This window comes from Stomoxys calcitrans, chromosome 2 (assembly GCF_963082655.1).
Source record: "Stomoxys calcitrans chromosome 2, idStoCalc2.1, whole genome shotgun sequence".
Classification (NCBI taxonomy): Eukaryota; Metazoa; Arthropoda; class Insecta; order Diptera; family Muscidae; genus Stomoxys; species Stomoxys calcitrans.
Genome location: NC_081553.1, coordinates 213284216 through 213356304, shown reverse-complemented (window position 1 = coordinate 213356304; position 72089 = coordinate 213284216). Strand labels below are relative to the sequence as shown.

The 72089-nt window shown below is 37.5% G+C and overlaps 2 protein-coding genes and 1 long non-coding RNA gene across 4 annotated transcripts; all 3 read right to left on the bottom strand.

The window, feature by feature from the left end:
- Positions 1 to 25282: 25282 nt before the first annotated feature.
- Positions 25283 to 37332, bottom strand: LOC106091132 (probable peroxisomal acyl-coenzyme A oxidase 1). Of its 2 annotated transcripts, XM_059362854.1 has the most exons (3): positions 37265 to 37332; positions 35974 to 37175; positions 25283 to 26399 (listed from the first exon to the last, which is right to left on the bottom strand). In XM_059362854.1, the coding sequence occupies exons 2-3, from the start codon at positions 36933 to 36935 to the stop codon at positions 25352 to 25354; spliced, it is 2010 nt and encodes a 669-aa protein (XP_059218837.1). In that variant the 5' UTR covers positions 36936 to 37175; positions 37265 to 37332; the 3' UTR covers positions 25283 to 25351. The 2 variants fall into 2 exon arrangements, with proteins under 2 accessions (XP_059218837.1, XP_059218836.1); XM_059362853.1 differs by lacking the exons at positions 35974 to 37175; positions 37265 to 37332 and adding an exon at positions 30660 to 31773.
- A 6253-nt stretch (positions 37333 to 43585) lies between these two features.
- On the bottom strand, positions 43586 to 43882 carry LOC106091134 (uncharacterized). Its single transcript, XR_001221959.2, has 2 exons — positions 43792 to 43882; positions 43586 to 43730 (listed from the first exon to the last, which is right to left on the bottom strand). It is a non-coding gene; the product is annotated as an uncharacterized LOC106091134 (long non-coding RNA).
- Positions 43883 to 44933: 1051 nt separating this feature from the next.
- LOC106091133 (serine/arginine-rich splicing factor 1B) lies at positions 44934 to 52931 on the bottom strand. Its single transcript, XM_013257555.2, has 4 exons — positions 52587 to 52931; positions 52120 to 52504; positions 46171 to 46277; positions 44934 to 46089 (listed from the first exon to the last, which is right to left on the bottom strand). The coding sequence occupies exons 1-4, from the start codon at positions 52748 to 52750 to the stop codon at positions 45987 to 45989; spliced, it is 759 nt and encodes a 252-aa protein (XP_013113009.1). The 5' UTR covers positions 52751 to 52931; the 3' UTR covers positions 44934 to 45986.
- Positions 52932 to 72089: the final 19158 nt, after the last annotated feature.

Sequence of the window (72089 nt, the reverse complement as noted above, 5' to 3'; positions counted from 1 at the left end):
CCCTATGGAAAGAGTACTAACACCAACCTTATGGAAAGGTTCTAAAAATAGTTTTTCCCTTTGGAAAGGGTACTAAACCTACCCTTTCCCTATGGACATTGTACTGAAACAACCCTTTCTTAATGGAAAGGGTACTAAAACTACCCTCTCCCTATGGAACGAGTACTAAAACTACCCTTTCCCTATGGAAAGGGTACTTAAAGTACTAAAAATTCCCTTTCTTAAAGGAAAGAGTACTAAAAAAACACTTTCCCTATGAAAGGGTACTAAAACTACCCTTACTTTATAGCAAGGGTACTAAAACTACCCTTTCCCTATAGAAAAGGTACTAAAACTAGCCCTTCCCTATGGAAAGAGCATAAATATTATTCTTTCCCTATGGAACTGGTACTAAAACTACCTTTTTCCTATGAGAGGTGTATTTAACCAACCTTTCCTTATGGAAAGGGTACTAACACATTATGGACATTGTACTAAAACTACCCTTTCCCTATGGAAAGGGTACTTGAACTACCGCACTAAGGGTACTAAATTACCCTTTCTCAATGGAAAGAGTACTAAAGTACTAAAACTACCCTTTCTTTATGGAAAGGGTACTAAAACTACACTTTCCCTACGAAAAGGGTAGAAAGGTTGCTAGAACTACGCTTTTCCTATGGAATAGGTACTAAAACTACCCTTTCCCTGTGGAAAGGACACTACCCTTTTTCCATGGAAAAAGTACTAAAGCAACCCTTTGCATATGGAAAGAGTACTAAGACTATCTTTTCCCTATGGAAAAGGTACTAAAACTATTCTTTTCCTATGGAAAGGGTACTCAAAGTACTAAAACTACCATTTCTTAATGGAAAGGGTATTAAAACTACCATTTCTTAATGGAAGAGTACTAAAACTACCCTTTCCCTATGGAGAGGGTGCTATAACTAAGCATTCCCTGTGGAATGGGCACTAAAACTACAATTTCCCTTTGGAAAGGGTACCAAAGTCAACCTTTCCCTAGGGAATGCGTACTAAAACTATCCTTTCACTATGGAAAGGGTACTGAAATTGCCCTTTCCCTATGGAACGGGTACTAAAACTACCCTTTCCCTATGGAAAATGTACTAAAACTACACTTTCCCTATGGAAAGTGTACTAAAACTACCATTTCTCTATGAAAAGAGTACTTGAACCAGCCTTTCCCATAGGAAAGAGTACTAAAACTACCCTTTTTCTTTGGGAATGGTACTAAAACTATCCTTTCTCTATGGAAAGGGTACTAAAACTACTCTTTCCCTATGGACAAAGAACTAAAACTAGCTTTTCCCAATGGAAAGAGTACTAAAACTACCCTTTAGATATGCAAAGGGTACTAAAACTATCATTTCCCAATGGAACGGGTACTAAAACTTTACGGGTACTTTTGGTACAATGTCCATAGGAAAAGGGTACTAAAACTTCTCTTTCCCTATGGAAAGAGTATTAAAAATACCCATTGCCTATGAAAAGGGAACTTAAACTATCCTTTCTCTATGGAAATGGTGCTAAAACTACCCTTTCCTTTTGGAAAATATATTAAGTACCCTTAATATAATATAATATATTAAGGGTACTAAAACTACCTTTACCCTATGCCAAGTGTACTAAAAATACCCTTTCCCTATGGAAAGGGTACTAAAACTACCCTTTCACTTTGGAAAGGGTACTAAAACTACCCTTTCCCTATGGAAAGGGTACTAAAACAACCTTTTCCTTATGCCAAGTGAACTAGAAATACCCTTTCCCTATGGAAAGGATACTTAAACTATCCTTTTCCAATGGAAAGAGTATTAAAGCTACCCTTGCCTCGGGAAAGGGTACTAGAACTACCCACTCCTTTTGAAAATGGTATTAAATCTACTAAACCTACTCATTTTCAATGGTAAGGGTTCTAAAATCACTCTTTTCCTATGCAAAGGGTACTAAAAACTACTCTTTCTGTAGGGAAAGGGAAAACTAAACTACTAAAACTACCCTTTTCTTATGGAAGGGGTACTAAAACTATCCTTTCTTATGTTTAAGAATCTTAAGCCTCCCTTTTGTTATGGAAAGAGGCATTAGAGAAAGTGTTTCGCAAACTTAGTTTTTTATAACCTGTCAAAAGCATCGTTTTTTCGCTGCACCAATAGCGTAGTATTAGCCTAAGGGACTGCCTATGAGCTTAAATTACCTGCATGGTGCCTATACGATTTTATTTGAATATTTTTGCCACCCCTATAAAGTGTGGCAAAAGAAATTCTAAATTATTCCATCTTATTGTTATCGTCACACGAAAAGACAACAGCAACAACAAACGATGGCAGCATGTGGCAGCATGGATGGGTGCAATGCAATCTGAGGAGGCATTGTAGGGCTTGTGTGAAGCGGCACCACCAATAAGAACAACATCGTCTTCTCCTTCTGTTATGAGCAGGGTAATCATCATCATCATCATCTTCATTGGCATAATCAGCGTTTATAAATTAGGCATTGTTACCAATTTGAGGACTTTGTATGGCGTTGTCGCTGCCACTGTTTGGGTTAAAATATATTTGACTTTTCAAATTGGTTTTTTCACCCTTCGCAAAAGGTATTTGATCGCCTTATGCGGGGTACTCTCCTGCGTGTTTGTGTAACGCATGTGTGTCTGTGCGTTAGTCTTTTTAGTTACGCTATGTGCTCTTAAGGGGTTAAGTGTATAATTTAAAGTGCGGCATAATTTGTAAAGCGATTATGCGAATACAACTTGCCAGCCTTTATGTAAATTACATTGTGTGGCTTCATTCGCTTGGTGCTTTCTGGCAGCTTGGCTTCGGTCGTTACCAGCAAATGTTTCCACTGATTTCCTTCCTTTCACGATGCTGCAGTAAAAACGAATAATTTATGTTTGCCAACACATAAAGAGCGTGTCTTTTGTGTGACATTTCTTAATGCAAAATTATTGGATGAACTAAATTCAAGTTAATTTTCAGAAAAATGCAGGCGAAGGTCATATAAAAATTGTAGTGTATGCAATGGTCGGCGTTTAGCATCAATGGGTGGAGTGAGTCGGGGTTGAAGAACGTTTCAAAGGAAAGTCAGTTACGGTATGGAACAGTGATTTTCAATGGACCGTAACTCAATAGGAATTAGGCGGAGAAAAATTTTGATATTCTGAATCTTTTTCCATGGACTAAAATTTTCTCTAACACATACGGCATGACCGTGTGTCATATGACTCCTTGAGGTGATTTTTTGGTTGCTGAGTTTTGCTGCCAACATGCCAAGAGGATAGAGATAGATTGGGTGATATTCGTTCTGTAAGCGAGAAACCTTTGCCAATTTCTGCTCAGGGACTACAGGCCAATTAGTTTCTCATTTTTTGCCTTAAAGACCCTGAAAAGACTACTTGACATTAGAAACCTTTGCGATCCATCATGTCTCAGTGATTAGCCATGCCATCTTTCTGTCCTTGACCTTCAGACACAGAACTCACTGAGCCATTGACAAAGCGTTCGTTATAACTGCCACGTTCACTCCTTTAGTGAAACACGTCTCGATGATAAGCCTTGTCAAAGTTCTGTCCTTGGCCCCCTGACACTGGAACCCCAAGACATTGATCACGCGTTCGTCCCCACCACCACTTTGCGTCCCAAGGACCGAGTGCCATGTTCACGCCGCGGGTGAATCATGTTTCTGTGACACAGAATCCACTGAGCCATTGACCACGCGTTCGTTACAACTGCTACATTTGTGAAATACGTCTCGGTGATAAACCTAGCCAGAGTTGCGTCCTTGGCCCACTGATACTGGAGCCACAAAGCCATTGATCAAGCGTTCGTGCCTACCCCTACTCTCTCGTACCGACGACCTAGTGCCATGTTCACGCCGTGGGTGAAGCACATCTTGTTGATAAGTTTAGCCAGCGGTCTGTACTTGTCCCTTAGACACTGGACCCACTGAGCCATTGACCACGCCTTCGTGCCAACCGCCTTCTTCCGCGTCCCGGTCACCTAGTGTCGCATTCATGCCGTGAGTATATCACCTCTCGGTAATAAACCTCCCTTGTACCTCGGACACAAGAGCTACTGACCACTTCTTTGAGTCCACCACCTACTACCGAGTTCCGGCGACCTAGTGCCTCGACCACCATGCCCGGCCTTATGTAAAGTGATATCCGATTTCTGATGGATTTTAGATAATTTTTTGATGGTTCCACGAATTGAGACAATTTAGTTTTCAAAGTGAAAATTAAATTTTTTTATGGATTTTCGATGAAATGTGATGGAGTCACAAATAAAAATCTGAGCGGGACCCTGACAAGGCGGTGCTAATATTTTGAGCAAGAAGGAGTACCCCAAGGGAGGCGCTGAGTGTCATGTTCGATATTACGCATTTGGATTGGAATATCGTTTCTCAGGCACAGGTCTTTAGGATACCGAAGAGGTGACAAAGAGGTGACTTGCTAGGAATGCATCGCTGATCAGCGCCAATCACACTTCTGAATTGGTAGACCCTTCTTGGTATGGTGGCGCCTTTCTACGACAACCTAGCGAATAAGGCGTGGGCTGACGCCGCGAGTTGCAGGCAGGTTCGCGAAACCTCCTGGCACTGAGGAAATATGACCTCAAAATATTAACAGGAGGCCTGTCGGGTCATTGGATCGTCAGGCTTTGGACGTCGCATTGCACAGAGGAGAAGGCGGCTTTCCACAGCTTCTTTGCAAGGAATTATTCCTAAATTTGTTTCTTTGTTCGTATGAACCCGTGGTGAAAATAGCATACTTAATTTTTTTATATCCGAAGGGGGGCGGACCCTCCCCCTTATCCTTATTATCAAAAACCCCAGATCTTGGAGATGTGTGGAACAATTCAAGGGAAATTTTATTTTAACTCTTATACTAACATAAAAACAAGAATTTAGTATCCATATTTGGGTGGGGTGCCTAGGGGGACCGCCCTACCCTCCGCCAATTTGATATATAGACCAATCACGACAATATGGGAATCAAATGAAATGTATTTGAGAGTAGAAAACGATAATGGTATTAAATCCTGAGGCCAAGTGTATGTGGACCTGGCCCACCCCCAAAACACTCACCAAATCGGACGCATTTACCCACAATGCCAATATGGTCTCTTAAGGCAAGGTTTATCTGAAATTTGTTTGTATCGACCCATGGAGAAAATAGGGTACCTCATTTTTCTATACCCGAAGGAGGCTGGACCTTCCCCCTTACCCTAATTATCAAAGACGCCAGATCTTGGTGATTTGTTGGACGATTGAAGAGAAATTTTATTTGCTCTCTTAAAGCAACATAAAAACAAAAAAATTGTATCCATTTTTAGTTGGGGTGCCTAGGGGGACCGCCCGAAAATAGCTTACTTCATATTTTGATACCTGAGGGGAGGGGGCGGCGGACCCTCCCCCTTACCCCAATTGTCAAAAACGCCAGATCTTGGTGATGTGTGAAACGATTTAAGGGAAATTTTGTTTGAATTCTTATAATAACATAAAAACAAAGATTTAGTATCCACATTTGGGTAGGGTGCATAGGGATACTGCCCGCCCCCAGAGTCCGCCAAATTGATATATAGACCAATCATGACAATATGGGAATCAAATGAAAGGTATATGAGAATAGAAAACGAATCTGATATCCAATCGTCGGGACAGGTGTATGTGGGGCCAACCCGCCCCCAAAACACTCCCAAAATCAGACGCATTTACCGACCATGTTAATATTTTCTCTTAAGACAAAATTTCTCTATAAATTTGTTTATTTCTATGGACCCGCGGCGAAAATAGCGTACTTAATTTTTTTTACACCCAAAGGGGGACCTACCCTCCCCCTTACCCTAATTTTCAAAAATGCCAGATCTTGGTAATGTGCGGAACGATTCAAGGGAAATTTAGTTTGAACTCTCAAAGTAACACAAAAACAAAAAAATTTTATGGATGTCTGGGTGGGGTACCTAGGGGGACCATCCCACCCCTTAAGTCCGCCAAATGAATATAGAGACCAATGCTGACAATATGGGAATCAAATGAAAGGTATTTGAGAGAAGAAAACGAATCTGATATCCAAGTGTATGTGGAGCCGACACACCCCTAAATCGGGCACGTATACTGACCATGGCAATATGAGGCTTAAATTAAAGGCAATTGGAAGTATAGTACCAATCTAGTATTCACTTTTGAGACATAACGTATGGGAGTCCACCTCACCTCCGCAACAGAAATCTTTTACTAATCATGGTAATATGGGGCTCAAATAAAAGGTATTTGAGATCAGAGCACGAATCTTTTATCTACTTTCAGCTTCAAGTGTCTGGGTCACACCCCGCCAAAATACCGCCCAAACCGGACATTTTTACATACCAAGGCAATATGGGCCTTAAAAGAAAGGTTATTAAGAGAAAAGCACAAATTTGATATCCACATTTGGGGCGAAATGACTAAGCTGCCGTGCAACTCTTAAAACTCCCCCAAGCAGTACTCATTTACCGATCATGGCAATATAAGGCTCAGCAAGTTTTCTCCATTAATTCGATTTTAACAACATTTCTGTTAAATTTCCTTGAAGACTTTTTGTAAGACAAAATTTCCTTAAAATTAAGGAGAATACTTACTTGAAATGTGATGTTGTATAGTTTCCCTTAGATATAATTAACTAAATGGCAACTTTTTGATATGTTCGCTTAAATTGTTAACTCACTTTTAAGCAAATAGTTTAATTTCCAGCTTAAGAAGAACTTTTTCTTTTAACTCACAATTTCCTAGATTAATCTTCGTTTATTCTTGTCATGGTAGAAATTAGTGCAGTAGGAAAATGTGTTAAATTGCTAGAAAGAAAACACAAATGAAATAAAAGATAATTTAAAATTAATTGCACAAACATTTGGAACAGCTGCAATTGATTAAAATATAGACTGTTTATATGTAGAAGAGATAAGACTTATGATTTATGAGGATTTTCCAGAGTTTTAGTTTTTTCTGTGTAAAAAGAAAATACCAACGCAATGACAATCAATATTGTCTGCCTTCACCGCCATCAAGACGTTAATATGGTCTTCAATTTTATTTCTATTTTAGTCATCTCATTTTACGAAAGCGCGAATTGTTGATTGTTGTGGTATTGTTGCTATTTCTGTGTGGTTTTTGATGTCGTTGTTTGAATTTTTTTTTTCCTACAGCTTTTTGCAATAATTTCGAAATGAATGTGAATTTCTCAAATATTCGCATACTGATCGATTGACATACCCACAGAATGGCACTGTTGAAATTCTAGCCATGGGGGGGGGGGGGGGGTGATATGAGAAGGGAGGCGTAATTGCTTTTAGTCGTCGCCTTGTCTAAGTTAATTTTCTGTAGATATTTTTCCAATACTCAATAGCTGACCCTGATTTTTGTGAGTCAATGCTCCAAAATAGAATGTTGCTGCAGTATTGGTCACACAAAAATGTCTGTCCGCCAATAAAAATCTGTCAATCTGGCGTGCAATGCCGAAAACAAATATGTATGTAGATATTTTTTTCTTTAGAGTTGATAAAAGCAAATCTGATAGCACAGGTGCTAAGGTGGAAAATAAATCAGATTGCACGTAAATTAAGGTCTATTTAGAGTGGATAGAGTGGATCTGGCGAAATATATTGAATTATCTGTCAGATAATCATTTCAGCCAAAGGCAAATGAATACTTATCAAAATTATTTTTTTCAAAGGAAAAGATTGTCAAAATTTCATTGCATTAGTTAATTTTGTTAAAATTGCATTTTTATTGGAAACTAGCCGTACCGGGCCCGCTCCGCAATGCCTTCTTTAACACTCTTATTCCTTTCATTTGAGCCCTGTATTATAATGGTCTATATATAAGTCCTGTTTTCGCAGAGTTTTAAGATGAGGACATTTTGCCCCCAGTCATTGAAGCGCAGAGGTAAGCAAGTCCACCAATGATGCCAAACGCGTGAATTCAAATACTGGCGAAAACATTGGAAACATTTTTAGGTGGTGGTTATCACCTTCTTATGTTGGCGAAATTTGTGAGGAATGCATAGAAGTTATGTAAAAAGGAGGTCTTTTATCATTGAACTTAAACTTGAATCGGACAGGGGACTCATTGATGTGTAAGAAGTTGGCCCCTGTTCTTTAATGAAATGTTTATGGACAAATTTTTCATCTACTACCTTATACATTTCATTGGACTCCTCTATACTTTGATCTTATTTTATATGCCAGAATCATAATCTATTGGGTTGCCCAAAAAGTAAATGCGAATTTTTTAAAAGAAAGTAAATGCGTTTTTAATAAAACTTAGAATGAACTTTAATCAAATATACTTTTTTTACATTTTTTTCTAATGCAAGCTAAAAGTAACAGCTGATAACTGACAGAAGAAAGAATGCAATTACAGAGTCACAAGCTGTGAAAAAGTTTGTCAACGCCGACTATATGAAAAATCCGCAATTCCTTTTGGGCAACCCAATACTATCGAATACCTTTCATTTGAGCCCCATATTGATAGGAACGGTCAATTTGTCTGCTTAGAGGAATTTTGGGGTTAGGGAAACTTCCTGGACTGGCAGGAAATTTTGTCAAAATTTCATTTTTATGGGAAATTTTTGTCAAAATTTCATTTCTATGGGAAATTTTGTCAAAATTTCATTTCTATGGGAAATTTTGTCAAAATTTCATTTCTATGGGAAATTTTGTCAAAATTTCATTTCTATGGGAATTTTTGTCAAAATTTCATTTCTATGGGAAATTCTGTCAAAATGTCATTTCTATGGGAAATTTTGTCAAAATTTCATTTCTATGGGAAATTTTGTCAAAATTTCATTTCTATGGGAAATTTTGTCAAAGTTTCATTTCTATGGGAAATTCTGTCAAAATTTCATATCTATGGGAAATTTTGTCAAAATTTCATTTCTATGGGAAATTTTGTCAAAATTTCTTTTCTATGGGAAATTCTGTCAAAATTTCATTTCAATGGGAAATTTTGTCAAAATTTCATTTCAATGGGAAATTTTGTCAAAATTTCATTTCTATGTGAAATTTTGTCAAAATTTCATTTCTATGGGAAATTTTGCCAAAATTTCATTTCGATGGGAAATTTTGTCAAAATTTCCTTTCCATTTGGAAAATTTTGTCAAAATTTCATTCATATGGGATTTTTTTTAATGTCTTTTCTATGGGAAATTTTGTCAAAACTTTATTTTTATGGGAAATTTTAATAAAATAAATATTCTATGGGAAATTTTGTCAATATTTCATTTCTATGGGAAATTATTTCAACATTTCATTTTTATGGGATATTTTGTCAAAATTTCTTTTCTGTGGGAAATTTTGTCACAATCTCATTTCTATGGGAAATTTTGTCAAAATTTCATTTCCATGGAAAATTTTGGTTCGAAACAAAAGCCTGCTCTACATCGTACTCTACAGTCGTTGGGTATGTAGGGAACCTTAATCAATTTGACAAAGGTCTTGATTAAGATACATGGCATATCAGAAATCGCGATCCACCATGCCAGTCAAAGTGTTTTGAATGATAACACACACTTGACCAACTTTTATAATTTCTTTGCTTTGCTATTCTTTGAATAGAAAGCACTGAATATAAACACGAGCTGGAAGTGTTCGAAAAATCACGAAAAGATTTTAGAGATCATATAAAAGAGTGGAAACAGACAAAATGTCATTTCCATGGAAAATTTTACATTTCTATGGGAAGTTTTATCAAAATTTAATTTTTATGGGAAATATTCTTTCTATGGAAAAATGCGCAAAAATCTCGAGAAATTTTGGCAAAATTTCATTCTATGTGAAATTTTGTAAAAATTAAATTTTTTTTTAAATTTTGTCAAAAAATCATTTTTTTGAAAAATTTTGTGAAAATTTCATTTCTATGGGAAATTTTCTCAAAATATTTTTTCCATGAGAAATTTTGTCAAAATTTCATTACCAAGGAAAATTGTGGCAAAATTTCATTTCTAGAGGACACTAGCTGTAAAGGACCCGCTATGCTGCGCCTTCTTTCACTAGCTAATATGTTTTATTTGAGCCCAATATTGCCATGGTCGGTAAAGAAGCCCTGTTTGGGGGGGTAATTTGGTGATTGGTTGGCCCCTCAGCCATTTCGCCTCAAATTTGGATATCGAATTCGATATCCAAATGCCTTTCATATGAGGCTCATATTGCAATGGTCGGTATTTATTACAAATTTGTGCGATTTGGCAGAAATTATGCACGTAGTGTTTTGTTTAGACTTCCAACAACTGTGCCAAGTACAGTCCACATCGGTCTATAACCTGATATAGCTCCCATATAAAACGATCACCAGATTTCACTTCTTGAGACCTTACAAGCAGCAATTTTTGTTCGATTTGGCTCAAATTCGCCACGTTGTGTTCTTTTGTGACTTCTAACAACTGTGCTAAGTACGATCCAAGTCGGCCTATAACCTTATATAGCTCCCATGTAAACCGGTTTCTCGATCATCACTGTTCGTTTCCTAGAAGCTTTAATTTTTGCTAGTTTGACAGAAGTTTGGTCTGCATACCAATAAAATCATGTTCTACAACTTAATTTATTTTGTATAAATTTTTAGCAGAATCCATGGTTGTGGGTTCCCAAGATTCGGCCCGGCCGAACTTAGCACGCTTCGACTTGTTGCCATTTAAATCAATAAAAATATTTTCAAACAAAAAAAAATTTTATTGCTTGGATTGGTAAAACTTCGTTTTAACTGCCCTGTATACCACCTTTGCAACTAAAGTTCCCATTAAAATGAAATCGATCACTCAAATCAATCACTTCTCAATGAACCAGCCTTATTTTTCAATCATCAAAGTTATGCTTCTCAATAATAACCAAAATTTTGAAAAGCTGTTGCCAACTCTCCCATACAGACAGCATCGAAAACACATCTGGCTGAATAAAAAACTCTACCATATTTGACAGTTTATTTCCTACTCATTAACCGTTAATCTTATGGCTCTTTCGCATTGACAGCTATCAGATAGATTTTTGACAAATGAAAGCATGTTACCTTCTTCATATTCTTTTGTCTATTTTTGGTTTCAGTTTTTTTCTATATTCGATTTTGTGCTCACATTTATTTTATAGGCAACGCTTAGGAAAAACGAAACAACTTGAAGTAGATTTCAATAGCAATTTTTTGAAAGAGGGAAAACTGAAAAGGACTGATGATTAATGGCCAGAAATTAATAAGTGACCCATCAACAAGATATAGTGAATGACAGGTATCTAAATCTATACATACAAACAAACCAGCAAACAAACAAACAAAAACAAACATAGAGCGACTCAGCAGCTAAGCAAACGCCGGCCTTTGGTTTATTTATATGTGCGAACAAAGGTCTTTATACTCCCCAAAAGCGGGGAATAAAAAAAAGATTTACTTTGCGGCACTTTCAAGCAACAAGAACAACAACAACAACATACATTATCATACTCATTGAGCTCACGCGGTTAGGTGAGCTGTTTTTTTTTGTTGTATTCTCTTTTTAGGGGGAATAAATGAATTATGCAAATGAAGTAAAAAAATTAAAGACCACAAAGCAATTGCCTGCCCTCTGCCTCACCCTCTCTCTCTCACACTCTCTTTGAATATCTGCTCTTATGAGTGGTCCGTCGTCTACTCACAAAATTAATAGAATAACAACACTTGTCAAAAAGGTAAACAATGATAAAGTCTTTATAATTGAAAGTGGTACAAATATGAGTAAGAAATCATTTGAGCGGAGGGAAGGTCATTGCCACCTTCTTATTCGAAAGATGGTGGGGAAGTTAAAAAAAAGTGAAAACAGCTCACGTAGTACATAAAATAACGTTTAAGGCAAATTTCATAAAATTCATGACAAGAATATTAACAATTTAAGAAATTATGCATAATTAATAGGCGTTTAAAAGAAATATAGCTTCGTGTGTAAGAACCTCATCAAGAAACCTACGGTCAGGATCGGGAGTGCTTTGTTAACACTAAAGAATGCAGCAGGAAAAATTAGTATATAGGGAAGGATTTCGGTAAAAATTTAGGTAAATAAGACGAAAGAAAGGGAAAGCCATTGGTGAGAGCAAATCAAGACTCTCAGGAGCCAAAATGAAGATTGCAAATTTTACCACAAGGACAAGCAAGGAGGCCGAAACGAGCTTTGGATACATTTCTAAGTTTCACCAATCTTAACGACACATCAATTTGTGTGAAAAAAAATTTATTCAAATGATAAGCAGCAAGGAAAGGCAAAAGTCGGTCGGAGCCAACTATATAATACCCTACAATTATAAATTCGGGCAATATCTTTTATATAAAATTCAATTTGTGTTTGTTTGTATGATTGTTCGTTTGTTTGTTTTTTGTTCCGTATAGTCTCAAAAACGGCTGAACCGATTACCTTGAAATTTTCACAGATTGTGTAGGTTGGTCTGGAAGGAAATATAGGCTATATAATTTTTTGATATCGGGAAAAATCCCAAAAGTACTACCCAAAAATAAAAGTGAACCGATCCGGACAACATGGGATTCAAACGAAAGGTATTCAAGAGTAGAGTATGAATTTCATAATAAAAGTTGGGTCCAAGTACCTGGGGGGACGCCCCAGCCACAAAACCCCTTAAAATAGGTTTATTTGACGATCATGACAATATGGGACTCAAATGAAAGGTATTCGGGATTACGAATTTGGTCAGGAAGTGGGAATAGGCTTTACAATTATTGGTAACGGAAGGGGGCGGAATCTCCAACGTTACCCCAAAAACACCACCAAAATTAAAAGTGGACCGATAAGGACTATATGGGTATCAAATGAAAAGTATGCGGGAATAGATAATGAATCTGGCAAACAAATTCATGTCGAAGTATAGGGGGTCACCCTACCCCCACAAAAATGACCAAAGGGAGCACATTAGCCAATCACGAACATATGGGTCTCGGTTTGTTTGTTCCGTATAGACTGAAAAACGGCATAACCGATTTTCTCGATATTTTAGCATATTGTGCAGGTTGGTTCTGGAAGGAAACATAGGCTATATCATTTTTCGATATCTGACGGGAGACGGACCCTCCCCCATTACTGCAAAAACGCCACCCATATCGGAAAGTGGTCCGATAGACACAATTAAGATATCAAATGAAAGGTATTAGAGACCAGAAAACGAATATGGTATTAAAATTTGGGTCCAAGTACCCAGCGGGATCTAGCTCTTCTCCTTCTTAGCGTTACAAACAAATGCACAAACTTATAATACCCTGTACCACAATAGTGGCGCAGGGTATAAAAACGGAAGCTAAATTTAAGAATTCATTCACTTTTGCTCGTTATGACCACCTATCGCCTTGACAATTCCTCGGAGTAAGTCAAAAATCGGAATAATAGTCGTAGCCGAAGAGCATAACCTTGCTAAAATGCCCCCTGCTTTTAAGTACCCTGGTAAAACCAAGCCAACCATCCCGCAATGGAGACTCCAGACAGTGTCTTCATGGAGGACTGTAACTTCCAAAAAAAGGCCACAGCCATCGCGGAAGGGGAAGATGGTCGTTGAGAATGGTAAGGAGCCGCCCTCTTACGCCAGAGTGGCAAGGAAGCACAACAGAGATGGACTGACTCATGCAGTCATCAATATCGGCAGTGCATTCGGTAGGATTCCACCAGAACATCAGTCCCAAGTGGAGGATCTGGTTAATGAGCGGATTTGTTTCGGTGGAATATATTGATGCCGTCAAACAGCTCGTCAGAGGTATCCACGCTCCCTGGGAGGGCGCAAAGTTCAACCTGGTGAGAAAGATGGACATACCCCAGCTCATAAAAGCGACAATCTTCATCAATGGACGGGGCAGTAAATTTGCGACGGAACGCATGTTGGAATTCTTGGGCAAGCAAAACCAAGGTGTGGTCGCAGAGATGCGGGAGGTTTTCCACAGGGAGGAGATGGACGAGGGAACTCTCTTTGTGGTTGGCATTGATCAGGTCTCCGTGACAAGTTTGGCTAAGACTAAAGGCATGGCGCACTACAGGAGCAAGGCTGTCTTTTTCAAGATTCGGAAGACTAAGATAGGCAAAAATCCTCATATTGAGACAATAGGCCGTACAGTGCCAGGTGACTCAATACCGCCCAACGAAAACGAGACAATTACCGCCTCTCTCAATATTGGAAAGACTAGGATAAGCAAAGATTCGAATACTAAAATATCAGGCAGCGCAGTGGGGAGAGACCCAACACAGTCAACATACCCAACACATAAAACAGGGACCGAACGACGGACCCATCACCGACTGGGAGATTCGGAAGACTAGTAAAGATCTTAATATTGAAACATTAGGCAGCGCAGCGACAGCCTTTCGACTCTCCGACACCGCCACCCACGTTGGAGCCGCAACGGCTGGTGAGAAAAGCAAAACAGAAAGAAAATGAGGTACTAATAGGATGCGATGTGAACTCCTACCACATTTCGTGGGGTAGTACCAACATTAATAAGCGAGGCCAAGTCCTGGCAGAATTCTTGAATACTAACGACCTAATAACATTTGATATTGGTAACACCGTTACCTTTGTTAATAGCAGGGAGGAGGTGTTAGATATGAAAATATGTTCGGAAGATCTAATCGATGAGGTTCAGGATTGAACACTCTTTCTCGGACCATCGCTACGTTAGGTTTAGAATAGCACGGCCAGCGCCGAATCCGATAAGCTTCCGGAATAAGTTGAAAACCAACTGGACAAAAGTCGGAAGGCTACTCAGAAGAAGACTTGGGCAAGATAATTTAGATTGTCTAAGCATAGAAGACATTGACGAAAATGTCAACAGGATTACGACTGCACTGGTGGGGTCCTTCGAAGATAGAAAGGGAATCAGCCCAAGAAAAACCCTGGATGACTGGTGAAAATCGTTATATTGGGAAAGAGGTCCGCAGCTTTAATAACAGAGCACGCCGTAAATTAGGGCAAGTATATTGGGATGTGTATTAAACACGGCTCAAGGAATACAATAACATTACCAGAGCGGCAAAATGTGCCTCCTGGAAGCTTTTCTGCGACCAGGTCGAAGGCGTTAATGACGCCGCCAAGATGAAAAAGTTTCTCTCAAAAACCCATGTCCAAATTGAAACGTTAGACATGTTAGGGATTTTATAAAATAAATAAATATAAGAGATAAAGAGGCGCAGGGCACGCCACAGGAGACATTTTAACCCACTCGTTTGGTTGACCATCATTAATAACCTATTATGAATGCTGACTAAGTAGTGATTTTAACCTGTCTGCTATACATCTAAGAGGTAAGGATCCGAACCAGCTATGCAGAAGCGCCGAAAGAGTCTTGCATATGACATACGACTGGGCTAGACTCAGGGTCCTCAATATTAACCCTGAGAAGACTGAAATAAGCCTGTTCACGAGAAAGACAAAGGTGGGCCAATTTGACGCACCACATTTCCTCAACAAACTGTTTCGATTTCTGACAAGGTTAAATACTTTGGAGTGATCTTGGAAGCATACTGAGAAGGCTCACAGATGTTGGGCACTATGTAGACGGGCCGTACGCTCGAAATGAGGCCTGAATCCGAGGATAGTCCACTGGCTCTACTGGAGCATGATTAGACCGAAACTTACTTACGCCTCAGTTGTTTGGTGGACTGCTATGGGAAAAAAGTGCAACATAAGGACCATACAACAAGTTCAGAGAACATGTTGTCTTGGCATAGGCGGAACCATGGGGACCACGCCCACTAGGGCCCACTGGAGACTATTCTAGATATTTGACCCATTGACATATACAATATGAAACTTAAGACGATGGGAGAATGAACTGGTCGCTGAAACACAAGTACCCATACCTCAGAACCATATAACAACACGGGTAGTGTTAAGCTCAAGAAGTCAATATGGGATATTGTGAGCGCAATTATTATCCGATTTGGTAAAATTTTGCATGAAGTGTTTTTATCAAAATATCCATGGCACTATCGATTTTTTATTTTTTGTCTGAATATCGATTGATATTTTTCTTATTGATACTATTATCAAAGTTAAATGTTTGAAATTGAGCAAAAATAGCGATCCGACGCTGAAGGGCAAAATCCCAACAACAATTAAACCAAACACTGGTGGAACACCACTGGAACCAACAAAGGCAAACCAGGCAAAAAAAAAGGTTCTTTTAATAATACACGGTTATTTAGTGCGCGTGCCACAACCAGGAAACTTAAACGTGTTTCACCTTTTCGCGTCGGAAATAACAAGCAGCGGTTTCAAATTCAGCGAAATTAACAAATTTGTTTATTTGAAGAATATACGTCCGTCCACTTCAACGATCATAGCAACTAGTAACTATTTAATTACAAAACATTCATAATTTCCTTAAACTAATCCAGCGAGTGCGCCATGTAAGCAACGATTAGAAGAAATATCCCACGCCTGAAGACATAGTGGCCACTTCAAAACCAAAATCGGGGTTGCTATCAAAATCACAGAGCAGACCAAACCACGCCACAGCACGAACGTGAACATCCCGGCCACCTTTCAGTCTTGCGGTATCCGAAAGCTCTGAAAATAACTCGAAAAGCAAGGAAAATAAAACAGCAAAAAGAAAAAAAGAATTAATGCGTTGTTCACATCAGTGCCAACTAGAAAAAGCACATTGATTTCATATTTAATTCATGAGGCAATTCAACTATATTACACAAAAAACAGCATTTTCAAAATTCATTCATGTGAAAAAAAAATCGTCGTTGTAGTTTCTCGGAAATAAATGTAGCCTGAGAGCCAGAATCAATCAACGCCCTTGCCGAGAAAACAGTTCCATTAACCTCAATGTGAACAATGGCCGTCCCCAAAAGCACCTGCTTCCGAGTAGATACGAAACAATTTTGTACCCTGGATTCATCACTCGCAGCGTTCTGGGCCGCAAACCGACTCGTACCAGGCTGAGCCTCCAAATTCACCATGTCTTCAGTATCCAGCTGTCTAGATTCTTTATGCAAGAGAGTGTGATGCCTCAATTTGCATTTCGAGCAACTAAATTTGCTTGTACACTGATTTAGCTTATGATTACTGCTGAAGCAATTCAAACAAAGATTATTCCTTTTCACAGTAATAAACCTTTGCTCTTGATTCATTTCTAAAAACCTTGGGCAGGACTTCACAACATGATCTTGTGAACACACAAAACACAATCTTTTATCCATATTAGTCTGGTACGACTTTACCTTGCTGCTGGACCGGGAAGCTTCGTGAGAATCCTTTGTATCCGTCGGTTTAACCTCATGGGAATGTGTCAGGTCATACACTGTTTCCAAAGACTGGAATCTAGCTGTCAGAAAATCGTCCAGATCCGACCACTTTGAAATCTCCGTCTTATTTCTAACAGTCTGCTCCCAAAGCGATAAAGTATTAGTTGGTAACTTGGTTGAGCACAAAAATACAAAAATTGGATCCCAACTGTGTATATCGATTTCATGCAATTTCAAAGCGGTAATACAATTATTGATGTCCCGCTGAAGGCGATTTATCTCCCCTGCTGACTCGGATTTAACCGATCCAAGATTAAAAAGAATCTTCAACTGACTATTGACCAATATTCTCTTGTTCTCATATCGACTTTTAAGATTGGACCATGCGTTCTCAAACCCATCATTCGTCAAAGGGGATTTTTTAACTATTTCCAAAGCCTCCCCCTGAGTACTTTGACGCAAATAGAACAGCTTCTCAACAGGTGTAATGGATTTACAATCAATGTATACGGCTGTAAACATATCTCTAAACGAAGGCCATGACAAGTAGTCACCGTGAAAAACTTCAGTGGTGCAGGGTGGCAAACGCAAACGATGGTCCAAAAATCTATTTTCCAAAGGTTCTCTCCGTTGGACTTGGTGAGGACTAGCCATTGTTGACGACAAAGTGGAATGGTTAGCGAATGACTGGGACAACTCACCCATTTGTGCTGCACAACTGATGTAGGCTTCTCTACACTGCCTATATAAACGTGAAGCCTCTTCTTCATTCTCCGACCCATCGCATTCAACACTGAAACTCTCATAAGCTGTGTTTATCCTATTCCAAAGCCTGTTAAGTTCTGCCTTCCGCAGTTCCACAGTAAACATGGTATGATCGTCGTTGTTCATAGCATTGTATTCATTCTCGAAATCGAGGAATACTGCCACAAGTTTCCTAAATTTAATGAAAAATTTCGACTCTGCCATGTTTCACCTAAACAAGACCAAACTGATCACCGAATCCCGATAAATGTCCGAGGGCAACGAAATTTGGTGAAAACTAGCAAGGAAGCCACAAATAAAAATAATTACCAATTAAATAAAATTGCGGGACGAATCAACTTCTTATGATAAGTCTCTTACTACAGAGAATGTCAGGTATGTAAAACGAAGACCGATTGTTAGCAAAGAAAAAGAAAAAAAAATTTCCACAATAATATATAGGGGTATGCTATTTTCACTGAAGCACTTTTCCCAAAACGCTCACCAAGGCCTTGCTAAATTATCCAAGTATAGCGAAACTTGTGGAAAATAGCAAATTAAATAATTGTCCACGAAATACAAGTGAAATATATGAGAAGGACGAATCAACTTCTGATTATACGTCTCCACTTTACTTAGACAGCTTGCTAAAAAGAATGTGGACAAACGAAAATTCTTCGGCTAGATAAAAATATAAAAAATAACTCTTTTCCATACAAGAATTAAAAACACTGGTTGCAATTGTAGCACTTCCAACCAAAAACAGCGAAATTTTACTAAAATAGCAATTTAATTATAACAAATTCAATGCAAACCAAAACCAAAAGTAATGGACGAAGCAACTTGTTATTAGAAGTCTCCTTTACCAACAGTACAAAATGTCAACAGCTGTCAACAAAGATAAATGAAAAATAAAAACACAACCATTTATCTTGCACAGGCACCAATTAGATTTGTTATTATTAATATTTTTTTTTTTTTTATATTTCTCCTTTATTTTGCGGTATGTCTTTGTTTTAATTAAACATTCAACAAAGAAATTTTGCTCCAAAGCGAAAAACCAAAATAGAGCAGAATAACAAGAAGAAGACCAACGAGTAATTTAATGTTATTTGTTGGTATTTTGTATCAATACGTCGATCAGCTGTGACGTCGTTGCCAGATCCACACCTTTTAGGATTAAAAAATGGGGTACTCAACAACAAATAAATTTTATTAACAACTTTACTTTTGTTAATAAAAAGGTTAGTACGCACCAATAAACCGATAATATTACCTGATTTGGCCAAAATCTGTGGGAGAGATTAAAAGTGATCCTCGTATTCCAACGTATCCGGTTCGAAGGACCTATGTTACGCGGCAAAACAAAAGGGCAAAATCCCAACAACAATTAAACCAAACACTGGTGGAACACCACTGGAACCAACAAAGGCAAACCAGGCAAAAAAAAAGGTTCTTTTAATAATACACGGTTATTTAGTGCGCGTGCCACAACCAGGAAACTTAAACGTGTTTCACCTTTTCGCGTCGGAAATAACAAGCAGCGGTTTCAAATTCAGCGAAATTAACAAATTTGTTTATTTGAAGAATATACGTCCGTCCACTTCAACGATCATAGCAACTAGTAACTATTTAATTACAAAACATTCATAATTTCCTTAAACTAATCCAGCGAGTGCGCCATGTAAGCAACGATTAGAAGAAATATCCCACGCCTGAAGACATAGTGGCCACTTCAAAACCAAAATCGGGGTTGCTATCAAAATCACAGAGCAGACCAAACCACGCCACAGCACGAACGTGAACAGTATCCTTTAAGATGCATTCCGCCTATAGAGGGCGCAATTTCACCCGATTAAGGGTGGTATTATATTCGCTTTTAAAGAATTTTTTTCATGATTACTACGTTAAAATAATCGTTTTTGAAACAAAAAAAAACTTGCTGATTGCATTCAGTAGGACTTATGAAAATATTGTCATAAAATTATTATGTCATCATTGAGATTTTTGTAGTGTTTCAAAAAAGTAACCGTGAGAAGGATGTGTTTTTACCTGCGAAAAACGAATATACCTAGTACCATCCTTTAGGCTTAATTTTTTACAATGATTCGGTCTGCGCATTGATACTGCTTCTCTATATATCGATGTCCTGATTTTTACTTCTTATAGACTGTCTTGCCAAACTATGTACAACAATAAATTTCCCACAATTTGTTAAAAAGCTAAACTTTGATATAAAAATACCTGGTTTTGTTTAATTGAATTTGTACCACTTTCAAAAATAACGACTCGTGATTATGTGCGAAGAGTGTGTGCCTATCGTGGTATTTTTATTAACTCTTTCTTTTGGTACCGGTTTCGTTGTAGATTTTTTTTCAGTTTTTTGTTTATTTTGTTAGTTTTGTTTTACTTCTCTTAATTCTTTTATTTTGTTTGATGTTGTTGTTGCCTTTGTTGTGCACAAATAAGACCAACTCGATCGTCTGCTGTGTGCGGCATCAACGTCAAACAAAAAAAAAAAGAAAACAGATGTCGTCGTCGTCGTCTGACTGGCTAAGGAAACAGCAGCAAAATGAAAACGGAAAACAATAACAAACCAGAAACAAACCAAACATAGCTACATATACAATACAACAACGTGCTAAACGTGATAATATTACCGTGTTTTGTGGTTCTTGTTGCTGTTGGGATGCTGTTAAGCGGCTGCTGTTACTGCTACTGCTGCTGTTGTGCTATGGGGTTTTCTATTTTGTTTAATTAGTATTATGTAGATTTTTTTTATTGGTTTTCCAAAAAAAACGTTGCTAAAAGCTTCTTTTGTTTTATTCTTTTGTTTCTAAAACACTTTGTATTAAATTTTATACGTTTCTTAATGTTTCATATACAGCGCTATTCGATAAGACCAACCAATATGAACATATGATGTGATTACGTTAGAATTTTTCTCTTTTTCAATGCCACTGCCACAGACAATATAGAATGTGTTGTTGTTATTGTTATCTCTTTACTCTATCACTTCACTCCACTATTGTGGTCTTGAGAAAAGAAGAAACAACAAAAAAATGGCATGTATTCACACTCACACTTTAGCTGCAAACACACTTAAACACTTTTTTTCTGCCATTCAATTCATAGATGAGATGCACAATGCATTTAAGATAATGACACCCAACACTAGTTGTTGTTATTGTTGTTTTTTTACTATTCTTGTTACTTATTCCCGAAATTGAAGTATATACTGCATAATAACAATAACAACTTCTACTTCTAGCGAATGAATTGGATGCGCTTTGCCAGATTTTTATACTCGACGACTATACAACAATGCGGTATTGTTTACACACGCCGCATGCTACCACCACATTGATATAAGAGCAGAACACGTAAATTTCAATTGTTTACGTTTTTTTCGTTTCGAAGAGACCAAGTTAAACGAAGATTTTTGTAAATCTTTTGCAATTTAGTTAACACAACTCGTAAGACGTTATTATATTTGTTTAACCATTTCAAAGGCAACAACAATTTACGACGACGGCTACGAATTCACTATTCCACAAATTTGTTTCCGGTAACGTCTAACGCGTCTGAAATACCGTAACTGAATGAAGTTGTAATGCATAATGGCCCGTCCGCCCGTCCTAACATAACCAAAATCTCAACGCCGCGCCATGGCAAGTAGATTGAAGAGAAACAAACTTTTTGGTCTCTGTTTTTATTGAGTAAGAGTACATTCTCTCTGTGCCAGGGATGGTAAATTGTATGCATGGTACAATTTTGGTACGTGTAAACACAAATGTTTATTGGTAACCTTGTGTTATACTTTGCATATTTTTTTAATAAAACAATAAAAAATTAAGAAAAATTAAAATTGACAAGTAAAAGCGTTCTAAATTCGGCCGGGCTATGTACCACGTATCTCTTTATAGGCAAACAAAGGATAATGGATAAGAAGAGCTATGAACCGATTCAGGTCATACTTGATTTAGAACTTGGAGACCATAGTTTGGGTGGTTTCTTTTGGATGTTGAAGACCATTGTGCCAAGTCGTATAAGAATTTCGCCCTATAAGGGCTCAAGAAAAATTCGAGAGATCGGTTTGTGTGGGAGTTATAGCAGGTTGGGAACCGATTTGGCCCATACCTGGTACAGTTGTTGAAAGTCATAGCAGAGGTCATTGTGCAAAATTTCCGCCAAATTGCGCCGTCCAGAGGCTCAGGAAGTATATTCAGGAGATGGGTTTATATGGGAGCTATATCTAGTTTTGGACCGATTCGGACCATACATGGCACATCCGTTGAATGTCACAGCACCTTCTAGAGCCTCAAGAAGTCAAATCAGGAAACCGATTTATATGGGAGCTATAACAAAACAGGGACCGATATGGGCCATTTACAATTCCAACTGACCAACACTAATAGGAAGTATTTGAGCAAAATTTCAAGCGTCTAGCGTTACAGACGGACGGACGGACATGGCTAGATTGACTTAAAATAACATGGGGATCAAATATATGTATACTTTATGGGGCCTCAGATAAATACATACATATTTCGATGGGTAACAAATGGAATGACTAAGCTAGTATAGTATATACATAAATCCATGCCATGGTGTAGGGTATAGATTAGGTTAGGTAAGAGTGGCAGTCTCACTCACTCAGACATTTTTAAGTCCATTGTGATGCCACAGCAGGGACAGACCAAGGCCTTTGGTGGGAATCGAAACCATGACCCCCGCACTGTAATCCGAGCATTCTACCAACTCGACTACCGAGGCGCATATAATAGAGGGTATAAAAACAAGTACAACATTAGTAAGATATGTTCGGCCTGGCCAAATCGTGGTGCTTGAGTGTTGAGGATCAACAAGTTTCATAAACTGAACTATTTTCGAAAAATCGTCAATCGGTCAACGATCCATACCAAATTCAGCAAAAGGAGTAAAAAGAAAGCTATCAGTGAGATCTCAGTCTTCATTGATGTCCCTTATGAGGAGACGGAATTGGATGACTCTTAGATGAAGACGGGCCGGCTCCGAGATGTAGACGAAATCCTGTTTGGCTCCAAGATAAAGATGGATAAGTCAAGTCTCCACCACCAAACAACATGACAGTTTAACACCATGAGTTATAAACGAGCACAGTGTTATAGATCTGAGGAGGCGAACTTAAAAATCTTTTGTTATGCGCGACTTCTGTGTATTGTAGAAGCTTTTTTAGTTAGGATGAGGAGAAAAAAATCGACAGGGTCAAAACCTTCCATCTTAAGAAGGTATTTTTTTTAATCAAGGAGAGGTCTCCTGAGCATGTAATATACTACAAATGCCAAAATTGACAAAGCGATAAGATCCTGGTTGGATCACACCGAGTAGAGACTTAGGTATTAGGCCGTCGTGGATCCCCGGATACAATGATATTCCGGAAAATAAAAAGGTGCACGAATATGCCTTGAAGAGCTCGTCATTGGGGAGCGAACCGTTCGCCAGTCTGGCATACATTCTATTAGATGATCGTACATTTGCTGTGTTCATGTCTGGCGCCAGGCTTTCCATCTTGGCAAGGCATTTCTTCTCCGATCTAGGTGCAAACGTATCTCTCTTTCAAGCGGAGCTCTGAGACATCATGGGATTACATCCTTGAATACTTAATAAGGACGAAGAAATTCTCACAGCCTCTGTCAGCATTAATTTTTACTAAAAAGTACCTTTCTACTTGATGTACTCTTTCAAATCACTTTTGTACCATATCTATTGCTGTTGCTCATCCCTGTTCGGTGCCCATGTGTTTGAGAACAGAATCGTATTGGCGCGCATTTACGTAACATATGTTTGAAAAGGAGCCAATAGGAACCAAGCTCTAGTGAATTATGTATTGAACAGATGTAATGCATAAAATGATATACAAAATTAAAACCAAAGTTAAATTGTGTGGATGTTCCCAAGCAACAAAGCCACTATGTTGATGGAGTTACATTCATCATTGGGGGATTTAACAGCAAAGTGAAAATTCGTAAACTTCAAAGTGATCCAAAGGAAAGCCTCCAAAACGGATCATAAGTACATCTTTAACATTTCGAGGTCAGGGGCTGTTTCAAGTAAATTTGTTAGGAGCAAAGGATAGAAGAATCCTTCGATGCCAACATGTAAACGGAGCTTTTAACAATGTGAGAACCTAAAAACTGTATCAATTCATAAACCAATACAAATCCGAACTCGGTTTTTATGGGAGCTATATCAGATTATAAACCGATTTAAACCGTACATAGCTCAGTTATTGGAAACCGTAACAGAACATCGCATGCAAAATTTTAGCCAAATCGGACAAAAATTGTGGCTTCAAGAGGCTCAAGCAATCAAATCGGGAGATGGGTTTATATGGGACTATATATCATGTTATAGACCAATTTGAACCGTACTTGGCACAATTTATAGAAGTCGTAAGGAAACACTGCATGCCTAATTTCTGCGAAATCTTACAAAATTGTGGCTTCCAGTGTCTCAAGAAGTCAAATCTTCCGATTTGGTTTATATAGGAGCTATGGGCCATATGGCCCATTTGCAATTCCCAACGACTTACATCCATATTAAGTATCTGTACAAAATTTCAAGCGGCTAGCTTTACGTGTTAGACCACTGTCGTGATTTCGACAGACGTACATGGCTAGTTCGACTCAGAATGTCCAGACGATCAAGAATATAAACTTTATGGGGTCGCAGATCAATTTTTCGAGGTGTTACAAACGGAATGACTAGATTAATATACCCCATCCAATGAGGTAGGAACACGTCCAAATTTATGCGATAAAATTGGTATTTATATATAGAACTGGCTAAGTATGGGACTTACAACCTTTCTATGGTTAACTCTTTCACCAAAAGCTCCTACTTCTCTTGGAGAAACACAACGATGCTGTTCTTGTAAAAACTTTTGACTTCAGCACTCTAGTTCTATTATAATTTCGAAATTAAAAACGATTTAATATCCAAGCAGCAACTCAACTCTGCCGTAGTAGTATACAAACATCTTCGCATTGAAATTTTTTGATTTGTGAGTCACTGTTGCAGCAAGAAAAGTTATCATTGCCATATTTTTTATTTATAAATATTTAACTTATTATGGACAACAACCCAATAAGAAATAGTAACTGTATAATTATGTTATACTGTGTATAAGAAGTTGTTTTATACAGTACTATATTAGATGCACTCAAAAACCATTTTAAAAATTATGTCCATAATCAATGCGAAACCAAACACTTTTAAATTCTTTATTTACAAAAATATACGAAATAACATTTGTTTTATATAATTCACACTGCAAATACCCCATTTAACAAAAAAATTATGGTATAAAAAAAATAACAAAAAATATCTTCTCACTCACAATTACAAATTAGATCTCGTCAGAGTTTTTAAGCTGCTTTCAAATGTGGCATTCACCGTTTCAGTATTTAAATCACACTTGCGAGCCTCTGCCATAAGACGTTCATATGCCTGACCGTCGTAGCAGCCCAAAGTTGAAGACAGCACACGATCATGGAAGTCAAAACCATCTACCACAGCAACAGCATTGGGACGGAAAGCCAATAAAGCCTGTTGATAACGTTCTTCAATATCCTGCACTTGCTTGGCACTAAGATAATTGAAGTGTAGAATTTCATCCAAACTGGCCAGGAAAAGATCCATAATGAAAATATTCAGCAACTCCTCTATGACACCTTGCAAGGATTTTGGAATGCGTCCTTTGAGTATCTGCGAACGCACATTATCCAAAGCCATGCGAGCCATAAAAGCCCGGCCATGCAAAATACCCGCCTTGGCCAGTGACAAACCAGCATGATTGGCAATCTTGGGATTTGCTTTGTTGGATTGCATATAGAAAAAGGAAAATTTGGCCCTCTCCATGGAGGTCTTCTCCAGATAGGCTACCAGGGTCTCCACATCTGCTGTCCACTTGGGACGAGTGAAGATGCGCATATAAGCTACAGTTCTGGGTAACACACAACGCTTCAAACCACCCACATAGCTCTTGGTTAAGAATCTAGCAGCCTGCAATAGTAGTACAGTATTCTCTCCTTCATAGGTGCAAGCCGCAGTGGCATTGGCATAAATATTTCCAAAATTAGCTGAGGCCATAAAACCATGACCTCCACAAGCTTTGCGCAGAATTTCCACTCCTTTGGAAGCATCTTCGGAGCAGACAGCCTTAAGGCAGCAAGTCAAAGCATGTAACTCGGGAAGATTACGTTTATTACCCACATCGAGCTCCTTATTGACCACACGATACATATCCCAGACATAGTCAGCTGCCATACGATAAAATATGCCCTTGGCAATTTGAGGGAATAACTTTTGTTGTTGTGTTAAAAAGTCCAGAACTTGTATCTCGGGCTGGCCAGGTGTCTCAACGCCCTGGCGGCGAACAGCGGAATATCTGAAAGGAAGAAAATACAGTGACACATTTAGAAGAAATATGAAAACTAAACTGTTAACATAGAAAATGTATTCCAAATTTGATTTGAAAAGTAAAATAGCGCCAAGTGTTATCTATTGGGTTGCCCAAAAAGTAATTGCGGATTTTTTAAAAGAAAGTAAATGCATTTTTAATAAAACTTAGAATGAACTTTAATCAAATATACTTTTTTTACACTTTTTTCTAAAGCAAGCTAAAAGTAACAGCTGATAACGGACAGAAGAAAGAATGCAATTACAGAGTCACAAGCTGTGAAAAAATTTCTCAACGCCGACTATATGAAAAATCCGCAATTACTTTTTGGGCAACCCAATATAAGTAGAAACACTTCGTTATGGAATGACCCAATTTGAGGGTCCCACAAATGGCCCCTTGTTTTCTGGCCCTGAAAATTAGCATATCATCTCGTAAACATCTTATCTTCTTCCATTTCTAAGTTCATAAAGATATCTATATCCGTTCAAATAAAGCAGACCAATGTTTACTTATTTTATCTTCATCTCTGTCAAGAGTGTAGCACAGAAAATTATTGAGGCATACACATTGGATAGCAATTTTGGCACACATAATAAAGTAGTTTATATTCAAAGTATACATTCTTGGAAAGATAAGTACAATAAAATATCTATGCTAAAATCAAAATAATGAGTCCAAAACTATCCCCAAAATATCATCACAACATAATAAAAACCAAATACTACAGGGCCTAAAGTAAAGTATTAGTGGAGTTCATCATGGTCTGGCTCCATATTCAGAATTTTAATTCTGCAGGCGGAAAGTAAAACTCAATACCAAGAACAGGATGTATTATAAGGTGAGGTCATGTGAAAAGCGGAGTACAATTTTTATACCCTACACCACTACTGTGTTACAGGGTATTATAGCCTAGTGCATTTTTTTTACCACCCAAAAAGAAGAGAGATAGGCCCATTGATAAGTATATCGATCGACGGAGATTCACTTTCTGATTCGATTTAGCTATGTCCATCTCTCTGTCCGTCTGTCTATGTGTACAAAGAATAGGTCGCAGTGTACAAAGTATAGGTCGCAGTTTTCATCCGATAGTCTCATAATTTTGACTAAATGAATATAGCCAACATCTGATGGTGATGGGTATAAAAGAAAATGCAAACAGACATTTGCAAATCACTTTATTTAATGTTGTATGGATCTATCCAAACATAGAAAGAAACAAGTAAAAGCGTGCTAAGTTCAGCCGGGCCGAATCTCATATATTGGGTTGCCTAAAAAGTAATTGCGGATTTTTTAAAAGAAAGTAAATGCATTTTTAATAAAACTTAGAATGAACTTTTATCAAATATATAATTGCCATTTTGTTCGATAACCTTTTGCCATCTTCCTGGCAAATTTAGTATTCCACGCTCATAGAACTTCTGGCCTTTATCTCCAAAAAACTGAACCAAGTGCGATTTTATAGCCTCATCATTGCCGAAAGTTTTACCATTTAAGGAGTTCTGCAAAGATCGAAATAAATGGTAGTCTGATGGTGCAAGCTCCGGGTTATATGGTTCCCAGCTAAGCTCACTCAGTTTTTGGCGAGTGACCAAAGATGTGTGCTGTCTAGCGTTGTCCTGGTGGAATATGACACCTTTGCGATTGACCAATTCTGGTCGCTTCTCCTTGATGGCTGTATTCAATTTGTCCAATTGTTGACAGTAAACATCCGAATTAATTGTTTGGTTCCTTGGAAGCAGCTCAAAATATACCACACCCTTCCAATCCCACCAAACAGACAGCATAACCTTCTTTTGGTGGATATCAGCCTTTGAAGTGGTTTGAGCTGGTTCACCATGATTGGACCATGATGGTTTTCGATTAACGTTGTTGTAAACAATCCATTTTTCATCTTCAGTTATGATTCGTTTTAAAAACGGATCGAATTCATTGCGTTTAAGGTGCATATCACAAGCGTTGATTCGGTTTGTTAAATGAATTTCTTTCAATACATGTGGTACCCATATTAAAATTGACGCCAAACAAACAAATGTAAACAACATTTCGCGCACTTTTTTTCTAAAGCAAGCTAAAAGTAACAGCTGATAACTGACAGAAGAAAGAATGCAATTACAGAGTCACAAGCCGTTGAAAAAATTTGTCAACGCTGACTATATTACTACTGTATTACCGACAATTACATTTGGGCAACCCAATACCTTCCACCATGGATCGCATTTGTCGTATTCTTTGCCCCGTATTTCTTTTTAGGCAAACAGAGGATAATAGATAAGAATTGCTAAGCTATTGTATTGTAACTATATCAAGTTATGGTCCGATGTCATGACGATCAACAATAGATATACTTTATGGGGTCTTGAACGAATATTTCGAGGTGTTAGAAACAGAATGACGAAATTAGTATACCCCCATCCTAAGGTGGAGGGTATAAGAAACAAGAAAAAAATCTCCAATGAAACAAGAAAAAATTGTTACATTTTACAAAATGTTACACTTAGAAATTTTCATTAGAGCTTCTTACATGCAAGCGAAATTTTTTGTAACGGTATCGAAACCGTACCGTTCTTTAAGTCAAGTACGCGTCTTAAACGAATATTTCGGTTGCAGCCACGACATTTATGTCCCCGCTGGAAAATAGTTGTGTAGACTACAAGATGGCGACAAACATTGATTTATAATTTTGCCCGATTTTTAATAATGTTTGGCTAATAAAGTACATATGTAATGAAATTTAATCTAAAGCTCTTTAGACCTAAATTCCGTAAATAAAAACTCCTTTTTATTTCATTTGCCCAACGTTTCGTCAATTTTTGTTGACATCTTCAGGGGATACGTCTATTTAATTAAAACATTACATTTATTTCAAATCTTCATGAAAATATAATTAAATTACAATAAATTAGGATATATTCACTTGAACTCTACGACGAAATAAAACGCAAACTAAGCAGCACTTATGGCAACCCTACAATGTATGAAGAAACCAAACGATATTGTAGCTTTGAATACATCCCTGGATTAGCAGATAACAAAAGCTTAAGAGCATTAATGAACAAAACAAACAACATAAAATATGCATACAGAGCGAATCAAACAAACAACAAAATATTCTCCAACATCTAAACTCCAATCGACAAACAACAACAAAGCAATGTTGTTTACGAAATAGAATGTAAGGGAACTAACGAACAAAGCTGTGACTTAGTACATGTAGGAACAACAAAACGAATGCTGCAAACAAGAATAGGAAAACACAGAGCATAGAAAACAGCTTTGGCGCAACATATTTTGAAAAGTGGCCATAGGGCAGACTTAGAAAATGTCAAAATATGAGATAAAGAAAACAAAGAGAGAAAGAGATACACTTTAAAAAGCTTAAGAATACAACAAAAAATATATAGGACGATGAACTTGAAAGAGGACACAAACAATATTAATATAGGTTTACGTGTTGCAATAAAAAGATGTAATATTACAATTTAAGTTGTATCCAATATAATTAATGTCGTGTTGTTAATGAATGCGCTTTTGACAAAAAAAAAATTCATGTGAATAAATCCTAATTTATTGTAAGTTAATTATATTTTCATGAAGATTTGAAATAAATGTAATGTTTTATTAAATAGACGTATCCCCTGAAGATGTCAACAAAAATTGACGAAGCGTTGGGACAAATGAGATAAAAAGGAATTTTTATTTAAGGAACTTAGGTCTAAGGAGCTTAAGATAAAATTAAATAAAACCGAATTGGACCAAGAAAATCTGAATTCAACTTTACCTCATGTTGCCCTATCTAAACGTACATTTTCATCCGCAATTGCAAGAAAAAATTCTGCAATTCCTATTATGTCACCCTGTTATGCACAGAAAATTTCATTTGAGCTGTTTACCCGCAAGCGAAATTTTCGATAACGGTATCGGTAACGAAAATTTCGCTTAGGATATGTCAATCCATTTCTTATGGTAACGAACATTTCGCCAGAGGTGCATACTGCCTTTAATTGTCAGAAAAAAATTCTTCAATGCTTATTATGTCACCCTGTTACGCAAAACAAAAAATCATTTGAGCTGCATGCATACCTCCAAGTGAAATTTTGGGTAACGGTATTGAAACCGAAAATTTCGCTTAGGATATGTGAATGCATTCCCCATGGAAATGAAATTTTCATCAGAAGTGCATACTGCCGTTTAAGCGATAATTTTCTTGAAACACCACTAAATCTTCATAGGTTTACTTAAACTCACCTTGTAGCAATTGTGGCTGCCTGCAACAGGTTATACACAACATCTCTTATAATAAGGACACGCGCAAAAACCATACTGCCATAGAGTAACAACGGTTCGGGACCCTTTACAAAGGTGCCATCGGCTAACACTTGATTATTTTTTGCCAACATTTGGTTAAGAGGTATGCGTACATTTTTCAAACCTAAAAATCCGTTATTTACACCATTCAAGCCGATCTTCGGACCAATATCACCCACATCTACACCCGGCTCTGGTTCATGGGTCTTTTCATTGCGTATGCGCACCAAAAATGGTTGCAAGCCATATGGTTTATCCTTTATGTAAAGTTGGGCCATTAGCACTGTCACATTTGCAGTGTGACCCAAACCACCGGGCCACCATTTATAGGCGCTCAGTGTAGGTGAATTCAAAACAAACTCCTTTCTTTCTATATCATAATCGGCGCGAGTCTCTAGACCTCTTACAAAAGTGCCATGGCCCAATTCAGTTTGGGCATAGCTGCCAATTATGCCATCAAAATTCCAAGCCTTCTCCAGCCATTGTTTTTGCTGCTCCTCAGTCGCTTGATTCAGCAGGGTGGGCAAGAACATAGCAGAATGCAAACGAAAAGAGAAATTCTGAGGCAATAAAGCGGCCCCCAATGTGCCTGCCAGCAGACGGCGCAACTCATATATTTCCTCTATGGCTGTTAGGGGCTTGGAATTGATTTTTCTCTGCTCTCGCAGATATTCTCTTAGTTTGCGCAAAAAACGTACAGCTTTTGCAGTGCTGTATTCATACACTTCTTTGTAAGACATATTGGCGAGCGGGCGTTCATCAGCAAACTGAGGATCATTAAAGAAAAGTTTTTCCAGTGTTCGGTTTTTGCTAAGTTCTTTTTCGCCTCCCGCCCACCATACGGCAAAGTCTTCACTACATATTGTGGCATTTTGCCGCTCGTGATGTAGGTCAGTATTTGTGGACATTGCTGAGCTTGTTGGCTTTCAACAAGTGGGGCGTTGAACTCGCTTTATTTATTTTTTAATGATTTGATTTCTTTGGCACTGCGTAAAATGTATTTCTCGACACACGCGGTATCACTTTAGGCAAACGACTGCAAGAGCATTGCTCTTGCTATGCTGCTAAAACTCTGTGTTTGATATGAGTGGCGAACTAGTTTTTACTGCTAGCCAATGTGACAGCTAGCTTATCAAAGGCGGCAACTGGCAGTGTTGCCATAAGAAAGTATGTGTTAAGCTTTTTGCAGCCACCATCATAGGATGGGAGGTATACTAATCTGTTTATTGTATTTGTAACGTCTGAAAATATTTATCTACGACTCTCTATAAAGTTCATATATTCCTAATTGTCCGTCTGTCTGTTGAAATTACGATGGCGTTCGAGCGAATGGAACTATCCGCTTAAAATTTTGCACTAATACTTTTTATACCCTCCACCATGGGATGGGGGTATACTAATTTCGTCATTCTGTTTATAACTCCTCGAAATATCCGTCTTAGACCCCATAAAGTATATATATTCTTAATCGTCGATCTAGCCCGTCTGCCGAAAGCACGCTAAATTTCGAAGGAGTAGAGCTAGCCGCTTGAAATTTTGCACAAATACTTTTTATTAGTATTGGTCGGTTGGGATTGTAAATGGGCCATATCGGTCCATGTTTTGATATGGCTCCCATATAAACCGATCTTGGATCTTGACTTCTAGAGCCTCTAGAGGGCACAATTCATATCCAATTCTACTCAAATTTTGCATCACCTGTTTTATTATGACTTCCAACAACGGTGCGAAATATCTTTTAAATCGGTCCATAATCTGATATATTGGGTTGCCCAAAAAGTAATTGCGGATTTTTCATGTAGTCGGCGTTGACAAATTTTTTCACAGCTTGTGACTCTGTAATTGCATTCTTTCTTCTGTCAGTTATCAGCTGTATCTTTTAGCTTGCTTTAGAAAAAAAGTGTAAAAAATGTATATTTGATTAAAATTCATTCTAAGTTTTATTAAAAATGCATTTACTTTCTTTTAAAAAATCCGCAATTACTTTTTGGGCAACCCAATAGCTACCATATAAACCTAGAAGGCGCAATTTTTACCCGATTTGGCTGAAATTTTGCATAAGGTGTTTTTGTTATGATTTCCAATAACTCTGCTAAGTATGGTTCAAATCGGTCGACAACCTGATATAGATGTCATATAAACCGATCTAGGGTCTTGACTTCTTAAGCCTCTAAAGGTCGCAATTCTTACCCGATTTGGCTGAAAATTTCCATAAGGCGTTTTGTAATAATTTCCAACAACTTTGCTATGTATGGTTGAAATCGGTCGATAACCTGACATAGATGTCATATAAACCGATCTGGGGTCTTGACTTCTCGAGCCTCTATAGGGCGCGATTCTTACCCGATTTGGCTGAAATTTTAAATAAGGTGTTTTGTTATGATTTCCAACAACTGTGCTAAGTATGATTGAAATCGGTCGATAACCTAGTATAGCTGTCATATAAACCGATCTGGGGTCTTGACTTCTTAATCCTCTTAAGGGCGCAAATATTACCCGATTTGGCTGAAATTTTGCATAAGGCGTTTTGTTATAATTTCCAACAACTGTGCTATGTATGGTTGAAATCGGTCGATAACATAGATGTCATGTAAACCGATCTGGGATCTTGACTTCTTGAGCCCCTAGAGGGCGCGATTCTTATCCGATTTGGCTGAAATTTTGCATGAAGTGTTTCGTTACGACTTTGAACAACTGTGCTAAGTATGGTTCAAATCGCTTCATAACCGGATATAGCTGCCATATAAACCGATCTTGAGTCTTGACGTCTTGGGCCTCTAAAGGGCGCACTTCTTATCCGATTTGGCTGAAATTCTGTATGGAGTGTTTTGTTATGACTTGACACCTTGAGCCTCTAGAGGGCGCAATTGTTATCCAATTTAGCTGAACGGCTTCTCCCATGATCTTCAGCATACGAGTCAAATATGGTCTTTATCGGTCTATAGCCTGATACAGCTCCCATATAAACCGATCGCCGTATTTTATTTCTTGAGCCCCTAATGGGGGCAATTCTTATTCGAATTGGCTGAAATTTTACACAAAGACTTCTACTATGGCCTCCAACCTTCGATTCAGCATTTTGCAGAGAGAGGTCTTTGCGATAACTAGGGCGGCCAAGATTGTGATATCCAGAGGTATAGATCGATCTAACATCTGTATCTACAGAGATAACGAAGAAGCATTGAGGGCTTTAGTTGGCACATCTATAAGATTTTGGGTCGCTGCGAAAGGTCTTAAATTGTCTTCAGAGGACGAATAATGTAGATTTATGCATGGTTCCTGGACATAAGGGTATTTAGGAAATAGGAGACGGATATGCTTGCGAGATCGGGTGTAAGCCTTGCTCTTGTGTCAATATTGCATGTTTATCCGCCCACCACTATCGAAGGATACATAGTTAAACTGCTGGAATTCAACAGCCGGGGTATCTGCGCCTGGCGCTAGTGACCCATGCATGGTGTGCATGGGGATAGCAGTCAGGTCCGGTACTGCCGTGATAGAGCTATACAACGTGTACATACCGCCGGTTGGTGGCTGTGTCCCAATTAATGGCCAGGCTTACAAGCCCGACATAAGTGGGCTACTATCTGGTCATAATCTCCAGCAGACTTGAATGCGCATAACATCTCATGGGATTCTCCCCTAGGCAACAGGCAGCGTGGCATATTTTTATTTGGTAGAGCAGATTGAAGGTTCCACGTTTTGCACAGTGAATGAGGGTGCCCGCAATAGGATTACAAGGAAGTGTAGCAGCACGCCAGACATTTCCATTGCATCCCCTGATCTGCTGAGTGACGTATCCTGGCAAGTCGTGAATTCTTTGGGATCAGACCACTTCCCCATAATTCTCACCATCGACCGACCACCTAGACTTCATAACCTCTGAGCGCCGAAAGTTTATCAATCAGAGGAAGGCCGATTGGGCAGGCTTCAGAGAGTACACCAATCGCCGCTTCAGTGAACTGACACTCCCCTCAGATGTGCTAGCTGCCGAGAGGAAAATGCGAGACATCATTAATGCAGCAGCCGCTCGCTTTATACCAGTCCCTCGAATACCCCAAGTGCGGCCAAATTTCCCGGCGCAGACAGTGGAATTCTTGTTGTTGTAGCCACATATTCATGTGGAGGTGGCGATCCTCGTCAAGCACCTGTAATTGACCAAGCTCGATACCGACGATTTTCCACGACTGCTGTTGCAGCTACTCCGTATGGAGTATTTCGCAACCTGTGGACGCACCTGGTACATCGCAGCTAAGCTTCTCGTGACTGCAAGTAACACCACACAGATCGGACCTCAATTTTCCAGCCTGTGTGGTTCTCACAGCTGGAGCATTCGGAGCCCGGTGGAGCATTCCACTATTCGCAAACTGTGGACGCCCGGTAGCTCCCAGCTAATGTTCTCGTGATAACAATGAAACCTAATTAACTCCCCACTGATCGAAGGTAACATATGGTCACCCTGTTTCTCTAGCAGGAGAGAGCGAGAATAGTGCTATAAGTAATTCCATGTTGCTTGGAGCTTATAGGAACTCGGATGGCAATATCAAGTGGATAGAGTCACCTCAAAACAAAATATAAGAATTTGGAGGAGCGTAGAAAATCGAGGCGCTTTGAAAGCTATTCTGAGTTCGTCTTATAGAACAAATCTTCTGTCATTGAGGTTATATATAGGATATAGGGGGGGGGGCATGCCATGCCGAATATGATCCATATCGGACCTTGATTTAAATTTTAGTAATTTTTACTTGAACAAAACTTTTTAATAGTATGTTGAAGCTTACGATTTTGACAACCACAAATATCAGCCCGGGTGGCCCCAGTTCTTATCACATAAACCGAATTTCATTCTGCACTACGGCCAAAAAAATTTAAACCTTGAGATTCGCCACTTTCCAAATTAGTGCTTCAGAGGCTTTTATTTCTAGAGTGGTCTATTTCACACTTCCCTTCCTGTTGCAGTAGTTCCTTTAACTAAATTCTTCTCACATATCTATTGGGTTGCCCAAAAAGTAATTGCGGATTTTTCATATAGTCGGCGTTGACAAATTTTTTCACAGCTTGTGACTCTGTAATTGCATTCTTTCTTCTGTCAGTTATCAGCTGTTACTCTTAGCTTGCTTTAGAAAAAAAGTGTAAAAAAAGTATGTTTGACTAAAGTTCATTCTAAGCTTTATTAAAAATGCATTTACTTTCTTTTAAAAAATCCGCAATTACTTTTTGGGCAACCCAATAGTTTAGGTATACTTTAACTCACCTTGTGGCAATTGTGGCCGCTTGCAACAGATTATACGAAACATCTCGCACAACAATGACACGCGAGAATATCATGGTGTCATAGAGCAACAAAGGCTCTGGTCCCTTAACAAAGGTGCCATCCGCTAAGACTTGATTATGCTTGGCCAACATTTGGTTAAGAGGTATGCGTACATTTTTGAAACCCAAAAATCCATTATTCACACCATTCATGCCAAGTCGGGGACCAATGCTGCCCACATCTACACCGGGTTCTGGTTCATGGCTCTGCTCATTGCGTATGCGCACCAAAAATGGTTGCAAACCATAGGGCTTATCCTTAATGTAAAGTTGGGCCATAAGCACTACCATATTTGCCGTTTGACCCATGCCACCGGGCCACCACTTGTAGGAGGTTAGTGAAGGTGAATTCAAAACAAATTCCCCTCTTTCAATATCATAATCGGCACGGGCTTCCAAACCTCTCATATAGGTGCCATGGCCCAATTCAGTTTGAGCATATGTGCCAATTATGCCATCAAAATTCCAAGCCTTATCCAGCCATTGTTTGCGTTGTTCCTCGGTCGTTTGATTGATGAGGGCTGGTAGGAACATGGTAAAATGCAAACGCAAGGGAAAACTTTGAGGCACCAAAGCGGCACCCAAAGTGCCAGCCATTATGATACGCATCTCGTACACCTCCTCTATGGGTGTAAGACGCTTACCGGTTCTCTGTTGCTGCAGGAATTCTCTTAGTTTTCGCACAAAGCGCACAGCTTTTGCTGCAGTATGCTCATAAAGTTCTTTGTGCGACATATTGGCAATGGAACGTTGATCTTCAAACTGTGGATCGTCAAAGAAAAGCTTTTCCATGGCCCGTCGTTTGTTGAGTTCCTTCTCACCGCCCCACCACCAAGTGGCAAACTCGTCACTGCGAATAGTGGCATTCTGGCGTTCGCGTTGTAGGTCAGTATTTACGGACATAGTTGTAGTTGTTTGCTCTGCGGGTCGATATCTTGTTTTGCAAATTCTTTTCAGTTTTCTCCAAAGCTGCGTTGTTTACGGTTCCACTTTCCACACACGACTACTGCGTTTTGCTAGTTAAGCAGTGCTGCTCCAATCATTGCTCTTTGGATTTTGATTATAAACTTGTTTATATACCGGCCAATTTCTTGCGTTATCAAAAGAGTGCGATAATAGCTCATGTATGTAGATTACTCCCCGCTATTAATATATGCGAATTCAAATTATACAAATAATAATATGATTCTATCCACCATGGATAGAAAAAAGATTTTTTAAACAGCACTTACTTGTAGTTACTTGTTGATGGCTAAGATTTTGTGTTTCTTTTGTTGATGGTAATGAAAATGGGCTCCGCTTATCTAAGAGTAATTGAAAAGAGCGCACTCGGTCATAGAGAGCCACAAAAACTTAACCAAAATGCTAAAATCGTTGCTGTCTGGTTAGGTCGAACTATGTACACCTTATGCTGGAGGCGATGCTCAATATGCAGGCAATAAGGAACTGAGTAGCCGGGGTTGCGATTAGACTAGGAAAAATTCTGAAAGCAATGCTGACATTTCCATTATGGACTACCTGGTATCGAGACCGAGACACAGCCATCCCGGCACGAGTTCTTTGCTCTTACGAGAAGCTTGGCTGCGAGCTACTTGGCGCGTCCACAGGTTGCGTGTAATGGAATGCTCCATACGCAGAGCTGCAACGGCAGTCGTGGACAGTCAGCGGTATCGAGCGGACAGTCTTAGTGAGAGCTCGGGGGGCACCGGCTTTTGCACAAATACTGAGTGCCTGTGATGCTCGACATGACAAGGCGAGTTTTTGGTGGCTTTAAATAACAAATACCCACTCTGTCCCGCTGCGGTCGGTCCATTGGGCCAGAACGAGCTTGCTTACACAGGAACTTGACGAGGATGGCCACCAACACATGAAAATGTGGCCACCTCGCCGATCGTCCCGCGGCGATCGGACCTTTGGACCGATTCTCTCCGGTGGATGAGAGACTAGCCACAATCCGTATAAAGTCAAAATCCTTTATGTCAATCTTGTCTATGTCCCGAAAGAATCCAAGGATGAACATGCCAAGGATATATCTTGTAAGCGCCGAGAGACAACGTTTGAGCACATATGACATTATATTGGGTTGCCCAAAAAGTAATTGCGGATTTTTCAAATTTTTTCGCGGCGTTGACAAATTTTTTCGCAAATTATTTATGTCAATCTTGGCTGTTTCCAAGTCCCGACAGAATCCAAGGATGAACATGCCAAAGAGACAACGTTTGAGCACACATGACAATATGTTGGGTTGCCCAAAAAGTAATTGCGGATTTTTCATATAGTCGGCGTTGACAAATTTTTTCGCAGCTTGTGACTCTGTAATTGCATTCTTTCTTCTGTCAGTTATCAGCTGATACTTTTAGCTCGCTTTAGAAAAAAAGTGTAAAAAAAGTATATTTGATTAAAGTTCATTCTAAGTTTTATTAAAAAAGCATTTACTTTCTTTTAAAAAATCCGCAATTACTTTTTGGGCAACCCAATAATAGTGCCAGAAGACTTTAATGCCAAGATAGGAAGAGAAAATATCTAACGGTCGCAAGATTTAGTCTCCACAAGATAACCTCCCATAAAGGTTTGAGACTGACAGACTTCGCCGTGGAAAAAGTATGGTGGTTAGCGGCACCACATTTCAACGTCGTAAAATTCTCAAGGCCACATGGTTGTCTTCGATCGAAAGTTGAGAAACCATACTTTGTAATTAATGAAAAGCATGTCTGGAGGATGGGCAGAGTGATCCCGCTACTGAAACCTGAAAAGGACCCGAGCAAGAGGGAATCGTACAGACGGATCTTCCTTCTCTCCCCAGTAGTCAAGACGCTTAAGGCACTACTCCTTCCGAACCTCGAATACGGTCACCCGAAAATCATCGACCTCAAGTGAGCCGTAGCCAGGGCCTTCAGCGCCGCCTAACTGTCTACATAAATCGAGGCAGTCTGAAAGGGACGACGCGCCTGATTCAGGATCACATTCAAGGCCATAAGTATCGCCAAAACTTCAGCCTGTAGGACGCTGCAACTGGTCATAAATCTGTGAAAGCTCCTAATCCTCAACAAAAACCCGTCTCGGAGCCCCCATCCAGCTTGGACCCGTATGTGTAAACAGAGGGATCCGAGAATGGGGGGATGCCTTCAGCCCAATACTCTCCCTCCAGTAGGACAAACACTGGTCGCCATCGAACCATGATCTGCCCAAAACATAGTCCGTCGCCTCGCCTAAGCCACGTAGTGGTGCCACAACAGCGGGATTCAATCCTATGGCAGCCGGTTGTACCAGATTAAGTCTTTCATCGGCAAGGGCTGTTGCCTCAATGTACAACACACTGCTACAACAACAGCGTCCTTCCAAAAACAAACGAATACCCGAAATCCGATGATCCCCATTGCCATGAATGCCCTGTTTAAGAGCAGAGGTCTCACGCCCCAGAGTCCTTGCAAAGAACAAACGAATACCCGAAATCCGATTAGCGCCATGTTTCCGACTCCTTTTGACTAAGGGCAATCCCCCCATTGCCGTGAATGCCCTGTTTAAGAGCAGAGGTCTCACGCCCCAGTAGTGGACCGATCCTAGTCTAAGTTGCCAAATCCTTCCTATAGAGTTCCGACTAGAGCACATCCCCCATTAAACTCTCTCCACAACGTTCCTTTTCCAGTTCAACTTGTGATCAAGAACAGCACCCACGTACTTAGCCTTAGAGGCCACCGTGGCGAAGAGGTTAGCATGTCTGCCTATGACGCCGAACGCCTGGGTACAAATCGCGGCGTGAACATCAGAAAAAAATTTCAGTGGAGGTTTTCCCTTTACTAATGCTGGCTACATTTGAGAGTTATCCTACTATGCTAAAACTTCTCTACCATGTGGTGCCACTAAGCGCAGCAGCAACTCGTTGCATACCAGCCGATTTGCCAGCCTAACTAGCATACGAACATGATGGGTTTCGTTGCTCTGGACCTGCTGGCTCCAGAATCTGAGAAATGAATCGGAAAATCAAATGGTTTTTCTATGAACATAAGCGGAAATTATGTCCGTAGCACTTGAAGTATTGTGGTCTACTATTAAGTCGCTAGCATGATTGGACCTCAGTCGTCTCTCCAGCGGTAGGATTTATGCACTAGAATAACCACAACCGGAATATGGCAAGGAGCGCTACCCCGACATTGAAGTTTGTGGCTCCAGCAACGACAGCAGGACCTCTCTCAATTGTGGCGTACTGGCATTGACTTATCCAAAATGATTCGCCAGGTTATCCTACCTTCAATTTATTGAGCATTCTAGCAGTGGTACGGTGAAAAGGCGTGTCCGAGCAAATGACAATTATCAAAATGTTACCGTGGACGAAGTTACAAATGTCAAACGTAGCTCTGAGTCTTCCAAAGCCTAGGCCCCGGGAGAATCTTAGAAACTGTATATACCGGAAGTCGAGTACTTGACCCAAGATCATTAAAGAGTCTCCGAGCATTCTTATAGTTCCCGATGTCTGGAATATCGGCAGACTAATTTTGCTACTGAACACTAGAAATGACTCGAGCAAGGAAGAATCGCACAGAATGATTCCTTTTATAGATCCAGCAGCCAGGACACTTGAGGCATTACACCTTTCTAACCTAGTTGGAAGTGAGAGCCGATGACGCTACAATACCGACCACCAACAATCTAAAAAATGGTGTTACATTTGACAGCCTTAGCAAGTCCTCTGAATATGGTACAGCAATTCGTGACGTAGACAGAAGTCTCAAATCATATGCCGGCAGCGCTGAAGCTTTGGCTGCATTGGCCGGTTAGTGTGAAACTAACTATGAGCACCACACAGGCTGGAATTATGAGCTCCGATCTTTGGGGTGTTCATTGTTTTTACGAGAAGCTCAGCTAAGAGCTACCGGGCGAGTCCACAGGTTGCGTATGGTGGAATATTCCATTCCAGCAGTGCGGTATCGAGTGGTGAATCTCAGTGAGAGGCTACACACTGCTACAACAACAAACGCACCCGCCTGTTGAGGCCTTAGTCTACGGCTTTGGGGTGTTCATCGTTATCACGAGAAGCTCAGCTTATAGCTACCGGTCGAGTCCACAGGTTGCGTATGGTGGAATATTCCATACCGAGTAGCTGCGATTACAGTCGTGGATAATCAGCGGTGCGGTTTCAAGTAGTGAGTCTCAGTGAGAGGCTACACACTGCTACAGCAACAAGCGCACCCGCCTGTTGAGGCCTGAGTCCTACGCCTTCCGATCGCCTGGTTGCCTTTTGGTCAGTTGTCGACCCCATCCGAGATGGAGTATGCGCTGGCGCGGTGTCGTGTATTCAGCTGATATTCAGGTTCCTGCCTTGTTTAATGCTTTGGTCATGACTTTTCCGAGGGGGCGATTGGAATCACTGTGACCACCAGATTCTCTTCAGACAAGGTCAGATCTGCCATCAAACCTGCAGGAACACTCCTGAATAAGTCCAATATACAGTCCATTATTTGCCATCTCTCTCAGATGACTTTCTCGCTCGCTGTATAGCGCGGCTAGCTTCCTATTCTGATTCTCAGTAATTTATGGGTGACTTTGCTCCCTGAGTTTCACCCATTGCGGTATCGAGGGAAGACGAATTCACACTATAAGACGGACATACTGCAGACACGTTAGGGAGTAAATTGCTATTTCGAAAGTCCATCGCTTCTTATCCCCAGGCATCGCGGCAAGGACTTGACAAAAACCGCCTATTAATAGCTGAGGTGCCCAAGTTGTACACAACCATGGAACGTCAATTGGCACCTGGTAGTATAATACCCTGACGTGAGGCGGACACTTTTATAGTAGAGTATCGATATCATCTGCAGCAGGAGGGAGCGGGTAAAGTTCTATACTTGAAGAAGATCCCATTAACTCCCTAATGCTCGAAGGGAACATATGGTCATCCTGGTCATGGTCATTTCCCTAGCAGGAGGGTGCGAGAATAGTCATTTACGCTGTTATTGTTGCAGCAGTGTGTTGTGTCCTATCTTTCCTTCGCCTATTCAGTTGAATATGCAGGAACTCTGCGACTCAGTTGGGGTGCGTCCAGAGGGATCTGGCTCTAAGTCGAGTGGGACTGGCTGGGCATTTAAACAGGCAACGTGTGTCGTGTGATGCCAGGTCACAATCAGAACACCCATCCAGCACGTTGACATCAATGCTTGCTCTGTAGGAGATGAGGCGGCTGCATCTGCCGGATCGTAATTGAGCCAGAACTACTTTGGCAGGGGAGGTCAATTTTTTCAGATGCAGGGATGGTGGTGGTGGTTTGTATGGTTTCTGGGATAACAGCCCAGAGTAGGATCTTTGTCTCCTGATGGAGGTGTTCCACGTGAGAACAGAGGAGACAAGTCGTCGCAGTTCGAAGAGAAGCATTCTGAAAGATCTGAATATTATTTCATTGCGTGTCCAATGTCGAGACCACACTGACACTGCATAACTTACCACAGACCGGCCAATTGCTTTGTACGTGGTCAGCAAGGTTTCTTTGTCTGCACCCCAAGTGCTGCCAGCAAGTGGCTTGAGGTCCTTGTTTCTACTTTTGAGTTTATCGCAAATTGCTGTTGCATGTGGGGAGAATGTTTAAGAGCTGTCAAATGTGATGCCAAGTATTGTATTTTGGTCGGATGGTCGGAATCATTTCTCCATCGACCTTCCCCAGTCAGCTCTGTAATCACCTCACGCGTATTTGTAGTGAACAATGTGGCTGAAGATTTGGTGGCAGATATGCAACAGATTTCTTGCAGCGAAATATGAGGCAAGTTCGTTAAGGTAGACGTTCAACCTATCGCAGATGTCAACAATGGATGGGGGCCTGATGCCATGATCGTACAATTTTCCGCATATGATACGATCTCTATGCCATCTGGAGGGGGTGGAATGGAGGATAGGTAGAGGTTAAACAGTGCCGTAGATATCACCCCACCTTGGGGAACATCCTGTTTCACACTAGGGTGCTTCAACTTCTTATCCCCAAATTCCACAAATGACTGGAGACCACACAGATAATTCGTGAACCAGCGTTTCAGGCCTGGCTGGAGGAAGGTGTTGGCGATGTCCTCAAAAAGTTTGGCATGACTGATCGTGTCGAATGCCTTCGATCCAGTGCCACGAGGACCGTACTATCACATGGCCTGGGCTGATTGAAACCACGGCAAATGTGTGCGGTGATGGCACGCAAAGCTGTTGTTGTGCTATGCAGTCTTCAAAATACATGTTGATGCAATGGAATGGAATGGAAATTCTCCTATGAGGCTCGGGAGGAGTAATGCCTCAAGCGTTTTTGCTACTGGTGAGAGAAGGGAGATCGATCTGTACGCCTCCCCCAAACTCGGGTCCTTTCCAGGCTTCAGCAGCGGGATCACTCTGCCCATTTTAAGGATACGTGTTCGTATCCTTAGTGGTGATATTGAAGATCTACCCGTTGGAAAGTTGTCAAGGCAAAAATTTGCTTTTGATCAATTTTCCCACATTGGAGGACTTTCCTTGGCGAAAGACAACTTACTGCTGTGTCGTGTTATGCATGCCTTCCCAAGAAACAATATCTTATCTGCATTGCTGTTGTTTTTATTAAGAAGTTGATTTTATTCGTTATTCTTAAAATTGCAAATTGTGAAGTTAATTGATAAAATTGTTATGGTATACTATACTCATTATTAATTTTTGTGTTTGTTGTGGTTGTTGTTTGTTATATGTTAACGCTATAAACTGTAATGCTTAAATCTATATATGAGGGAAAAAAATAATTCATTTTAATTTTTAAACATACCGAATAGAATCCAGAGAAATGGGAGATTTTAATTTAGGAGTTCCTATTTTGATTTGATTCGAAGTCTCTGTCCTACGATGCACGGGCACAATCATTAGAGGTCCGTCGCGCGAAGGTTACTTTCCGGTTTATTCAATTGGAATATGGAATTATTTTTTCAAACAATTTGAGCGTATCCCAAAAGATCCAAAAAGTTTTGTTTGTGATGTGTTTGTAAGGGGGTTTGGTTTTTTTTGGTCCAGATTAAGAAAAAGAAGAATCCATATACTAGGCAAAGACTTGGTAAGACATGCAGAGACCATTGATTGATTTCGACGAAGCGATCCATTCTTTCTTTGAGACATTTTGAAGAGAACAGGCTTTAGTAAGAGTTATAAGAAGAAGAAGAAGTAGAAGCAGCAGGGGGTGGCTGTCGAAGAATGAAGGGTCCTTGATCTCTGCATTATCCTTTGATCTTGCGTAGCTTAAAATAATGATTAACGCCAACAGCGAAAATAGATTTATGAAAAATTATATGATCCAATTGTTGTTTTTTTAGAGGAAATCCATTTTTGTTTTTGTATTTCAGGCATTACAAAAATCCTCCCTCGTTGTCCTAATAGCAAATGTAATTTTTTTTAAGAACTATGACGTTTCCTTTGAGAAATCCTAGCGTTGGGGCTTAATCCTTGATGTGAGGTGCTCAGACTTGGTGCTAATGGATAATTACCAAAAATTTGTTAGAATTCATAAAATTTTCCAACAAATTCTTGGCAATCAAATCCATGGCTTAAGGTCTTTGTTTGTTTGTTTAACATGAAAAATAATATCCTGCAGAAGAAATTCCATATTTGTCAATTCCTTTTCTTTTAATAAATTTTTATGAAGCATTTCTCCAAATCCATCGAGGTATCCTTTCGAATCCTTTTTCCCATATTCTCGTTTTAATCCATTCCTCCTCCTTTTTCCTTTACAAAACTCAATTCCTTATAAAATCCTTTTTTATTCATGTTCATAACCCTCCTTTCCTTCCTTCCTTTCCTTTATTCACTCCTTCCCTCCAATCCAAATCCATTCCGTTTTGAAGAGGAAAGAGAAGAAAAATTAAGAAAATTTGTATTAATAAAAAAGTTATAAACAATTTGTGTTTTTTTTTTTGTAAATTTTAAATGTAGTTTGTTTGGATGTGGTTGGTTTTATAGATGTGATAGTTTGGATGAGTGAGTGGTGGAGTGAGTTGAAAAACCTACACTATTATGAGATTATAGCAGGATAAAGGGGGGTTAGATTGTAAAGGAAGGATTCTAAAAAGCAAAGCCATAGAAAATTCAAGAGTGATAGAATTTTCTTGATTTTCCACAGGCTTTTTTTTTAAAGCAAATCATAAATTTTAAAATATTTGAAACTCCCTAAGGGCCGTACGCATAAAATAAAGTAGATGGTATCAAAGAATAATGCACAATCTTTGAATAGTTTGGTTTAAAAAAAATCTTGTTAAACTTATTTACATTTGAAGAAGTTTATAAGGATTTGGTTTCGAATGGTTGGTTGGTTGGGGGGGTCAGTTTAACAAAAAATTAAAAAAAAAAAATAAAAATATAAGTTATAAGGTTAAAAATCAAGGAATGTTGGCGAAATTTAATATTTAAATCATAAACAATTTTCGAAAAGGGTCATATTTCTTCTCACGGTGTAACGCTTCATAATCGTCATACACATTGAGCCTTGATTTTTCTCCCCAAACTTGTACTAAGAGTTATGTTTCCTTTTCATATTTTTGTTTTTTGCTTTTGTTTGTCTTGTACTTTTTGTTAAAATTTAAAAAATGGACAGTTGTAGAAGATTGATAGAGAGACTAAGGAAACTTATATAAAAAAAAAAAAAAAACAAACCAAAGTAAAAAAATTGAAATTATAATTACAATATAGAAACAGAAATTTGCTCAAGTTTTGATTTAGGAGAATTTTAAACCCATTTCAATCCATCATGCCTCTAACGGATGATAGATGATGGATGTTTCTTCTATCTCTTATGGTATTTCTTTTGGAATAGTTTGTAGTTTTGCTACATATTTTGGTTTTGTCAGGAAAAAATTTTTGCTCTGTTGTATGCTTGTAATAATCAATTGAGTTTTGGTTTTCAAAATTTTTCTCTCCATTTAAATTGTTTTTCGTTTTTGTTTTTTAGTTATGCTTGTTTTCTTTTGTTTGGATAAATTAAAAGTTTGAACGAGATCGTGACCTTGAGAATGTTTGTCGTCTAACTGGTGAATAGGTTGGAGTACCACGTCTGCGGGGGCGTGGTGAAAATGAGCGAGATCTGTAAATTAGCAAAAACATATAAATTTTAATTTATATACAGTTTTAATATACATGGAATAGTGCTCATTCCTGTACTAACCTGCCACGTCCTCCAAAGTCACCGCCACCGCCTCCACCACCACGTCCACCTGCACCTCGGTCACCATCGCCGGTATCTTCACGAACACGAATGTAGGATACTTCACCCTACAATGAAAAAAAAGACATATTTTGAAATCAAAATAAATAATGGTTTGGCAATGTCTTATTAAGAATGAAATAAATGAAAGAATTAATCAAAAAAAAAAAAAAAAAAAAACTATAATAAAAAATAACTAAAAGCGTGCTAAGATCGGCCGAGCCGATTCTTATATACCCTTGGAAGTCGTAACGAAACCCGTTGTGCAAAATTTAAGCAAAATCGGATAACAATTACGCCCTCTAGAGGCTCAAGAAGTCTAATCGGGAGATCTGTTCATATGGCGGCTATATTAGGTTATGGACTGATTTAGACTATACTTGGCACAGTTGTTGGGAGTCATACTAGAACAATTCATGGAAAGTATCAGCCAAATCGGATAAGAATTGCTCCCTCTAGAAGCTCTAGAAATCAAAACCCAAGGTCGGTTTATATGGCAGCTATATCAAGCTATCAATTTATTTAAAGCATACTTGGCACAGTTGTCGGAATTGATACCAAAATACTACGTGCAAAATTTAAGCCAAATCGGATAAGAATTGCGCCCTCTAGTGACTCAAGAAGTCAAGATCCAACATCGGTTTATATGGCAGCTATATCAAAATACGGACCGATATGGCCCATTTACAATCTGACCTACACTAATAAGAAATTTCGAAAGTTAGCGTGCTTCCGACAGACGGGCTAGATCAACGATCAAGAATATATATACTTTATGGGGACTAAGATGCATATTTCGAGGTTTTACAATCGGAATGACGAAATTAGTATACCCCATCCAATGGTGGAGGGTATTAAAAAATAATATAAAAAAAATAAAAGTAAAAAGTATAAAATAAAAAAAAATAAATGATATGAAAAAAAATAAAAAAAATTAAAAAAAAAATAAAACAAATAACAGAAAAAAAAAATAAAAAAGAATAAAAAATAAAAAAAAAAATAAAAAAGATAAAAATAAAAAAGATAAAAATAATAAAAAAATAATAAAAAAAATAAAAAAAATAATAAAAAAAATAAAAAAATAATAAAAAAAATAAAAAAAATAATAAAAAAATAATAAAAAAAAATAATAAAAAAAAAAAATAATAAAAAGAAATAATGAAAAAAATAATTAAAAAAAATAATAAAAACAAAAATGAAAACAAAAATAAAAAAAAAAAATTAAAAAAATAAAAATAAAAAAAAAATTAAAAAAATAAAAATAAAAAAAAAATAAAAAAAATAAAAATAAAAAAAAATATTAAAAAAAAAAAAAAATATTAAAAAAATAAAAAAAAATATTAAAAAAATAAAAAAAAATATTAAAAAAATAAAAATAAATAAAAATAAAAAATTAAAGAAATAAAATAAATAAAAATAAAAAATTAAAGAAATAAAATAAATAAAAATAAAATATTAAAGAAATAAAAAAAAAAAATTAAAGAAATAAAATAAAAAAAAATAAAATATTAAAGAAATAAAAATAAAAAATTAAAGAAATAAAATAAATAAAAATAAAAAATTAAAGAAATAAAATATATAAAAATAAAAAATTAAAGAAATAAAATAAATAAAAATAAAAAATTAAAGAAATAAAATAAATAAAAATAAAAAATTAAAGATATAAAATAAATAAAAATAAAAAATTAAAGAAATAAAATAATTAAATATTAAAAAAAAATAAAACAAAAAAAATTTTAATTAAAAAATATTTAGAATTATAAAAAAATAAAAATAAATTAAAAATAAAAAAATTAAAGAAATAAAATAAATAAATAAAAAATAAAGAAATAAAAAAATACATAAATAAAAAAAAACAAAAAAAATAAAAATACATAAATAAAAAAAAACAAAAAAAATAAAAATACATAAATAAAAAAAAAACAAAAAAAAAACAAAAAAAAAAAAACAAAAAAAAAATAAAAATAAAGAAATAAATAAAAATAAAGAAATAAATAAAAAAAATTAAAAAATAAATAAAAAAATAAATAAAAAACAAATAAAAAAAATAAATAAAGAAAATAAATAAAAAAATAAATAAAAATAAATAAATAAAAAAAATAAATAAAAAAAAAAATAAATAAAAAAAAATAAAAAAAATAAATAAAAAAAAAATAAATAAAAATTAAAAAATATTTAAAATTAAAAATTATTTAAAATTAAAAATTATTTAAAATTAAAAATTATTTAAAATTAAAAATTATTTAAAATTAAAAATTATTTAAAATTAAAAAATATTTAAAATAAAAAATTAAAGAAATAATATAAATAAAAAATTAAAGAAATAATATAAATAAAAAACAAGTAAAAGCGTGCTAAGTTCGGCCGGGCCGAATCTTATATACCCTCCACCATGGATCGCATTTGTCGAGTTCTTTCCCGGCATCTCTTCTTAGGCAAAAAAGGATATAAGAAAAGAGTTGCTCTGCTATTAAAACGATATCAAGATATGGTCCGGTTCGGACCACAATTAAATTATAGGTTGGAGACCTGTGTAAAATTTCAGCCAATTCGTATAAGAATTGCGCCCATTGGGGCTCACGAAGTAAAATAGACAGAACGATTTATATGGGATCTGTATCGGGCTATAGAACGATTCAGACCATTATAAACACGTTTGTTGATGGTCATGAGAGGATCCGTCGTACAAAATTTCAGGCATATCGGATAATAATTGCGACCTCTAGGGGTCAAGAAGTCAAGATCCCAGATCGGTTTATATGGCAGCTATATCAGGTTATGAACCGATTTGAGCCTTATTTGATACAGTTGTTGAAAGTAAAAATAAAATACGTCATGCAAAATTTCAGCCAAATCGGATAGGAATTGCGCCCTCTAAAAGCTCAAGAAGTCAAATCCCCAGATCTGTTTATATGACAGCTATATCAGGTTATCGACCGATTTAAACCATACTTGGCACAGTTGTTGGATATCATAACGAAATACTGCGTGCAAAAATTCATTCAAATCGGATAAGAATTGTGCCCTCTAGAGGCTCAAGAAGTCAAGACCCAAGATCGGTTTATATGGCAGCTATATCAGGTTATGGACCGATTTAAACCATACTTGGCACAGTTGTTGGGTATCATAACAAAACACGTCGTGCGAAATTCCATTCCATTCGGATAAGAATTGCGCCCTCTAGAGGCTCAAGAAGTCAAGACCCAAGATCGGTTTATATGGCAGCTATATCAGGTTATGGACCGATTTGAACCATATTTGGCACAGTTGTTGGATATCATAACAAAACAAGTCGTGCACAATTTCATTCTGATCGGATAAGAATTGTGCACGCTAGAGGCTCAAGAAGTCAAGACCCAAGATCGGTTTATATGGCAGCTATATCAGGTTATGGACCGATTTGAACCATAGTTAGCACAGTTGTTGGATATCATGACAAAACACGTGGTGCAAAATTTCATTCCAATCGGATAAGAATTGCGCACTCTAGAGGCTCAAGAAGTCAAGACCCAAGATCGGTTTATATGGCAGCTATATCAGGTTATGGACCGATTTGAACCATACTTGGCACGGTTGTTTTATATAATAACAAAACACGACGTGCAAAATTTCATTCCAATCGGATAAGAATTGCGCACTCTAGAGGCTCAAGAAGTCAAGACCCAAGATCGGTTTATATGGCAGCTATATCAAAACATGGACCGATATGGCCCATTTACAATACCAACCGACCTACACTAATAAGAAGTATTTGTGCAAAATTTCAAGCGGCTAGCTTTACTCCTTCGGAAGTTAGCGTGCTTTCGACAGACAGACGGACGGACGGACGGACGGACAGACGGACGGACATGGCTAGATCGACATAAAATTTCACGACGATCAAGAATATATATACTTTATGGGGTCTCAGACGAATATTTCGAGTAGTTACAAACAGAATGACGAAATTAGTATACCCCCCATCTTATGGTGGAGGGTATAATTAAAGAAATAATATAAATAAAAAATTAAAGAAATAATATAAATAAAAAATTAAAGAAATAATATAAATAAAAAATTAAAGAAATAATATAAATAAAAAATTAAAGAAATAATATAAATAAAAAATTAAAGAAATAATATAAATAAAAAATTAAAGAAATAATATAAATAAAAAATTAAAGAAATAATATAAATAAAAAATTAAAGAAATAATATAAATAAAAAAAATAAAATAAAAGTTACAAATATAAAATAAATAAAGCTTATGCCCATGAGAATAATTATCACCAGAAATTGAAAGATTTTATTGATTCCTGAAAAGAAATTGCCAGACAACAGATGGATTTGATAACAAACAACACCCCTTCGACATGCGTTTCTAGCGTGTCTAATGCTATCTTCAGTATCGTAATGTTGCTCTATAACCTACCGCCTGTCGGCCCTATAGTTCATAGCCTGATAATTTGTAGCATCATACTTAAATCCAAATAGAATTAGCTATTTGGATTTTAAGTTTGGTAACCACATTTAAGTTAATTCCTGCAACCGTGGGATCAATATCTCTGTATCTATCTTTTTTCTGGTGGCTCCTACATTTTTGGGCTCTTGTGCAGACTTTCTATTCATTATAGTTGCCTATTATGGCTGGTCATTGAATAATGTTTACGTTTTTCTCCCAAAGGGGAGCTAGCTGAGATATACCAGACATGAACCAACTAAGGTTAGTGACAAGGTTACTTTTTAGTTTTTAGAGCGCACAACAAGCCGACTACTGGCTTAGGTGTATATCTATAGTGGCATGGGGCAGATTAACATCTGCACCCTCTTTTCAACCAAACCTATACAAGCTAATGATCACGAGAATGAATATCACGAGAATGAATATCACGAGAATGAATATCACCAGAAATTTAAGGACTTATTTGATTACCGAAAAATTATCAATTACCCTGGGAAGCGTTTGAAACGCTTTTGAATGATTGAATGCAATCTCACAACAATGTCAATAGATGCGAAACAAAAACTTTAAAATTCTATGAGACCCAAGAGTGAACAAGAAAGGAAAGGAATGTCGCAAATTCCATTCATGGAGGCGGTTGAATGTCTTTTGTTTAAGTCTATTTAGTTAAAATCCTGAAAAAGCTCAATGGTAAGCCGCAAATCGGTTAAAGCGATGCCAACTGGGGACTTTACTTTTGCAACTTGTTCCCGCTGCGATCGCGCTTTTGCCCGTAAAAAGTTTACTATCCTACAGAAGCTAGACGAGAATCACCACCTCAACATGCATATATGGCTACAAAAACTAGTTGTCATTACGTCCTAGGTCGTGAATTTCAAATTCGTGGCTATTAGTTTAGAAAAATAAGATTTCCAGAAGCATATGGTATATGGACCCGCTTACTGTAGCATAACAGTTGTTAAACAATTGGGTCGTTCGCCTTGTAAATTTTAATTTCCAGATAACTTTACTCTCACTTATTAAGTCTATAACCAAATACAGGATAATATCGAAATCAGTTGGAAATTGCATATGTTTGAACCCGCCCGATAGTGGGCCCAGCCAAGAGTCAGAACTAAATTCTGTCTAATGCTTATCGTCCTTTAGTGACTGTTCTTCACTCTCAGAAATAATAGCCATAATATGTAATACCAATATTGGATAGTTTAAAAAACAACGCCCCTTGGTGAAAGCTAAATGCAATTTCTTTGTAGTAGGATACCCTACATATAATGACACTCATTTTGTGAAAAACGAACCTAGGCTCACTGCACCATGGGTATATAGCTTCAAATGCATTATTTATATAATAAGACTACAATTCCAATATGATTCATTCAAAGCAGCCTAAAGGTTTCTGTATCTGTTTAAGAGATAACCGCATACCACATTATCTTTAATCTCTATAACTCGTATACTAATTCACTTACCTCATGTGATCTAAATCTTGAATCGTCCAATTTCTTTATGGCATATTTCATATCTTCCAAGCGCAAAAATTCAACAACACCTGTGCCATCTTTATAGGCATCGGCAAAGCAGACATCTCCGGCCTCACGCATGTGATCTTTCAAATCCTGCCAAGAGCCCGATGAAGGCAATCCTGTAACTTGAACGCGGTATTGAGAACGTTTAGTTGGAGGTCCACGACCACCACGGCCGCCCCCATCCCTTCCTCCACGTCCTCCTCCGCCACCTCCTTCATTGCGGTTACCGCGATAACTGCCGGGGCCACCACCTCTTGGAAATTCTACGCGTAGTCTATAGCCATCGTAGTCATAACCGTCCCTAGCCTTAACTGCGTCATCAGCATCTCTGTGGAGAAAAGTCAGCAGGGAAAAGTTTATCACCATAAGCCCACAAAACACCCATTTGCGAAGTTCAGTCTCATACTTACCTAGCATCTTCAAATTCTACGAATGCAAATGGCGGACCACGCCGGTTCTTCAAATCGACAAACGTAACCTTGCCAAATTTGTGAAACAGATCTTGTATATCTTTGGTGCGAATATCTGGCGGCAAGTTTCCAACATAAATGCGTGATTCATTACGTGAAGCCATAATTTTATGCTTATTTACACAAAATATTTAACAGATTTTAAGGAATAAATGGAATTTTTCGCTTTTGCGTCTTCTCTGCCTATTCTTATCACGGATAGCAAGCCAATCGATGTATATAGCCCTTCTTTTTGCCAAATTACCTTTGCTTTGTGTGTGCGATATATCTCTTTTGTTCTGTATGTATGTATAAATTTGTCAGTACCGATAACCTAGCGCGAAACGCCAATAATCGCGGCACAGGTTAATTTAAATAGTTGCAAACGTATCGTAGGTATTATGACGTGATAATTGTTCAAATTTCGATGATAAGTAGTACAACTAATTGGTGAATATTTTACTGCATTTGAAAGTAGAGCAGGTAAACTATCGATAATCGCAACATTCGATAGTTTTAATAATAAATTTCGATAGTATTGATACTATCGTTCATTTCCCATCACCTTTATTTCAAACGAAAATGAGAAGTGGAAATCTGGAGATCGATTTGAATAGAATTAATATCAATGCACAGACCAAATAGAACCAAGGTAAATAAAGTCAGTTGAAAGTCATGAGAGAAATTATTGGAGAAAATGTTAGTCTAATCGGATGAAAATTCAGCCCTCTATAGGCTAAATATTTCTAAAAGTATACATTCAGCGTCAAATTTTTGCAAAGAATTAAGCCTACGTTTTGTGAATATGGGCATTTACATGTATACGACCCAAACCCCTCTTGTGTTTAACGATTATTCATAAGTTGTAAACCAGCCATTAACTGCGAACTTTATCAACTTTGTTGCAACCATTCATGTAATCATGTTGTCAAATTTTGTTCATTAGTAAAGGTAGTCAGTCGGCAATGTTGTAAACTCTTTGAAAACCCTACTACCGACGATTTTGTTTCTACACAAATACATTTGTCAAATTGTTAAAAAAAAACAAAATTTTATAAAAGAATTTATTTATTATGGTTGCTTATCATGTCTGGTCAATGAATCCATGAGAATGAATATCATCAGCAATTCGAGGATTTAGTTGATTACGGAAAATAAATTCCCAGACAACAGATGGAGTTGATCACAGATAGCACGCCTTCGGATACGTTTATAGCGTGGCTAATGCTTTCATCAGCATTAGCCTCTTACCTCCCGCCTATCTCCAGTAAACAATGGTCATTAATTATTATTTTGGTATGGTCATTAACTATTATTTTGGTAAAATTTATGTAGAAATTATCCAAAGGGAAAAATTTTGACAGAACATTTTATTGGAATAAACTGTTGAGAAAATTCATTGACAAAAGTACAACTTAATTATCGATTATAAATTGAAAAACGGTTTTCTTTAAATTCTTCTTTGTGTGTTGGCTTTTTCAGTCGATAAGGTTGGGTAGTTAGTTGGCAACATAGTCTTTCAAATAATATTATACAACAACTATCGACATTTAAGTCGGTAGAGGTGTATTACGGCACTTTGGACTATTAGTACTATAGAATGCAAAGTATGAATGTGTACTTGGTTATTGGTTTTTATGAAATGATTATGGCATCCACCAGCACAGTTTTGGCCAGGAAATCTACCAAGTAAATACCCCTGAGTTATAATAAGAAGTGCCATAATTTTGACTACTGGATTTACACAAATGATATAAGCATGTATTTACTGCAGTCAACATTGCTGAATGTACAGGTGTACGATATTATCGACATTTCGTCGGTAATGGCGTTGTTCGCAGTAGGTTAACATCCAATTACAGCTAATTAAATAACTCATCGTTAGTGTAAAATTTTCATTGTTTAATAAAATTGCTGTAAGTGGATTTCTCAGCCCCTGTTGGCAAATCAAAGGATTAGTTTTTGTAAAGTTAAATAGGAAATCGTCAATATTATAAAAATACACATTACCGACAAATCAGTCGGTAGATGTGTGTTACCGTGCTTTGGACTTTTTGTACTATACAGTGGAAAGTATGAATGTGTACTTGGTTATTGGTTTTTATGAAATGGTTATGACATCCACCAGCTCAGTTTTGACCAGGAAATCTACCAAATAAGTACACCTGACTTATAATAGGTAGTGCCATAATTGTGACCACTGGCTTAACACAAATGATATATGTATGTATTTATTGTAAGTAGTCAGCATTTCTGAATTAACAGGTGTACGATATTATCGACATTTGGCCGGCAGTGGCGTTCTTCGCAGTGGGTAAACATCCAATTACAGCTAATTAAATAACTAATCGTTGCCTTATGCGAATTTCTCAGCCCCCGTTGACAAATCAAACGATTAGTTGATTCAAATAAATTTTTGCTACTTAATTCAATGCTCAATATTATAAAAATACACATTACCGACAAATCAATCGGTAGATGTGTGTTACAGTTACTTATTCGTTACTAAAGTAGAGAAAGTCAGCTTATTGACATTGTTTGACAGTGGAAACGCTATTATCAGCAGTATAATCCCTATTAAAGCTGGGGTGAAACATGTGTCGTAGTGGTAGTAATTCTATGATGGATGAGAGACTAGCTACAAATTGCGCTATAGGTTAAATGTTCAATATTCCTATATGTACCCAATCTCCAACCGAAGGTAAGGACAAGCAGACCAAACCCGTCGAGGGATAACCATACAAGTGGGAACTTTGAAATCCGATCTGTGGGATGTTCATTGTTGTTATGAGAAGATCAGCTGAGAGCTACCGGGTGCGTCATCAGGCTGCGGATAGTGGAATGCTCTGTAATTATATGTAGTAAATGCAACTGCATTTAAGGTTTATCAATGTTATTGAGTGAAGCATCTCAGTGAGAGGTCAAACGGCGCCAGCTCTAGCTTAAATACTGAGTGTCTATGGTGATCTATGTGAAAAGGTGAGTTATTGGCGCTTTAAAAAGTCAATGGCCAAACTGGCAAGTCGGAATGTCAGGTGGATATCTCGATGGCAGCCCAGGAGGAACTGTTTAGATAGAACTTCACAGTGGTCTTTAACCCGAAGGATCTTTGTCTCCTCGTGTAGGTGGTCGGTGCTTGCTATTTGGTGACATCCTGTGATGGCCTTTAGTACTGTGTTTTGATAGGTTTGTGGGTTTCGAATGTGTGTTTCTCACAACCACGCGGTCCATCCCGGGCCGCAATGTTTATCAACGGTCCTCCGATCGCCTTATAGGTTATCAACCGACATGCTAAACACATTTTACTACATAGATACGCATGGCCCAGTCACACAACCAGCCAGCTTGCAGGACACATTTATTTACATAAATACGCATAGCCTGGCCTCACAGCCATCCATACTTATATCGGTTTTAGTACAAGTGATGAACATTTAGACCCATCAATGTAAGGAACATACGGTTGGACATGGAAATTGACACTTTTGCTTGTTGGCACAGCTGCTCACATGGATTGTCGTTATTCGACGTCTATTTAAACAAGACCAGTGGGATATAATTCTTACTTGGTTGATGTAGCACCTGCTACTTAATGTCACGTTTTATAGGGCTGGTCATGAGTCGTTGAGGAAACAGCATAGTAAGACGTGTGGCATGGAGCGCATTCAGAAAACCTAGAAGCCCTAAGAATTTTGTCGACGATTAACGCGATTCGTTCGCATCCGAACTGACGGATCCGTTGGTACCATAAATATCGCGATTAGGAATCTAGTTCTCATCCTGGGCAACTGGATCGCATCCTAACGCGACTGGGCAACTAGTACGCATCCTGATGCGACTAGGAAACTAGTTTGCATCCTAATGCGACTGGGCGACTAATTCACATCGTAACGCTGATTCGTTCGCATCCTAACGCGATTGGGCTACTAGTTGGCATCCTAACGCGACTGGGCAACTAGTTCGCATCGTAACGCGACTTGGCAACTTATTCGCATCCCAACGCTACTGGGCAACTGGTTCGCTTCCTAACGCCAATTCTCACTTGGTTGATGTAGCACCTGCTACTTAATGTCACGTTTTCTAGGTATGGTCATGAGTGGCATGGTTCGCAGTCAGAAAGCCTATAAGCCCTAAGGATTTCATCACCGATTAACGCGTTTCGTTCGCATCTTAACTGATGGATCCGTTGGTACCATAAATAACGCGACCAGGAAACTAGTTCGAATTCTAACACGACTGGGCGACTGGTTCTCATCCGATCGCGACTAGGCAACTAGTTCACATCCTATCGCGTTTAGGAAACAAGTTCGGATCCTAACGCGACTAGGAACTAGTTCCAACCCAACGCTGATTCGTTTGCATTCTAACTGGACTTGGAAACTAGTTCGCATCCCAACGCTGATTCGTTCGCATTTTAACGCGACTGGGCAACTATTTCGCATCTTAACGCTGATTCTCTAACCCTAAAGCGACTCGTTCATATCCGTATCTTTTCAGACTCTAACCAAGGTAGCGCTGATATCCACGGTGGGTACATAAGCCAACTCTAAGCCCACCGCCTGAAGACAACCTAATACAGAACAATCCAAATACAAACCCAATCTGAGGCCTCTAAGGGCTGAGGAAGTCAAATCCGGGGATCGATTTATATGGAGGCTATATCTTTTTTTAGACCGATTCGAATCATACTTGGCGTGTATGTTGAAAGTCGTAACTCAGGTCCTTGTTTCAAATTTCGGCCAAGTCGGATGAAAATTGGGGCTTCTAAGGGCTCAAGAAGTTAGATCCGGGGATCAGTTTATGTGAGGGCTATATCTGTTTATAGACCGATTCGATCATACTTGGCAAATTGCAGCCAAATTGGATAAAAATTGAGTCTTCTAAGGGTTCAAGGAGTCAACCGATATGGCTCATTTGCAATTCCCAACGACCTACGTAGTATCTGTGCAAAATTTCAAGCGGCTAGCTTTAAGTGTTCGACCGCTATTTCGTCAAACGGACGGATGGACAGACATGACCAGATCAACTCAAGATGTCGAGACGATCCAGAATATATATACTTTATGGGGTCGTAGATTAATATTTCCAGGTGTTACAAACGGAATGGCTAGATTAGTATACCCTCATTCTATGGTGGCGCTCTTATTGAAAAACTCGGTGCTTGTGCAGTTAGATTTACTCGGTCATAAGTTAGTTAGACTAGCTAAATCGACTTAGAATGGGATGGCTGTCAGGAATACATATACTTTAAGGGTTTGTTTTAAGTCATTATTCCTTCCGTAGAGTATTTTAAATTTTATGTATTGGGCTCTAGAACATCCAGTTCTATAGTCTCAATTTCATATTTAAACATTTCCTATAAAGAACCATTAGCTACAATATTTTCGTTTTATTTTAGAAGTTGATGATTCACACAATTTGTCAAAATTTTCGAAATCTCTCTCTTCTGCCATTTCACTGTGACACAATTAATTGTGGAGGATTGTCTGACATGTTACGATAATCTTACAAAATTTCTGATACAAACTCGAATGATGGCTAAATGTTGGTGTGCTTTTACCAGCACCACATGCACACCAATGAAACGTTAGTAGAATAAAATAATTGTCTGCCATACAGTGTGGATATGTGTCAATGTATCATATATAGCCTTCCTGACCCCCAGGTGGAATTGTGTAAGCGTTGTGTAACAAATCACACAACATTTGTTATACATGGAATCCAGCAATTGTTGCAAATTGTTGGGGCATGGCAATATGTGATACTGCCGCTGATGGAGAGGGTGGCGGCGGCGTTGCTTTTGGTGGAGCGGCAGTTTCAGCCACTGGAAAAACAGGTCGACCAGTGGCAAAACAAACGCCAACACAAAATGTCGAAACAACCATTATTCGACTTGTTAACAATTACCATTTTACAGAACTCAGTCGTATTACATGACATAAATACTTGCAAACATACTAGCAACGACAACTGAAAACCATGCTGCCTTCATTCCCTATGCTCCGCCTCTTTGACACTTAAACACGTGTATGCAAATGACGCATTGACTAGTACATAGAACATTATAAAAGGGGGGAGTGAATGAGGGCCGGATGTGTTTTAGGTGAGAAAAGAAGAAGAAAAGCACCATATCAACTCTCAGGTTAAAACATCTGCTGAGAGATATCTCCCGTTGCCTACTGGTCAATATCTTATTCATGAAACTTCCTTAAGTCTGGGCACTCAAACACATACGGAATTATTAACAAGCCTATGGGCTTGCTTTGGATTGATTTCTTGTGTACATGTACAGTAATATGCAATAGTGTGAGTATTTTTACCCTATCCGCAGCTAATAGTGAGCACAACAACAACAGCACCACATCACATCACTTGAGTGCAATGCACACAAGGGGTCATTTGTGTGCAATGCACAAAAAGTGTGACGATGACATAGAGACACGGGACGATTATTATTTTGCAAAAATCCGACTGCAGTCTATTGGATAGTCTCAACGATATTCAGAATTCTCAAAACATCTCTAAAGTGTTAATAAACATGTTCGTGAATGAATCCAACAGCTTTTAAGTTTCTTAGTGAAAGGTGCAGAGATCTGTCTGGCCGGTATATTGTGACCTTACCGTTCGAAGAGAAATTTCGAAAAACTTTACATCTGGAACATTCCAGGAGGAATGCAATGGCTCACTATTTTTGAAATAAGAAACATCTTCTTCGATCGTTTGATGTGAAAACCCACTATGGCAAAGTTGTCAGAGATATTTGCTTCTAGGTCATATGAAAGGGGTTTCGCACGATTCTTCCGAAAATGCCAAGTGCTACTATCTGCCTCACCATGCGGTTATACGTTACTTCCAAACTCCGGGTAGTGTTCAACGCATCAAATACGACTGCAAATGGCATCAGACTAAATGACTTTCTTTACTGTGGCCTGTCTTTTCAGCTTGTTTTAACCGGTCTCCTCTTCCTCCTTCTAGAGAATTATGTACTGAGAGGAGCCACAAGCGGATTTGTGCGAGTACGAACTACAGACTGTTACTTTTAATTTGAGCTGTGCTCCGTATCTCGCTCTACGTCTGGACACATTTCCCTTAGCAAGTCATTTCCTTATGCCATATATGTTTGTGGCAATTGGCGTTTGCTTTGGAATACGCAGAATTTTCGGAGAGAAGTTTGATAAGAGGCCTCCTTTTTATAGGCAAGTCCGAACAGCATGCCGCAATGCGACACCTCTTTTGGGGAGAAGTTTTTTCATGGTTGCCATACCATTTTGTTGCCCTCCACCATAGGATGCGTCTAAGACCCCATAAAGTATATATATTTTTGAACGTCATAACATTTTAAGTCGATCTAGCCATGTCCGTCCGTCTGTCTATCGAAAGCACGCTAACTTTCGATGGAGTAAAGTTATTTGCTTGAAATTTTTCACAATTACTTCTTATTAGTGTAGGTCAGTTGGGATTGTAAATGGGCCAAATCGGTCCATGTTTTGATATAGCTTATATGGCAGTTATATAACCGATCTTGGGTCTTGGTTTTTGAGCATCTAGAGGGCGCAATTCTTATCCGATTTACTGACTTCTTGAGCCTCTAGAGGGCACAATTCTTATCCAATTTTGCTGAAATTTTGTACAACGACTTCTCCCATGACCTTCAACATATGTGTCCTATATGGTTTTAATCGATCTATAGCCTGATACAGCTCCCATATCCGCAATTCTGTCCTATATGGTTTTAATCGATCTATAGCCTGATACAGCTCCCATATCCGCAATTCTTATCCGAATGGACTGAAATATTACCCAATGACTTCTACTGTGGTCTTCAACATTCAATTCACTTATGGTCCGAATCGGACTATAACTTGATATATCTTCAATAGCATAACAAGTTTTATCTATTATTCTTTGTTTGCAAAGAACTCGGCAAATGCGATTCATGGTGGAGGGTATATAAGATACTTACTTTAAATGGCTATGACAGAATATTTGTTCCACTAGCCGAACGTAGAATAGCGTTCCAAGCGCTTCGATCTTCTGCGCCCATTCTAAAATCTCTGACACCAAGTTTCAAGGTGCTATTCACCAGGTCTAAAGCCGCATTGATAGGGCCCAATTATCTCATTGACTTTAGGTTTTAATCTTTCTTTTTTGCAATTGGCACATGCCGTCTGGTCTCCTTTCTTGTTTACGGGACATAGTATGTTGAGGTTCCAATCATCGGGTATGCGTTCTTCTAGCCAGATTGCGCATATGCCTTATCAGTGTGTTGCCTCCGGTCTTAAATAGTTCAGCGCGTAATCCGTCGACTCCTGCTGCCTTATTGTTCTTCAGTCGGGTCACTGCTATTGGACCTCATTCCGATTAGAAGGTAAACATTCTATACCATCATCAGGGATTGGTTCTGCGGTATTCTCTTCGCCGCCATCGTCGGACACTAGCAGTTGGGTAAAATGTTCTTTCCATATTTTCAGCATGCTATTTGTGTCATTCACCAGATTTCCTTCTTTGTCTCTGTAGGAGGATGTGATGTTTAATTCTTTGGTAGAATTTCCGGACTTAGTTCTGACTCCTGTACATCTCAATTCGCTCACACTCACGTCTTTCCAATTTCTTTGTCTTTCTGCGGAATAGACGCTTCTCCTCTCTCCTTTTCTCCCCATAACTTCTCCTTCATCTGGCGCATTGCTACTGATTGCAGAGTTGCTCTATATGCCGCAATCCTGGCTTCAGTAACATCTCGATACCTTTAGCCGTACCATGGGTTTTTTGGGGAAGGCTTCCGGTAACCAAGTACAGATTTCGCGGCATTTTCTATGGAGTGGGCAATGGTTTTCCACTACAATACATCCGCCAGCGCCTATACTAGACCTTCTCTATACAGAGTGGGGACATTTCAGGTGCATATCCGGAAATCACGAACCATTTTTCGTTTGGGTGGGTCGTCAACGTTAGGGGGTTCGTTTTTACTATTCCTTTGTTTCTCATAGTGATTCTTAAAGTTTTTCGGGGGAGAGTTACTGGATCAGCGCCCCAACTGCATATGTTTTGTGGGATCGCACATGTATCTCTTGTTGTCGCGAGCCGCTTGCTCCAAGAGCCGATGGTCGTCTCCAGCCGCCCCTAACCTGGGAACAGACGCTGATGTTGGCCAATGGTTATTTGAAGGCGTCAATTGCTCGCCTTGTCATCTCGAGTATCATTGGCACACATTATTTAATTAAGAACCAGTGCCACCTGACTCCTCACTGCGACTCTCCTCTCGAAAATTGCTGACTGCCGCGGCCGCATTTGCAGCTACTACGCATAAAAACGGAGCTTTGCACCATCCACAACCTGTAGACTCGCCCTGTAGCTTTCAGCTAAGCTTCCCGTCATAACGATGGACACCATACAAGTCGGAGCTCAAAGTTCCAAAAAACACTGACGCATCTTCAAATCCTTCGCATCTTCAAATTTGCCTACTTTTTTGCTTCTTATATCTAATTTCTTTGGGAAACCAACTTCTCCAGCTTGCACTTCTACAACAACAACAATGGTTTTCCGTTGTTTTCTATCCAGTGCTGGTTGATGTTGTTGTTTGTTATTTGGAAACAGTTTTAACAGCTATTTTCTCCTTGTTAAAAATATCCCTCGATATCCAGAAAGGTCACTTTAGCCAACTCACTTGACCAGAGTTCATTCCAATTCACCCTAATACACAATAAACACATTCTATGTTCTGAAAAGCTTTAGAAAAAAATCATGACAATAACACGCCACAATTATCCCTAGTATCGGTAAAAGAGAAAACATTTTTGAAGTAATCCTTGTTTAGCTTCGATTTGGACGAAATGGTTGTTTTGTTTACCTATTCTTTTTGCACGGGCCACAGGAATGCGCCAACATGAACATGAAGAGATAAAAGGCAGTTAGATAGATGCACGGACATGATTCATGGAATACTTCTACCAAAGCTGAGCTAACATTTGATACTTATTATATTTTCATTCCAGAGGGATTTTCTTTTTTCGATTCAATTTGCTCGCTAACATTCTTAATTAAATGGAACAGCTCGCACAAAGAGGAAACTAAAGAAAATCCAATTACATTTCTACGACTGCTTCAATTTGAGCTTTGTGGTCAACTTTACATTTGAAATGCATACCAGCAAGCAAAGCAAAATGTGAATAATGAAATTTCAAAATGAAGAGGAATATCTATATGTTTGAATATTTAATTTTTCAAGTTGCTGCAGCTTACCTTCTGGGGGCCAAGGTTAAATCAGAGGATAAGACTTGGTTCTTTAAACAAGTTCGCTATCATAATTCACAAATTAAGCGAATATAAGACATAGTGAACGATTTATTACGACGAGGTTAAGTTAAGGAGATACAACCATTTTAAGTTTTGCAAGTGAAAAATTCAAATTTTGGTCGATTTTCAACAAAATTTTTAATTTTTGGAAATGATCACGAATTACCCTTTCCTTTTTCACTACGAGGCTTAGTTAAGAAGATTTAAAATTTTGCAAGACAAAAATTCATATTCAAAATATCATACAAATTTCAAATTTTTTTTGAAGTGATTACGAATTAACCTTCCTTCGTCCTACGAGGCTTAGTAAAGGAGATATGGCAAATTTTTAATTAAGCCTCGTAGAGCAAAAGGAAGATTAATCGTGATCACTTCCAAGAATTGAAAAATTTTCATTAAAATTGACCAAACTGTGAATTTTTTACTTGCAAAACTTTAAATGGCCATATCTCCTTAAATTAGCCTCGTAGAGCAAAATGAAGGTTAAATCGTGATCACTTCCAAAAATTGAAAATTTTGATGAAAATCGACCAAAATATAAATTTTTGACTTGCAAAACTTAAAATGGCCATACCTCCTTAACTAAGCCTCGTAGAGCAAAACGAATATTAATTCATGATCACTTCCAAAAATTGAAAATTTTGATGAAAATCGACCAAAATATGAATTTTTGACTTGCAAAACTTAAAATGACCATATCTCCTTAACTAAGCCTCGTAGAGCAAAACGAAGGTTAATTCGTGATCACTTCCAAAAATTGAAAATTTTGATGAAAATCGACCAAAATATGAATTTTTGACTTGCAAAACTTAAAATGACCATATCTCCTTAACTAAGCCTCGTAGAGCAAAACGAAGTTTAATTCGTGATCACTTCCAAAAATTTAAAATTTTGATGAAAATCGACCAAAATATGAATTTTTGACTTGCAAAACTTAAAATGGCCATATCTCCTTAACTAAGCCTCGTAGAGCAAAACAAAGGTTAATTCGTGATCACTTCCAAAAATTTAAAATTTTGATGAAAATCGACCAAAATATGAATTTTTCACTTGCAAAACCTTAAATGGCCATGTCTCCTTAAATTAGCCTCGTAGAGCAAATTGAAGGTTAATTCGCGATCACTTCCAAAAATTGAAAATTTTGATGAAAATCGAACAAAATTTGAATTTTTGACTTGCAAAACTTAAAATGGCCATATCTCCTTAACTAAGCCTCATAGAGCAAAACGAAGGTTAATTCGTGATCACTTCCAAAAATTTAAAATTTTTCATTAAAATTAACCAAACTGTGAATTTTTTACTTGCAAAACTTTAAATGGCCATATCTCCTTAAATTAGCCTCGTAGAGCAAAATGAAGGTTAATTCGTGATCACTTCCAAAAATTGAAAATTTTGATGAAAATCGACCAAAATATGAATTTTTCACTTGTAAAACTTAAAATGGCCATATCTCCTTAACTAAGCCTCGTAGAGCAAAACGAAGGTTAATTCGTGATCACTTCCAAAAATTTAAAATTTTGATGAAAATCGACCATAATATGAATTTTTGACTTGCAAAACTTAAAATGGCCATATCTCCTTAACTAAGCCTCGTAGAGCAAAACGAAGGTTAATTCGTGATCACTTCCAAAAATTGAAAATTTTTCATTAAAATTAACCAAACTGTGAATTTTTTACTTGCAAAACTTTAAATGGCCATATCTCCTTAAATTAGCCTCGTAGAGCAAAATGAAGGTTAATTCGTGATCACTTCCAAAAATTGAAAATTTTGATGAAAATCGACCAAAATATGAATTTTTCACTTGTAAAACTTAAAATGGCCATATCTCCTTAACTAAGCCTCGTAGAGCAAAACGAAGGTTAATTCGTGATCACATCCAAAAATTGGAAATTTTGATGAAAATCGACCAAAATATGAGTTTTTCACTTGCAAAACTTAAAATGGCCATATCTCTTTAACTATGCCTCGTAGAGCAAAACGAAGGTTAATTCGTGATCACTTCCAAAAAATGAAAATTTTGATGAAAATCGACCAAAATATGAATTTTTGACTTGCAAAACTTAAAATGGCCATATCTCCTTAACTAAGCCTCGTAGAGCAAAGCGAAGGTTAATTCGTGATCACTTCCAAAAATTGAAAATTTTGGTGAAAATCGACCAAAATATGAATTTTTGACTTGCAAAACTTAAAATGGCCATATCTCCTTAACTAAGCCTCGTAGAGCAAAACGAAGGTTAATTCGTGATCACTTTCAACATTGAAAATTTTGATGAAAATCGACCAAAATATGAATTTTTCACTTGCAAAACTTAAAATGGCCATATCTCCTTAACTAAGCCTCGTAGAGCAAAGCGAAGGTTACTTCGTGATCACTTCCAACAATTTTAAATTTTGGTGAAAATCGACCAAAATATGAATTTTTCACTTGCAAAACTTAAAATGGCCATATCTCCTTAACTAAGCCTCGTAGAGCAAAACGAAGGTTAATTCGTGACCACTTTCAAAAATAGAAAATTTTGATGAAAATCGGCCAAAATATGAATTTTTGACTTGCCAAACTTAAAATGGCCATATCTCCTTAACTAAGCCTCGTAGGGCAAAACGAAGGTTAATTCGTGATCACTTCCAAAAATTGAAAATTTTGATGAAAATCGACCAAAATATGAATTTTTCACTTGCAAAACTTAAAATGGCCATATCTCCTTAACTAAGCCTCGTAGAGCAAAACGAAGGTTAATTCGTGATCACTTTCAACATTAAAAATTTTGATGAAAATCGACCAAAATATGAATTTTTGACTTGCAAAACTTAAAATGGCCATATCTCCTTAACTAAGCCTCGTAGAGCAAAACGAAGGTTAATTCGTGATCACTTCCAAAAATTGAAAATTTTGATGAAAATCGACCAAAATATGAATTTTTCACTTGCAAAACTTAAAATGGCCATATCTCCTTAACTAAGCCTCGTAGAGTTAGTTAAGGAGATGTGGCCATTTTAAGTTTTGCAAGTCAAAAATTCATATTTAGGTCGCTTTTCATCAAAATTTTCAATTTTTTTCCAAATATGAATTTTTCACTTGCAAAACTTAAAATGGCCATATCTCCTTAACTAAGCCTCGTAGAGCAAAAGGAAGGTTAATTCGCGATCACTTTCAACAATTGAAAATTTTGATGAAAATCGACCAAAATATGAATTTTTGACTTGCAAAACTTAAAATGGCCATATCTCCTTAACTAAGCCTCGTAGAGCAAAACGAAGGTTAATTCGTGATCACTTCCAAAAATTGAAAATTTTGATGAAAATCTACCAAAATATGAATTTTTCACTTGCAAAACTTAAAATGGCCATATCTCCTTAACTAAGCCTCGTAGAGCAAAACGAAGGTTAATTCGTGATCACTTTCAACATTGAAAATTTTGATGAAAATCGACCAAAATATGAATTTTGACTTGCAAAACTTAAAATGGCCATATCTCCTTAACTAAGCCTCGTAGAGCAAAACGAAGGTTAATTCGTGATCACTTCCAAAAATTGAAAATTTTGATGAAAATCGATCAAAATATGAATTTTTCACTTGCAAAACTTAAAATGGCCATATCTCCTTAACTAAGCCTCGTAGAGCAAAGCGAAGGTTACTTCGTGATCACTTCCAAAAATTTTAAATTTTGGTGAAAATTGACCAAAATATGAATTTTTCACTTGCAAAACTTAAAATGGCCATATCTCCTTAACTAAGCCTCGTAGAGCAAAACGAAGGTTAATTCGTGACCACTTTCAAAAATAGAAAATTTTGATGAAAATCGGCCAAAATATGAATTTTTGACTTGCCAAACTTAAAATGGCCATATCTCCTTAACTAAGCCTCGTAGAGCAAAACGAAGGTTAATTCGTGATCACTTCCAAAAATTTAAAATTTTGAAGAAAATCGACCAAAATATGAATTTTTGACTTGCAAAACTTAAAATGGCCATATCTCCTTAACTAAGCCTCGTAGAGCAAAACGAAGGTTAATTCGTGATCACTTCCAAAAATTGAAAATTTTGATGAAAATCGATCAAAATATGAATTTTTGATCTGCGAAATTTAAAATGGCCATATCTCCTTAACTAAGCCTCGTAGAACAAAGCGAAGGTTAATTCGTGATCACTTTCAACTTTGAAAATTTTGATGAAAATCGACCAAAATATGAATTTTTACTTGCAAAACTTAAAATGGCCATATCTCCTTAACTAAGCCTCGTAGAGCAAAACGAAGGTTAATTTGTGATCACTTCCAAAAATTGAAAATTTTGATGAAAATCGACCAAAATATGAATTTTTCACTTGCAAAACTTAAAATGGCCATATCTCCTTAACTAAGCCTCGTAGAGCAAAACGAAGGTTAATTCGTGATTACTTCCAAAAATTGAAAATTTTGATGAAAATCGACCAAAATATGAATTTTTCACTTGCAAAACTAAAAATGGCCATATCTCCTTAACTAAGCCTCGTAGAGCAAAACGAAGGTTAATTCGTGAATTGAAAATTTTGATGAAAATCGACCCAAATATGAATTTTTCACTTGCAAAACTTAAAATGGCCATATCTCCTTAACTAAGCCTCGTAGAGCAAAAGGAAGGTTAATTCGAGATCACTTCCAAAAATTGAAATATGAATATTTGACTTGCAAAACTTAAAATAGCCATATCTCCTTAACTAAGCCTCGTAGAGCAAAACGAAGGTTAATTCGTGATCACTTCCAAAAATTGAAAATTTTGATAAAAATCGACCAAAATATGAATTTTTGACTTGCAAAACTTAAAATGGCCATATCTCCTTAACTAAGCCTCGTAGAGAAAAACGAAGGTTAATTCGTGATCACTTCCAAAAATTGAAAATTTTTATGAAAGTCGACCAAAATATGAATTTTTGACTTGCAAAACTTAAAATGGCCATATCTCCTTAACTAAGCCTCGTAGAGCAAAACGAAGGTTAATTCGTGATCACTTCCAAAAATTGAAATATGAATTTTTGATTTGCAAAACTTAAAATAGCCATATCTCCTTAACTAAGCCTCGTAGAGCAAAACGAAGGTTAATTCGTGATCACTTCCAAAAATTGAAAATTTTTATGAAATTCGACCAAAATATGAATTTTTGACTTGCAAAACTTAAAATGGCCATATCTCCTTAACTAAGCCTCGTAGACCAAAACGAAGGTTAATTCGTGATCACTTCAAAAAATTGAAAATTTTGATGAAAATCGACCAAAATATGAATTTTTGATTTGCAAAACTTAAAATGGCCATATCTTCTTAACTAAGCCTCGTAGAGCAAAACGAAGGTTAATTCGTGATCACTTCCAAAAATTGAAAATTTTGATGAAAATCGACCAAAATATGAATTTTTCACTTGCAAAACTTAAAATGGTCATATCTCCTTAACTAAGCCTCGTAGAGCAAAACGAAGGTTAATTCGTGATCACTTCCAAGAATTGAAAATTTTGATGAAAATCGACCAAAATATGAATTTTTCACTTACAAAACTTAAAATGGCCATATCTCCTTAACTATGCCTCGTAGAGCAAAATGAAGGTTAATTCATGATCACTTCCAAAAATTGAAAATTTTTGTGAAAATCGACCAAAATATGAATTTTTGACTTGCAAAACTTAAAATGGCCATATCTCCTTAACTAAGCCTCGTAGAGCAAAACGAAGGTTAATTCGTGATCACTTCCAATAATTGAAAATTTTGATGATAATCGACCAAAATATGAATTTTTGACTTGCAAAACTTTAAATGGCCATATCTCCTTAACTAAGCCTCGTAGGGCAAAACGAAGGTTAATTCATGATCACTTCCAAAAATTGAAAATTTTGGTGAAAATCGACCAAAATATGAATTTTTGACTTGCAAAACTTAAAATGGCCATATCTCCTTAACTAAGCCTCGTAGAGCAAAGCGATGGTTAATTCGTGATCACTTCCAAAAATTGAAAATTTTGATGAAAATTGACCAAAATATGAATTTTTGACTTGCAAAACTTTAAATGGCCATATCTCCTTAACTAAGCCTCGTAGGGCAAAACGAAGGTTAATTCGTGATCACTTCCAAAAATTGAAAATTTTGATGAAAATCCACCAAAATATGAATTTTTGACTTGCAAAACTTAAAATGGCCATATCTCCTTATCTAAGCCTCGTAGAGCAAAGCGAAGGTTAATTCGTGATCACTTTCAACAATTGAAAATTTTTATGAAAATCTATCAAAATATGAATTTTTGACTTGCAAAACTTAAAATAGCTATATCTCCTTAACTAAGCCTCGTAGAGCAAAACGAAGGTTAATTCGTGATCACTTCCAAAAATTGAAAATTTTTATGAAATTCGACCAAAATATGAATTTTTGACTTGCAAAACTTAAAATGGCCATATCTCCTTAACTAAGCCTCGTAGACCAAAACGAAGGTTAATTCGTGATCACTTCAAAAAATTGAAAATTTTGATGAAAATCGACCAAAATATGAATTTTTGATTTGCAAAACTTAAAATGGCCATATCTTCTTAACTAAGCCTCGTAGAGCAAAACGACGGTTAATTCGTGATCACTTCCAAAAATTGAAAATTTTGATGAAAATCGACCAAAATATGAATTTTTCACTTGCAAAACTTAAAATGGTCATATCTCCTTAACTAAGCCTCGTAGAGCAAAACGAAGGTTAATTCGTGATCACTTCCAAGAATTGAAAATTTTGATGAAAATCGACCAAAATATGAATTTTTCACTTACAAAACTTAAAATGGCCATATCTCCTTAACTATGCCTCGTAGAGCAAAATGAAGGTTAATTCATGATCACTTCCAAAAATTGAAAATTTTGGTGAAAATCGACCAAAATATGAATTTTTGACTTGCAAAACTTAAAATGGCCATATCTCCTTAACTAAGCCTCGTAGAGCAAAACGAAGGTTAATTCGTGATCACTTCCAAAAATTGAAAATTTTGATGAAAATCGACCAAAATATGAATTTTTGACTTGCAAAACTTTAAATGGCCATATCTCCTTAACTAAGCCTCGTAGGGCAAAACGAAGGTTAATTCGTGATCACTTCCAAAAATTGAAAATTTTGGTGAAAATCGACCAAAATATGAATTTTTGACTTGCAAAACTTAAAATGGCCATATCTCCTTAACTAAGCCTCGTAGAGCAAAGCGATGGTTAATTCGTGATCACTTCCAAAAATTGAAAATTTTGATGAAAATTGACCAAAATATGAATTTTTGACTTGCAAAACTTTAAATGGCCATATCTCCTTAACTAAGCCTCGTAGGGCAAAACGAAGGTTAATTCGTGATCACTTCCAAAAATTGAAAATTTTGATGAAAATCGACCAAAATATGAATTTTTGACTTGCAAAACTTAAAATGGCCATATCTCCTTAACCAAGCCTCGTAGAGCAAAACGAAGGTTAATTCGTGATCACTTCCAAAAATTGAAAATTTTGATAAAAATCGTTCGAAATATGAATTTTTCACTTGCAAAACTTAAAATGGCCATATCTCCTTAACTAAGCCTCGTAGAGCAAAACGAAGGTTAATTCGTGATCACTTCCAAAAATTTAAAATTTTGATGAAAATCGACCAAAATATGAATTTTTGACTTGCAAAACTTAAAATGGCCATATCTCCTTAACTAAGCCTCGTAGAGCAAAACGAACGTGATAACTTCAAAAAATTGAAAATTTTGATGAAAATCGACCAAAATATGAATTTTTCACTTGCAAAACTTAAAATGGCCATATCTCCTTAACTAAGCCTCGTAGAGCAAAACGAACGAGATAACTTCAAAAAATTGAAAATTTTGATGAAAATCGACCAAAATATGAATTTTTGACTTGCAAAACTTAAAATGGCCATATCTCCTTAACTAAGCCTCGTAGAGCAAAACGAAGGTTAATTCGTGATCACTTCCAAAAATTGAAAATTTTGATGAAAATCTATCAAAATGAATTTTTGACTTGCAAAACTTAAAATGCCCATATCTCCTTAACTAAGCCTCGTAGAGCAAAACGAAGGTTAATTCGTGATCACTTCCAAAAATTTAAAATTTTGATGAAAATCGACCAAAATATGAATTTTTGACTTGTAAAACTTAAAATGGCCATATCTCCTTAACTAAGCCTCGTAGAGCAAAACGAAGGTTAATTCGTGATCACTTTCAACAATTGAAAATTTTTATGAAAATCTATCAAAATATGAATTTTTGACTTGCAAAACTTAAAATGGCCATATCTCCTTAACTAAGCCTCGTAGAGCAAAACGAAGGTTAATTCGTGATCACTTTCAAAAATTGAAAATTTTGGTGAAAATCGACCAAAATATGAATTTTTCACTTGCAAAACTTAAAATGGCCATATCTCCTTAACTAAGCCTCGTAGAGCAAAACGAAGGTTAATTCGTCATCACTTCCAAAAATTTAAAATTTTGATGAAAATTGACCAAAATATGAATTTTTGACTTGCAAAACTTAAAATGGCCATATCTCCTTAACTAAGCCTCGTAGAGCAAAACGAAGGTTAATTCGTGATCACTTCCAAAAATTGAAAATTTTGATGAAAATCGTCCAAAATATGAATTTTTGACTTGCAAAACTTAAAATGGCCATATCTCCTTAACTAAGCCTCATAGAGCAAAACAAAGGTTAATTCGTGATCACTTCCAAAAATTGAAAATTTTGATGAAAATCGACCAAAATATGAATTTTTGACTTGCAAACTTTAAAATGGCCATATCTCCTTAACTAAGCCTCGTAGAGCAAAACGAAGGTTAATTCGTGATCACTTCCAAAAATTGAAAATTTTGATGAAAATTGACCAAAATATGAATTTTTGACTTGCAAAACTTAAAATGGCCATATCTCCTTAACTAAGCCTCGTAGAGCAAAACGAAGGTTAATTCGTGATCACTTCCAAAAATTGAAAATTTTGATGAAAATCGACCAAAATATGAATTTTTGACTTGCAAAACTTAAAATGGCCATATCTCCTTAACTAAGCCTCGTAGAGCAAAACGAAGGTTAATTCGTGATCACTTCCAAAAATTGAAAATTTTGATGAAAATCGACCAAAATATGAATTTTTGACTTGCAAAACTTAAAATGGCCATATCTCCTTAACTAAGCCTCGTAGAGCA

What these genes read in the sequence shown, in the direction of transcription:
- LOC106091132 (XM_059362853.1), bottom strand. Translation starts at nt 31,627, where the DNA reads ATGTCCACAAATACTGACCTACATCACGAGCGGCAAAATGCCACAATA. An exon ending in GCAGCCACAATTGCTACAAG is followed by an intron (nt 26,400 to 30,659) that starts GTGAGTTTAAGT and finishes TCTTCCTTTCAG; the next exon opens with ATATTCCGCTGTTCGCCGCC.
- LOC106091133 (XM_013257555.2), bottom strand. Translation starts at nt 52,750, where the DNA reads ATGGCTTCACGTAATGAATCACGCATTTATGTTGGAAACTTGCCGCCA. An exon ending in GTAGAATTTGAAGATGCTAG is followed by an intron (nt 52,505 to 52,586) that starts GTAAGTATGAGA and finishes TTTTCTCCACAG; the next exon opens with AGATGCTGATGACGCAGTTA. An exon ending in CAAGATTTAGATCACATGAG is followed by an intron (nt 46,278 to 52,119) that starts GTAAGTGAATTA and finishes TTTTCATTGTAG; the next exon opens with GGTGAAGTATCCTACATTCG.